Below are 60,948 nucleotides of genomic sequence, written 5' to 3'. Positions count from 1 at the left end.
GGGAGTGGAAACACCGAGGAAAAGCAACTGCCTGAATACAGAGGTTGAGGGGACATGACAGAGGAGAGACTCTAAATGAACACTCTAATGCAAATATTATCAACATGGCAATGGGTTCAAATCAAGAAAACATGTAATGCCCAGTGGATTTGCGTGTCGGCTATGGGGGGTGGGGGGGAGGAAAAGAAAATGATCTATGTCTTTAATGAATAATGCTTGGAAATGATCAAATAAAATATAACTTAAAAAAATTGTATCTACATATAATTTGGAATATATAATAGTAATAATAATTTCTAAACCAAGCCAGATGCTATAAGTGGACTAGGAAAGGAAAAACATCTATCCAGAAGCAGGCAACATGAAAATTACTTTTTACAAATATCTCATTTGAGCCTCAAAATTACCCTTTAAGGTAGTTCCAGATGATGAAATTGAGGTTGAGTGACTTGCCCAAGGTCAGACAGCTAAATAAATAAGTGTCTGCAGTCAAATTTGAACTCAGGTCTTCCTGACTAGTCCTAGTGTTCTATTAATTGAACCAATCACTTGCCTCTAAAAATTAGTTTCTTAGAAATAATCTTTCAGCTGTTTCTGCTACTATTCATTCTCTCCCTGAGTCTTCTTCCAAAGAGATTTAAAACTCCTGCCAAATCAGAAGAAGCTCTCCATAACTTGTGAGAAAGAACGCTATCCACATCCAGAGAAAGAACTGTGGGAGTAGAAATGCAGGAAAAAAAACCACATGATTGATCACATGGTTCGATGGGGATGTGATTGGGGTTTTGGCATTAAAGGATCTCTCTACTGCAAATATGAATAACATGGAAATGGGTTTTGAGCAATGATACATGCATAACCCAGTGGAATTGCTTGTCAGCTCTGGGAGTGGAGAGGGAAGAGGGGAGGGAAAAATCATGAATCATGTAACCATGGAAAAATATTCTAAATGAACAAATTTTAAAAAAGAAAGTTCTGATGCAACAACTCCAACTCCCAAGGTCTTTGATCTCTTAGTACTCTTGATGAGGCAGCCTGTCCAAATCTTGCTGGAAGTACTGTTACACAAGAGTCATTCCATAATAGATAATCATGAAAGGCTAAAATAGGCAACATTCAAAGGAAGAAGTCCAAGCTCTCGATAAGTAGATGAAAAGATGAACCAAATTCCCAATAATTTTGTTGTTATTTGTTGACAAGTTGTGCCCAACTCTTGGTGACTCCACTAGAGTTTTCTTGGCAAAGACATTAGAGTAGTTTGCTATAGTCTTCTCCAGCTCATTTTACCAGTGAGGAAACCAGAGCCAACAGGGTTAAGTGACTTGCCTAGGGTTACTCAGCTAATAAATGTCTGAAGCTAGATTTGAACTTGGGAAGTTTGTGTATATATAAGAAATAAGAAAATGGACAACTTCAGAGAAATCTTGGAAGACCTGTATAAACTTGTTCAGAGTGAAGTGAACAGCACCAGGAGAAGAATTAATACAATAATACTTTCAAGAAAAAGTTTCGAAAGATTAAGAACTCTGAATAATACAATGACCAGTAATGATTCAAGAGGACTGATCGTGACTCCAGCTACCTATCTCTTGACTGAAAGAAGATGGATTCAAGATTCAGAACAAGACAAATGTTTTCCAACACTGAAAATGTGTGAGTGTGTTTTGGTTAACTATATATGTTTGCTATAAAAAATTTTCTAAATCAATAGCAAACAGGTAGTTCAGTAGTTTGAGTGAAAGCCAAGCCTAGAGATGGGAGATCCTGGGTTCAAATTTGGTCTCAGACACTTCCTACCTCTGTGACCTTGGGCAAATCACTTAATCCCCATTACCTAGCCCTTACCACTGTCCTGCCTTGGCACCAATACACAATATGGATTTTAAGAGGGAAGGTAAGAGTTGGGTTGTTTTTTTTTAATGTGACCCACAGAGAAGTTTCTTTGACATCACCACTCTTGGAGGTCTGTCCTGAAAACTGGGGAAGGGAGGTGTCCCAAGCCCTTATGTTTAAACTTTGTTTAAAGCATTTTCCTTGCTTTAATGTTTCAGTTGGTCTGTAGGAGTCATCTAAGCTTTTTTCATCATGATTGATTCCCATATCTTTATCTATATTTTAATCTTTATTTATGTATACCTATATCTTTATTATTTAGATTTTATATACTACATTATGCATTATGCTTTATATTATCTTTATATTTATCTATATCTTACATATATCTATAATTATCTATATTTACATCTATTTATATATTATATCTTTCCATAGAAGGCCTCCAAAGAGAACTTACCCAACATACTGGAGGTCTTCAGCAGGTACTTTTGATATTTCCTGAATATCCTGGGATCATAGAGCTAAACCTAGAAGGGGCCTTAGAAGCTATCTAGTCCAACCATTTCACTTTATAGATGAGGAAACTGAGGCTCTAAAGGACTTGTCCAAAGTTTACCCAATAAGCATCAGAGACAGTATTTGAACTCATGTCTTTTGACTCTACTGCTCTTTCTACTTATATCATGCAGTTCCTCAGTATAGCAGTCAGACTGGGTATCTGTTATCCCTCTCTCTGGTCAAATGTACTCATATGCTGCATCTTACTAATCTTTATCTTTTATTTTATTTTATTTTTTAAGCCTTATCATCTTCCTTATCAATTTTAAGTATTGAGTACCAGCCTCTAGTATCAATTCTAAGACAGAAGTGACAAAGGCTAGGAAATGACTTGCCCAGGGTCACACAGCTAGATTTGAATCTATGACCTCCCAACACCAGGCCTGTTGCTCTGTCCACTGTACCACCTGGCTATCCTACTAATATTTCTCTTATATATTTCTTTCTTTTTCTATTTCTTTTTCCTTTTTTATTTAGAAAAATTTTCCATGGTTACATGATCCATGATTCCATCCCCTCTCTTTGCTCCTTCCTCCCAAAGCTGACAAGCAATTCCACTGGGTTATACATGTATCATTGCTCAAAACCTATTTCCATGTTATTCCTATTTGCAGTAGAGAGATCCTTCAACATCAAAACCCTAATCATATCTCCATCAAACTATGAGATTGATCATGTATTTTTCCCCTGTGTTTCTGCTCCCCCAGTTCTTTCTCTGGATGTGGATAGCATCTTTCTCATAAGTCCCTCAGAATTGTCCTGGATCATTGCATTGCTGCTAGTAGAGAAGTCCATTACATTCGATTGTGCCACAGTGTATCAGTCTTTGTGTACAATGTTCTCCTGGCTCTGCTCCTTTCACTCTGCATCACTTCCTGGAGGGTGTTCCAGTCTCCATGGAATTCCTCCACTTTATTATTCCTTTGAGCACAATAGTATTCCATCACCAACATAGACCACAATTTGTTCGGCCATTCCCCAATAGAGGGACACCAAAAAGTGTGGCTATAAATATTTTTGTACAAGTCTTTTCCCCTTATTATCTCTTTGGGGGACAAATCCAAGATTTGTAGCCTAAACAAGCTTAAACAATGAATTGTTTATTTTTAGAGGCTGGGCATTTGTAGCTGGTAATGTCAGGATGGCTGAAATCACTGCGTAATTTCACAAATGCTATTAAAAGGCCACTGTCAACCTCTTCGTTTCAAGGCTTGGCATCTTTCCACTCTGCAAACGGCATCTAAGAGCTTTTGGACTACTTCAATGGACTGTGTAGCTTGGGGCAAGCCATCATCTGAGCAAGGGCTATTCTTTATTCCCTTGCCTTTTTCCTGTGTGGATTCGCAGAGTTAGAAGGGATCTCAGGGGCCACGGAGGCTAAGCGTGCCTGGCAAGTGGTCATCTGGATTTTTCTGGAAGACCTCGGAGCAGGCAAATGCATGTCGGTGCTGGACAGCTCTAGCTGTTAGGAGCTTGTTTGGCTGTGCGCAGGGTTCCTTGAAATTAAGTTGACCTTTACCTCCTCAGTACTTCCACCCGGCTCTGCCTCCTGGCGTCAAACAAGCCCCTCCCCCGTCCCCGCCCCCCCTCCCCCCTCCCCACCTTGGAAAGAGTTGTATGTGCTTACACTGATCTCCCCGGATTGAATGGAAGCTCCCTGCGGACAGACAAAGCGTTGCTTCATTTGTCTTTTATCCCCAGCACCAAACCCTGTTCTCTCCATTTTCATAACGGAAGTCAGGGTTTATTTCTTTAAAAATTCTGCTTAAAATAAAGTTGCTTTACATCCAACATTACTAAAATACTTTTGCTTGGGAAACTGTAATAGAAATGACATTTTTGAGCTGAGAGTGCTCCGCATTTCCATGGAGGCTTTCCTCCAAAGAGCACTTACTGCCACTCGCACTTAGAGAAAAGTGAAATCAAAGTGAGATGAGAGAATGCTTCAACCCTCAGGAGCTCAGCCGAGATGGGTGTAAAAAGCCCATGGCGGAGTGCTTTTTGTTTGGGGGCAGGGTGGGAGAGAATGCAGTGAAAGAGGCGGGGAGTCAATGAGAGAGACAGTGACAGAGAGAAAAAGGAAGAGACAGAAAGAAAAGGAAAGACCGAGATAGAAAGGATGGATAAGGAGAGAAAGAGAAAGAAGGTGTGTGACCCTGGGCAAGTCACTTGACCCCCCTTTGCCTAGCCCTTACCATTTTTCTGCCTAAGAACCAATACACAGCATTGATTCTAAGACAGAAGGTAAGGGTTTAAAAAAGAAAAGAAAGGAATAAAGTAAGAGGGAGAGGCAGAAAGAGAGATAGAGAAAGTGTGTGACAGAAATGGAGAGAGACAGGCAGGTAGAAAGAGACAGAGACAAAGAGAGAGATAAAGAGGGAGAGGTGACAGAGAGAAACAGAGGCAGAGAGACAGAGAGATTTCTGTCTTCCTAAAAACAAATTAATAGGACTTAATGAAAGGATCACAGCTTTAACCCTGGAAAGGACCTCAGCACTCACCTGGTCTATCCCCCTTTTTACAGAGGAGGATTAGCAACTCCCATTTATACTACTCTAAGATTTACAAAGTGCTTCCCTCACAGCCACTCACTGTTTTCCCTTCTTTACAGATGTGGAAACTGAGGCTGGTTTAAGAACCTTGCCTGTGATCATATGCTACTACCAAGTATCCGAGGTGGCACCACAACCTAGATTTCTCAACTCCAGAGCCGTTCTGCCCACAAAGCCAGCCTGCCCTTCATTTTTTTAAACCCTTACCTTTTGTCTTACTAACAACTCTAAGACAGATAGAAGCAGAAGAAGCTAGGCCATGGGGTTTAAGTGACTCGCCCAGGGTTGCACAGCTAGGAAGTATCTGAACCCCCATTTGAACACAGGACCTCCCATCTCCAGACCTGGCTCTCCATCCACTGTGCTACCTAGATGCCCTTTGCTCTTCGTTTTTTTTTTTTAACAAAATGGAAGTTGAGACAGTTTTAGTGACTTGTCCAGGATCATACAAGTAATGAACTTTTGAAGTAATATTGAAACTCGGGTCTTCCTGATTTCAGGTTCAATCCAACCTCCTCTCCACTGGACCAGATCAATAAACTTTTCTTAATCAGCATCAGAAAAGTCTCAGTTAAAGGAAAATCACTTTAATGTCATACTTAAAACATTTTAACATTTCCCTGTAAATGGAAATGTAAAAAATGATGGAAAACCTACCAGAAACAACTGGGAATGCAAAAGTCCATTTTAAAGGTGAGTTTAAGAAATCATTGTTATTTTTGGCCAAGCAGTTATAAACTTAGAACAGAGAGATGGTACGGTGGATGGTGCACTGGGCTTGGAATCAGAAAGATCTGAGTTCAAATTTAACCTCAGACACTGGAGAAATTCTTTAATCCCTCTTTGCCTCAGTTCCTCAGCTATAAAATGGGGAGACACCTGTGTGACCCTGGGCAAGTCACTTGACCCCCATTGCCTAGCCCTTACCACTCATCTGCCTTGGAGCCAATACACAGTATTGACTCTAAGACGGAAGGTAAGGGCTTAAAAAAAATGGGGAGACACTAGGAAATGGAAAGCCATTCCAGTATCTTTGCCGAAATGAACTCCACGAACAAAGTCTATGGGTCATGTAGAGTCAGACACAACTGAATGACTGAATAACAACAACAATAATTATATACTGAATGGGTTTATAGAGCTGTGACTAAGACAGGTGACTGGGATTCTGTCCTAGGGTACTGATACCTGGAGGGAATGTACTTCCTCTCCATAAGAAGACCTCAGTCATCATGGGAACATTAATTTCTGCAAATTGGACTAGCCACTGTTCTGCACAGTTCTCTGCAAAGATGAAAGAACAATCCTATTGATGTTTCTCTTTGAAATCCCCAATTTGAACCCCATATTTGCTGCTGAGGGAGGGGGAGAAACTTTTGCCAAATGAGTAGAGAAAACATTGATCTTGTCCAATTCATTGAAGTATCCCCACTGTTCTGCCTTCCACCTAGAAACTTGGAGTAGCCCTTTGATAAATTCTGTGGGCATCTTCAATAGGCACAGATCATTTCTATAGCAGAAACAACTGCTGTGTATCAGACTTTCCCAGCACAAACTACTTCTAGGTGATGGTATGGAAAGGGTTCTTATTCAGGTACAGATCGGAACAGATGATCGCAGACGTCTTGTCAAATGGTGTGGCTGGGAAACAATAATAGTAAGAGAATATTTATATGGTTTGTGAATGCTTTGCACGTTATCGCCTTGTTGTTGTTGTTGTTGCTGTTATTGAGTTGTGGCCAACTCTTCCTGATCCCTTGGACCAACTATCCAAGGGGTTTTCTTGGCAAAGATACTCCAATGCTTTGCCATTTCCTTCTCCAGTTTTATGCAAATATAATACAAAAAGTGTTTTATAGACTGTAAAATGTTATGCAAATGTTATCTACATTAAACTAAAAACAAATGTATGAGATATATCTATACATATATATGTATATATATATATATATATATATATATCTTGCTGTTGTTCCATCTTTTCAATTGTGTCTGGCTTTTCATGAGCTCATTTTGGGGTTTTCTTGGCCAAGATTCTGGAGTGGTTTGCCATTTCTTTCTCCAGTTTTATACCGTCAGAGTTAAGTGACTTCCCCAGGGTCACTGGGCAGCTAGAAGGCACAGTAGATAGAGAGCTGGGACTGAAGTCAGGAAGATACATCTCTGTGAGTTCAAATCTGCCTCTGATTTTTTAAAATTTAATTTAATTTTTATTATCATGCAGAACACACTTCCATATTGATCACTGCTGTAAGAGCTCACTCATACGTAAACCAAAGCCCCAAACTAAAATCTTAAGCACACTGATGTGTCCTTAATCCATGTGATATGTACTGATCCATCCAACAGTTCTTTCTCTGGAAGTGGATAGTATTCCTTGTGTCTCAGACACTTACTTATTAGCTGTGTGACCCTGGACAAGTCACATAAGCCCAATTACCTACTCCTTACATAGCTCTTCTATCTTGGATATTTAATATCAGAAAGTTTAAAAAAAGTGTTTGGGAGAAGTGAAGGATATTTTATTTTATTTTTTTAAACACTTACCTTCCATCTTAGAATCAATACTGTGTTTTGGTTCCAAGGCAGAAGGGCTAGCAATAGGGGTCAAGTGACTTGCCCAGGGTCTCACAGCTGGGAAGTGTCTGAGACCAGATTTGAACCCAGGACCTTCCGTCCCTGGGCCTGACTCTCAACCCACTGAGCCCCCTAAGTAAAGGGTATTTTATCACTGAAGAAACTGACCCAAGGAAAATAACAATTCTGCTTCTTCCCCTGGTAATTAAACCTTGTAGACACACTTTCTGAATAACCCTTAAACATACTTCAAGCTTTCCATGATTCTCTCAGTGTGGGTAATTCCTTAACCAGATCAGCTTGTAATCCTTGACTAGTGCAGGAGATGCTTCCTGAGAACCACTTCAGACAAAAATATTGCTCCCTCTGAGGCTCATCTGTCTGGTGAGGGACTCGTCTCCACTTCCTTGAACTGGTCTCCAGATAACAGACCTTCAGTCTGCCCATCTGAAACCTCAGATCCCTGGCTCAAACTTATTGTGCTCAAGTCAACAGGAGTATATTAAGCACCTGCTATGTACCAGGTACTGTAGTGAGCACTGGGGAGGCAAAGAAAGACAAGAGAGCAGTCCCTGCCCTCAAGGAGTTCAGTCTAACAGGGAGTCACAGTGCAAGAATCTAGGGACAAACGAGATACCGACAGGACAAACTGGGGGTAGGTAGGCTCAGGGGAAGGCACTAGCATCAGGGTTATCAAGAAAAGCTCCATGGGGAAAGTAGAATTTCAGCACAGCCTCCAGGACGTGGAGAGACTTCAGGCCAGAAGGGGGACTTTTTTTTTGCCTCACAGTGGTTATGAATTCAACATGGTGAAGAAGAAACAATGAAATGACTAATACTTTGTGGTTTTCCCCTTTTTCTCTTAGAGAATGAACAGGACAGTGGCACAATGTACACTGAACCTCGAGTCAGGAAGACCACAATTGCAATCCAGCCTCAGATACCTAAACTCATTTTTTTAAACCTGGGTAAATCACTTACACACTCACTAACTCAGTTTCCTAATTTGTAAAATGGGAATAATAATAGCATCTACTTCTCAGGGTTGTCGAGGATCAAAATAAAATGATATCATACATATAAGGTAGTTGTAGTGGTAGCTATAGTAGTTGCAGCAACAGCAGCAGCAGCAGCAGCAGCAGCAGCAGCAGTAGTAGTAGTAGTAGTAGTAGGGAGAGTGATAGTAGTGGTAGTAGTGATAGTGATAGTAGTGGTAGTAGTATTGGTGGTAGCAGTAGTGGTAGTAGTGGTAGTGGTAGCAGTAGTAGTAGTACTAGTAGTATTAGTGATAGTAGTAGTAGTGGTAGTGGTAGTAGTAGTAGTAGTAGTAGTAGTAGTAGTAGTAGTAGTAGTAGTGATAGTGATAGTAGTGGTAGTAGTGATAGTGATAGTAGTGGTAGTAGTGGTAGTAGTAGCAGTAGTAGTAGTACTAGTAGTATTAGTGATAGTAGTGGTAGTGGTAGTAGTAGTAGTAGTACTAGTAGTGATAGTGATAGTAGTGATAGTGATAGTAGTAGTAGTGATAGTAGTGGCAGTAGTGATAGTGATAGTAGTGGTAGTAGTGGTAGTAGTATTGGTGGTAGCAGTAGTGGTAGTAGTGGTAGTGGTAGCAGTAGTAGTAGTACTAGTAGTATTAGTGATAGTAGTAGTAGTGGTAGTGGTAGTAGTAGTAGTAGTAGTAGTAGTAGTAGTAGTAGGATAGTGATAGTAGTGGTAGTAGTGATAGTGATAGTAGTGGTAGTAGTGGTAGTAGTAGCAGTAGTAGTAGTACTAGTAGTATTAGTGATAGTAGTGGTAGTGGTAGTAGTAGTAGTAGTACTAGTAGTGATAGTGATAGTAGTGATAGTGATAGTAGTGGTAGTGATAGTAGTGGTAGTAGTGATAGTGATAGTAGTGGTAGTAGTGGTAGTAGTATTGGTGGTAGCAGTAGTGGTAGTGATAGTAGTGGTAGTAGTGATAGTGATAGTAGTGGTAGTAGTGGTAGTAGTATTGGTGGTAGCAGTAGTGGTAGTAGTGGTAGAGGTAGCAGTAGTAGTAGTACTAGTAGTATTAGTGATAGTAGTAGTAGTGGTAGTGGTAGTAGTAGTACTAGTACTAGTAGTACTAGTAGTAGTAGTTCTAGTAGTAGTAGTAGTAGTACTAGTAGTAGTAGTAGTGGTAGTGGTAGTAGTACTAGTAGTAGTAGTAGTGGTAGTGGTAGTAGTACTAGTAGTAGTAGTAGTGATAGTAGTGGTAGTAGTAGCAGTAGTAGTAGTACTAGTAGTATTAGTGATAGTAGTGGTAGTGGTAGTAGTAGTACTAGTAGTAGTAGTACTAGTAGTGATAGTGATAGTAGTGATAGTGATAGTAGTGGTAGTAGTGATAGTGATAGTAGTGGTAGTAGTGGTAGTAGTATTGGTGGTAGCAGTAGTGGTAGTAGTGGTAGTGGTAGCAGTAGTAGTAGTACTAGTAGCATTAGTGATAGTAGTGGTAGTGGTAGTAGTAGTACTAGTAGTAGTAGTACTAGTAGTGATAGTGATAGTAGTGATAGTGATAGTAGTGGTAGTAGTGATAGTGATAGTAGTGGTAGTAGTGGTAGTAGTATTGGTGGTAGCAGTAGTGGTAGTAGTGGTAGTGGTAGCAGTAGTAGTAGTACTAGTAGCATTAGTGATAGTAGTGGTAGTGGTAGTAGTAGTACTAGTAGTAGTAGTACTAGTAGTGATAGTGATAGTAGTGATAGTGATAGTAGTGGTAGTAGTGATAGTGATAGTAGTGGTAGTAGTGGTAGTAGTATTGGTGGTAGCAGTAGTGGTAGTAGTGGTAGTGGTAGCAGTAGTAGTAGTACTAGTAGCATTAGTGATAGTAGTGGTAGTGGTAGTAGTAGTACTAGTACTAGTACTAGTACTACTAGTAGTAGTAGTAGTAGTACTAGTAGTAGTAGTTGTAGTAGTAGTGGTGGTGGTGGTGGTGGTGGTGGTGGTGGTGTCATTAAATCTGCCTAGGGAAATCACAATGCAGGTTTTAACTAGTACCCAGCCAAAGATGAGACCATTTCTTTCAACCCTTACCTTCTGTCTTAATATTGGTCTTAAGACAGAAGAGTGGCAAGGATCAGAAGAGTAGTCTAGGCAACTGGGGGGAAGTGACTTGCCCAGGATCACATAGCTAGAAAGTGTCTGAGGACAGATTTGAACCCAAGTCCTCCTGACTCCAAGCTTGGCATTTTATCTGCTGTGTAGCCTAGCTGCTTGAAGAACACAAGAGTTTAAGTGGACCGTGTAGGGTCACAATAATAAGCACTGTTCAATCAGCAAACATTCAGTAAGCATCCACTGGGTGGATCAGAGGTGGGATTTGAATTCAGGTCTTCCTGACACCAAGCCCTTGGATTTTAGAGCCTTTTCAAAATCGCTCTCTAGGAAGTAAGCTGCTGCTTGTGGTACCCTTTCTTTGGGAGGGGAAAAAGGAACAGCTGCTTTATTAATGCTGCTTGATTGGGTCTCTGAAAGCCTAACTGGCTCTCATAGGGATGGACCAAGAGGGAGAGGAAGTGGGACACTCTGGGTAGCATTTCAAGGGAGCCGTAATCTGAGACATGGGAAGTGAGTTTGTGTGTGGTGGGAGGGAGAGACATTGGAGAATTAAGGAAGTAGGATGTTTATCTAGAGAGAGCCTCCTTTTAGCAAGTGGGGGATGGTTTCATTCTAAGAGCCTTAGAAAGGAGCGAAATGTCATTTCTCACTTCCTTTCCCTCCCTCCCTCCCCCAGCCTAGATTCCAGTGTTCATTTGCTATGAGACAGACAGTCTATTACTTCTCCCTAACCTGGGTCCCTTTCATTAGGAAGCTCGAAACCATAATGGTCCCATTGAGTAGTGCTCCTCCCCCTGGCTTTGAGAATATTTTGTCTTGATTTATTTGAGGATATGCAATTAGAAGCAGCTAAATAGCTGACTGGATGGAGAAAAGATGATTTGGAGTCAGGAGGATATGCGTTCAAGTCTGGTCTCAGACACTTCCTGGATGTGCGAGCCTGGGCAAGTCTTTTACCTCAGTTTGCCTCAGTTTCTTCATCTGTAAAATACAAGGAAATGCCAAAGCACTCCTTTTTTATTATATTTTATATATCATACATATTATGTATTATATATTTTTTAATTTCTATTAACTTTGCAAAGAAAACCCTAAATGGGGTTATAAAGAGTCAAACATGACTGAAATGACTCAATAACCACAAATAAGAAGTCAAAGAGACATGAAAATACTTGTGGAAAATGGAAAAAGAGCAAATAGCTACACTAAGAAGCTTTGAACTAGGATGAAGCGGAGTGAGAATTATCTATACTGGAAAACTGAGAAGGAAGCATTCCTTCCTCAGATTAGTAAAAAGGTACAAACTAAAATGTGGAACTCAGCCCTGGGTGGAGGCATTGGGTCTGGGGTACTGCTTGTCATACTAGAATAGAAATGGGGGCCACTGGGACAGCTAGGTAGCACACTTGGATAGAGCTCTATGCTTTGAGTTGGGAGGATCTGGGTACAAATCTAACCTCAGACACTTCTTAGTTACATTCCCATGGTCAAATCACTTAACCCTGATTGCCTGGCTCTTGCCACTTTTTTGTCTTGAAATTGATACTAAAACAGAAAGGAAGGGAAAGGAAGGAAGGAAGGGAGGGAGAGAGGGAGGGAGGAAGAGAGACAGAGAAAGAGAGAGGGAGACAGAGAGAGACAGAGAAAGAGAGAAAGAGAAAGAAAGAAAGAAAGAAAGAAAGAAAGAAAGAAAGAAAGAAAGAAAGAAAGAAAGAAAGAAAGAAAGAAAGAAAGAAAGAAAGAAAGAAAGAAAGAAAGAAAGAAAGAAAGAAAGAGAGAGAGAGACAGAGAGACAGAGAGACAGACAGAGAGAGAAAGAGAAAGAAAGAAAGAGAGAAAGAGAGAAAGAGAGAAAGAAAGAAAGAAAGAGAGAGAGAAAGAGAGAGAGAAAGAGAGAAAGAAAGAAAGAAAGAAATGGAAATGGGGGCAGTACTGTGCAGTACATAAGGATCCAAGCATTGAGCCCCCAATTACATGTCAGTAGGGTTCAAGGCACTAGGGAGTTTGGCAAACTCTGTTTTTGACACCTCTGGTTTGGGAGATAGTACATTAGACTTGAAGTCAGGAAAACCTGGGATCAAATTACTCTTCAGACATTAAGAAATTCACTTAAAGCACCACCAGACTCAGTTTCCTTATTTATAAAACAGGGATAACAATAGACCAGAAATCTTCTAAATATCAAGACCTTTTCACCCCTAAATGGTCCTGGTCTGAACCCCAAGGATCACTACAGGGGCTGGATTTAGGCAGAGCCTGAACAGACTTAGACTCTTCCCTTCAATACCCTCCTCTAATCATGTTCTGGTAGGTTCTCCCCTTCCTGATAGGCACCCCAAGGACCCCTGGTCCCTGTCATAGGAGCTTGACTCAACTACATACATTGTTTGCATTCTCAATTCAAATGAGAGCCTATGATGAGAATAATTTACCCCTGACATTGTACATCTCCATAGCAGGGTTTTGAGGTTCTCTTTGGCAAAACCCAACATGGACTGGTGTCAAGGTGGACTCTCTTGGTAGTCTTGGGAGAGGGCTGAGTGCAAGAGGACCGGCCATAAGAGCATCCATCAGGTGCACCACTTGGCAATCTCTAAGACTCAGGTGGTGCCACTGTCTTCCGAATTTTCACCAAAATTGTTCATGTTGGTGAAGTAAAAGACTAGATTTCTTGGAAGTCAACACCCAAACCAGATGGATGGCAAGCCTATGCCCCGCTTGTTAATTTCTCTATAAAAATGGGGTCCCAAAGAGAACCACATTTATCCTGGCAAATTCTCCATTCTATTCTCTTCATTGTTTGCCTGTTGTATGGCTAAATCTGTCCAATAATGACAGCCAAAGCCCTTTTGATGCTAGACCTTGGCAACAGAATAAACCTCCCTTAGAAGCTAACCAAATAACAAGTTTCTACTGCATGGAGTTTTGATGTTTCAGGGACAACCTGGCCTATGAGTAGGATATCCAAATTCAATAAATTCAACTAACTCTAAGCCATTTCTTTCATTTTTTTAAACCTTTACTTTCTGAGTTAGTATCAGTTCTTAGACAGAAGAGTAGCAAAGGCTAGGCAACTGGAGTTAAGTGACTTACCCAGGGTCACACAGCTAAGAAATGATAGAACCCAGATCCTCCTTACTCTGGGAGCTCCACTAGGCTGCCTTTTCTATACTATATATCATAACATAATATATATAATATAGCATAACATAATATAATATATACTGTTTTCTATACTTTACATAAGTGTATAACATAATATAGCATAGTATATTACATATGATTATAAAATCATATTCCGTAAAATAACATAACGATAGCATTTATATGGGAATGTAAAGTTTGCAAAGTACTTTGCAGATATAATCTCATGTTTTATCCTACCAGGGAGGTAGGCACTATTATTATTCCTATTAAAAAGATGAAAAGGAGGCAGCTGGGTGACTCAGTGGTTTGAGAGTCAGGACCAGAGAGGGGAGGTCCTGGGTTCAAATCTGACCTCAGACACTTCCCAGCTGTGTGACCCTGGGTAAGTCCCTTTACCCCCATTACCTAGCTCTTATCCCTCTTCTGCCTTAGAACCAATACACAGTATTGATTCTAAGACAGATGGTAAGGGTTTAAAAAAAAAGATGAGAAAACCAAGGCTGAGAAAAAGTTAAGTGATTTGCCCAAAGTCATTTAGCTACTAAGTATCCGAAGCTGGATTTGAACTCGGGGTTTCCAGGTCCTGCAGTCTATTTAGTGAAAAAAAAAAGTGGAAAAAGTCACTGAGGAAACAAGCCATGTTATGGAGACAACTAGACAACTCATAAGTGTTTTCTCTAGAACCAGGAAGTATCAATCCATCACTCAGTAAGGATATACCCTGGGTACTAGACACTGGGCTAGGTTCTAGAGATACAGAGATCCCAAAATAATCTAGTTCCTGCCCTCCAGGCACTTACTATCCATCCTGAAAAGCAGCATGTGTCTATATAAGTAGATGCAAAATGCAGACAAGACAGAGAGTATAAGCTGGCACCACTGGGGTCAATCAGGAGAGGCTGCATGTAGGAGACGGTGTGTCAGAAACCAGGGGTTCTCAGAGAGAGGGGAGGCCTTCCTGGTGTGGGGGGCAGCCAGTACACAGGTCCTGAGACAGGGGGACAAGAAGGCCAGTTTGCTGGACCACAGAAGGCATGCAGGAGAATCATGTGCAACAACTCTGGAAAGGTAGACTAAAGCCAATTTAAATGCCTAATTTGTATTTGATCTTCCAGCAGGGGTTTTCAACCTGGAATCCTTGAATGCGTTTTAATTTTCAATATAATTGGTTTCCTTTGTAATCCCATGTAGTTTCGGCATCTAAAACCATGATTCGGAGAGGGAGGGATCCATGGGCTTTATCAGATTGGCAGAAAGGATCTAGAATATAAAAAAAGTCAAGAAGTTCTGTCCTAGCAGTAATAGGGAGCCACCAGAATTTGCTGAACAGAGGAATGACAAGGTCACACCTATGCTTTGGGGAAATCTCTTTCTTATGAAATGGTTAAGTATTTCTCAGCACATTCTGCACAGGATGGTCCATGACGAGACTAGAATCTCTAGAATATAGAACAAGTGAATATTTCCTTAATTCACAGGGTATGCTGTTGCTGGTCAGTTCTGTCTGACTCTTTCTGACCCCTTTTTGGAGTTTTCTTGGCAGAGATACTGGAATGGTTTACCATTTCCTTCTCCAGCTCATTTTACAAATGAGGAAACTGAGGCAAAGAGAATTAAATGACTTGCTCAGGGTCCCACAGCTAGTAAGTGTGTGAGGCCAGATTTGAACTCACAAAGATGAATCTTCCTGAAACTCTGTGCCTCACCACCTAGCTGCCCGCCCAAGGTAGGGAGACTCTGGGAAGTACAATTGGAGAGCAGTAACCCTTTTTCTAACAAGTCAATGTGATTTCATTAGTATCTCCATGTAAAAGTTGATCTTACAGGGCTTCCTTTCTTGATTTTCATCCAGAAGTGGGACAAGTGGAAGTCTTATGAAAGTGTCAAAAGGATGAGTTTGTGGAAGATAAACTACTTCCCTGCGATAATTTAATCAGGTTCATTGATTGTCTTGCTAGGAAAGGGATTATAGCTTGCCTTCCCCCAGCCATTCCCCCTTGTCATTTACCAAGAGTGGGAATGGTCCAAATCAGCCAGCTTAGCAGAAATGCAAATTAAAACAACTTTGAGGTTCCCCCCCCCAACCCCAGAAATTGGCAGAGATGATATGACAGAACTAGCAAGTGCTGGAGGGACTCAGGCTGTGTTGGAGGGGTTGCAGGAAGGCAGGCTCATGAATACACTGTAGTGTTATGTACATATAATCATTCTGGGAAACAATTTGGATGTATGAGAGAAAGAGCCCTAAACCATTCGGACCCTTTGACCAACTGCACCGCATATCTATTTAACCTTCGTAGGTCTTACTTTCTTCAACTATAAATTTAAGGGGTTGGTCTAGATGGTCTCTAGGGTTCCTTCTAGTTCTAAAGCTACAAGGAGTGACCATAAGAGCTCTGAGCTTGAAGATGGAGCCCAGCATAACCATTCATTGGTGGTCAGTTACACTTGACTCTTCTTGATCCTATTTGGGCTTTTCTAGGGAAAGATACCAGAGTGGTTTGCCATTTCCTTCTCCAGCTCATTTTACAGATGAGGAAACTGAGACAAACAGGGTTAAGTAACCTCCCCAGAGTCACACAACTAGTGTCAGGTCAGATGTGAACTCAAGAATATGAGTCTTTCTGACTCCAAAGCTAGCACTCTATCCACTGTGCCATCTAACTGCCCCCAAATAGCTCATAGCAGCACTTTTTGTGGCAACAAAGTGGGTGCTCCTAGATGAAGGAAAGGTTGAACAAATGGTGGCATACAGATGTAGTGTAATGCTAATGAGCCACAAAAAAGGGGCAAATAGGAGGATTTCTGAGAAAGAAGAGAAGACTTATATGAACTGATAGAGCCTGAAGCAAGAAAAACCAGTAGAACAGGATAGACTAGAATAAATAACATTAAAAGTCGGCCAACTCAGGCAGCAATTAATTCTAATGATCAATTTCCATCTTGGAGAGGAGGCATCCCTCTCTCCTCTAGGAAGAAACTGTGGATGAGGCAACGGGTGTGGAATTTTGCATATATACTCAAATGGTTTTGTTTAGTTATTATTATTATTTTTGTAAAAGACAGTTGTGACTTGCCAAAGGTCCCATGGGAAATAAATGGCAGATAGGAAACAAGGTCCTTCTTCAACTTCAAAACCAGAAGAACTCCAAATGACTTCTCCTAAACTCATCCTTATTTCTCTCTGTCCTCCCCCTTCTGGTTCCCTAAACTCCTCCATCTGCCTTTTCCATTTTGTCCTTCAGAGTCCTCTTTTCCAGTCGCATTTCCTCCATCCCCCCAATATTAGCAAGACTTTCATCTTTTAGATCTTCTTTTATACTTGTCTTATCCCTCCGGGCTCCAGATGAAACATGACTTCTTTCTTAATTTTTCTTATTAATTTGTTTGTTACATTAAAATTCCCTACATCTCCTTTCCTTTATCTCCTCCTCACACTGGAGAAGGCATCATTTGATGGAAAAAAAAAAGATATATGCATGTAGAAGACTGTCTTGCTTGTTTCTATTTATCAGTTGTTTCTCTGGAGGTGGACATACCCAAGTTATTCTTCAAACACTATTTCTGTTTTTGGATATGGTGTTCCTTTGGTTCTGCTTGTTTCACTCTATAATTTCATGTAGGTCTCCATGGTTTTAAAAAATGAACCCACTCATCATTTCTTACTGAGCACTAACTTTTCCCTTGAGGACCTTACCTGCCTTGCTACCCCCTTGGAGTCTGGAAGGCCAAAGGGCCAGAAGGAATCAGCATCACTTCCTGACCTTTGCTCTGTCCTCATCTCTCCATGATCTCTTCTCCTGTGCGATTGAGAGTCAGACAGGACTTCTGAGGCCATTCAGTGCCACCCACATTCCATCTGACTGTACCACCTTCTTGTTGATGCTATGAACCATGGAACATTCTTCCCCTATCTCCAGTGACTTTGGAACCTGGTTTTATAGTCTTCCTCCACCCATTCCCACCAAGTCCTGAGTGACTGACAACACGGAGAATGCTCTTGCCTCTTCCCTTTTCAACTTCCACAGGTTTCTTGAGCACAAAGATTAAAGCACTATATAATGGCTAGTTCTTATGATTAAATATGGAATTCCAAGAAGAATCTCCCTCTAACCATCCAGGTCTCCAGTCTCCAGTCTTAGAGAATTACCTGGGGGCACTAAGGTTGGAGAGTTTTCTCAGTGTAAACCAAGTCACTGAGGTTTATTATTTTATTATTGTTTATTATTTATTGAGGTTTTTTTTTTTTTAAACCGTTCCCTTTCACCTTAGAATCAATACTGTGTATTGGTTCTAAGGCAAAAGAGTAGTAAAGACCAAGCAATGGATCACATAGCTAGGAAGTGTCTGAGGCCAGCTTTGAACCCAGGAATCTAAGCCTGGATCTCTATCCACTGAGCCATTCAGCTGCTCCTGTAGTTATTAGTCTTAAATCAGTGGTTATTGATTGGAGAGATTTCCTCTACTCTAGCCACTGAGCCCCCTAACCTGCCACCATCCCATGATTCCACCACCCTTCTAAACCCAATTAGCCTCAACCCTTGGTAACCCCTACCATCTGCCTTGTCTGAATCTTACTTGGGAGTTGCTGGGGTGTTCTAGAGGAAGTTACCAAGCCACAGGTTTGGAGCAGAATCGGGGTAAGAGTGCGGACGGGGTGGGTATTACAAAATGAGGAAAACAGAATAGGGGAAGACCAGAGCCTTGTCTTGTGAAGCAGAATCTCAGAGAGGAAGTTGGCATTTCTCCATTGGCAGAGGAAAAGTGGAATAGATAATGTGGGGAACTTTTGCTCCTAGCATTCACTAGGTGGCACCATAATGCACAGAACTCCAGACTGGAGACAGAAAGACTCAACTTCTGAGTTCAAATTTTACCTTAGGCTAGGTCACCCTGGGTAAGTCACTTCACACTGTTTGCCTCAGTTTCCTCATCTGTAAAATAGGCTGGAGAAGGAAATAGCAAAACACTTCAGTATCTAATGCCAAGAAAACTCCACATGGGCTCACGAAGCATCGATCTAACAGAAAAATGACTGAACTCATTCATTCATATAATATTACATGTTAATAAAGAGCAGACATGTATATAGTTAGGCTTTTAATCAGCACAACCCCAGAAAGTGAGTGCCTTTATTAAGCTCAATTTACAGATAAGGAAACTAGATAAAGAGGTTAAATGACTTGTCTTAGTATCTAAGACTAGCAAATATAATAACTAAAATTTATAATATATTGTTTACATGTTAATTACATGATTAACTTATATATTATATAAATATGTTTTATGTCTTATATAATTAATATTATGTTTTATATTGTTTGTATTGATTTATAATTATATAATATTAATATTATGTAATCAATATATTTAATACGGCTCTATTTTAATATAAGCAATTATCTATGCTATAATATATAGGGCTTACAATAATAGCTAACATTTATATATGTGTCAGGCAGTGGGCTAAGCAGCTTTATGAAATTATTATCTGAGAGGTGAATGACTTGCCCTGAGCCAGAGCTAGAAAGTGTCTGAGGCTGTATTTGAACCCTGCTCTTCCTGACTCCAGGTCCAGGGCTGTGCCATCTGGCTGTCTCCTAAGTCACTTCCTGCCTTTCCAGGGAAATATTATTTCCCTCATCCTACAGGACATTCCTCCTTCTGCCTCCACACCTCCAACTGGCTAATCCATTCCCTACTAGGAATAGAATCTCATCTCCCCTTCTAAGTATCCTTCTTTCTACAGGAAGCCTTTCTTCATGTCCCCCTGCCCCCCACTTCCCAACTGCTAGTGCCCTCTCTCTCCCAATTCCCCTGTATTCATTTTGCAGGTCCATGCAGACACATAACTCCATGGTGTCTTCCCTTTCGGAATGGAAGCGCTTGGAGGACAAGGAATGTCATTTCTGTCTTTGCCTGCCTTTTTAGCAGGGGCTGGCTCATCTTCTAAAAGCTTGATTGAGAGACTGAAGGAGGCTGGGTTGGAACTCAGATCTTCCTGACCCCCCAAAATTCAGGACCCTAACCATTGAACTACCTGACCACTGAACCATCCAGCTGCCTCAGTTCCGAGGCACCAGCCACTGAGTTCAGGTTTGTTTGTATCTGGTGTACATAAACCACAGAGTTGTTGCAAATAAAGCTCTGTAAACCCTCACACTTCGAGAAATGTGGCTCGTTTGGATTACTTGACCAGAGCTAGAGCTGGGGAATGGGCGGGGAGGAAGCGGGACCTTTAAATCGCTATGGAAATTTGAGTTATTGCGATGTGACCAAAGGTGGAGGCTATCCGGAGCAATATTGTGAGATAACAGGTTTCAGGCAGAGTGTGGAGGCGGAGAGGGCTGATTGAAGCCCCGAATAACCCCCTTTTGTTGTTGTTTAACTGGTCCCGGTCTAATTCAAAGTCAATATAGACCTCCTTCCATCTCTGGACAGGTGTTGTTTGTTAATGGATGAGCAAATACCAAACCTCCTTCCTCTATCGAATTAAAGATTCCATTGTGTCGTTCGCAATCCCAGGCTGTTGGAGCAATAAGAGAATTTAAGAGGTTAAGAGACAAAGCCTTCACTTCGGACAGGTGAAGAAACTGAGTCCCATTGGGGGAAAACAGCAAGCCCAGGGTTCCCACGCTACAATCCGGTGCAGAAAGGCACGGATATTTAGAAGATGAAGTTTGTGGAATGTGCTGCCGTTTGCAGCTCTGGTTCCCAGGCTCCCCCCAAAAGGAATCAGCTGAAACGGTTACCATTACCACCTAGGTGCCCGTGTTCCCTTCAAGGGCAACCTGCCTAGAGGAAAAAGCCAAAACTGGCATGGGGGGGGAGGGGGAACCTCTGCGACTTCCTTCCTTCCTTTTTTTTTTTTTCATCGAAAATCTGCAGTATCCAAAGCAAGGAAGAAGGGCGCATTACTGAAGAGAAAGGACCCAGGTACTTTCCCCAGGCTGTTAAGCACGTGTACAGCTATTGCTACCGAAACAGCCCCCACCCCAACCCTCCCGGGCTGTTCCACCTCCCGAGAGGAGCTGCCTAGATAATCCAGGTTTTTAAAAGCATTAAATCAGCACTTCCATCCTCTCTCTCCACTTGGCAAACAAAGCCCCCTCTCCTCCCTTAGGGCATCGAAGGTACAAGGTTCGAATCCAGAAGCTATCATTTACTGCCCAAATCATTTATTAAACGCCTACTATGTACCAGGGAAACAGGGATTAAAAAAAAAAAGAATAAAACAGCAGCCCCTCTGTTCGAGGAGTTGACAAAGTAATCCCTCTGAGCCTCTGTTTCCTCATCTGTAAAATACAGCGGGCGGGGTGACCGCTAAAGTTTTAAAATCGCAGACTCTCAATCTTCTCTCTAGATTTGTCTACCCAAGGGGAGCTGCTAGGTGGGCTTAATGGGTTGAGAGCCAGACCTAAAGACGTTAGGTCCTGGGTTCAAATTGTGACCTCAGACACTTCCTGGCGGTAACCCTCATTGCCTAGTCCTTCCCGCTCATCTGCGTTGGAATCAATACACAGTATTGACTATGAGATGGAAGGTAAGGATTTTAAAGGGGCACGCGGGGTGGGGGCAGCTACTCAAATTCCACCTTCCTCAGTAAACTTTTCCTGGTCCCTCGCCCCCAATACCCCGCCTCCCCCTGCGGTCAGATCTCCTTCCATCTGGTCTGTCTGTATCTCCTACGTACGAGGTGTTCTGCGGGCTTTTCGCCCCTCTCCTCTCATTAGGAGCTCCGCTAAAGCAGGGGCCATGCTCCTACCACTCTGTGTGGCCCCAGTGACTTGGCACAGTGCATTTATTTGTATTTAGTTTAGAGCAGGTCTTCATTAAGTAGGCGCTTACTAAGTGCTGCTGGCTGGCTTCAGGATTCTTTTCCCTCTCAATGGCATTCAGCATTGGAGTGGGCTGGGGCAAGTGGCCATTATTCTTCGGAAGGAGGAGTCGAGGAGCCCGAGGCCTTCCGGACCAAGCCCCCCCCCCCAACCTCTGGGCCCCCAGCTGTGCTAGCACCAGCGCACAGGTGGTGCCCGCAGGAGGGGGGAGGACCTGGGCTACTTTGAAAGAACCACATGCTGATCCCAGGAATGCCACCCGGGGAAAAACGGAGGGGGGGAGAGGAGTGAGGAAGGGGGTGCGCTGTCCTCTCTCCTGCCTCCCAACCAGCCGCTTTCACGCTCTTCTCCGGGTCTCTATCAGGCCCGGGCTTGCAGACTCACTAGAGGGGGGGGGGGGGGGGTGGCGCGAAGGGAAAGTAAACTCAGATTAGTTACCTGTTTGGTCTGCAACCTCAGGCACACATTTCTAGAGATTTCTTTCCCTCCGCCTCCTCCAGGCCGGGCAAGAAACCGGCCCCTCTAGCCATAGGACACCCCTTCTCCTGGTAGCCCTTGCCCCTACCCCCAGCTCGGGGCGAAAATCCCGCCCTTTGCTCCCAGCACCTGTCTACTCAATTACGTAACATTCAGTCCCCGCTGCGGGGAGGAGGAAGAGAGAAAGTTCTGCGCAGGCGCAGGGGATCCTGGCGCTCGGAGAAGGGAAGAGAAAAAGGGCCGTGGGGGCGGAGGGGGGGGCAGAGGGAGCGGGCCTTGAAAGCTGGGTGGGCGGAAAAGAGGCTTTCCTACAGTCACGATTCTCTCCAGCTACAGTAGCCAATGGCTGCACCGCTGCTCTGAGCCCCGACTCCTTACACCCGGCTGATAAAAATTGTAGCAGGTTTCTCTCTCCCCTCGAAGGAGAAAACCCGCAGTCCCTGCTAGAGGATTTCCCTTCTGGTTTATTTCTCCTTAGATCTGGAGGGTGGGGAATCGAGGTTGCGGGTTGCAGCGGAGACGTTTAAGACACCACAGCCCAGATAGCCCCCGTCAGCTCGTCTACACCTTTGTTAGAGGAGCTCCCGCTCCAGTGATTTTCAGTATAGAAATGATTAACGAGAGTGACCCTGGGTAGTGGTCGGGGAGGTGGAGACTGCGGGGTTGGGGGTGGGTTAAGGAATGGGGGGGGGGAATGAATGACTTCAGTTCCCCCTAACAATGGCAATAAACCTTCGTACCCCCAGCTCGAAGTGTGGGAGGTGGGAGAAATCTAACTTTTAAAAAATACACGTTCCATCAGGGGTGACAAAAAAGGTTTTCAGTTTGCTTAGAAAAATGTCTCCTAAAGTGGAGAGGGGGGAGTCTTCCAGAGGTTTCCTGCTTACACATTCTCTTTGCATTCAGAAAATTAGCTTTAGAACGAAGCTGATTTTCTGCACCGGCTTTTGCTTGCTTCAACAACAACTTAATCCTGTTTCAACAAAATCTTCTTTTGTTTCCGGAGACCTCGGTTGCAGTAGTCTACACTCCCCCAGTCCAAGCAGCGCCAGTCCAAACAAAGCGCCAACTAAATGAACACCAGAGCTTTGCTCTCAAACATCAAATGCCGCACACACATCTCCTCCTCCTCCTCCCACTCCCCCTACCCTCTTCCCTTCCACGGGGGAAACGGCCTTAAAAAGAACCCTCGGGTGCAAATGAGTTTGAAGGAGAAAAAAGTCAGATGCATTTTTTAAGGTGTCTAGGGAGCTTTTGTTTCTCATAATCGGATCATTTGTGTGCAGAAGTTCTGATGCTATGTGCGAACTTTAGGAGAAGGAAACAAGAGACACAGAAGTGCCCCCGTTTAGGTGCCCTCCTCCTCCTCCTCCTCTTTCTCCTTCCTCCCGCAGAGCCGCTGTGGCTGCTTGTTTGCTCTCGGCTTTATCCGGAGCGGAAATTCCTTTCCGTTTTTGTGAATGACAAACTCATTAACAATTCATCAACACAACCTGTTCCAGCCGGCCCGTCCCCACGGCAACAGCTCCTTCCGCGGGCGCTCATTGGCTGGCGGAGAGAATGTATCCATTGAGACGTTCCATGTTTGTATCCATTGAGGAGCTGCCTCGCGCAGGGGGTGTGCAGCCTTAGTCAAATTGCTCAAATAAAGGACTGAATCATATTATGAGAAGACTACCGGGTAGACTGCGGTGTGTACTCAGGAGAGGTTAGAAGCCAGCAGACTGTTTTGCGGTAGCACCGGAGCTGGATCCCAGGGCCCCAAATTAATTGGATTTCATTCACCCCGGGAGAGAAGAAAGCTGTCTGGATTGGGGCGATTAAGGCACTTCATTCAGAGATCCATTGACTGGGAGAGCCGAGCCTGAGCGGCGGTCCGGGGTGCTCTCAAGCCTATGCTTCAGGGAACCCAGGGGTTTCCTTTGCCCTTCCTCCCCAGTCTCTCAAGCCCGGACTTGGAGGTTGCAGGTCTGTTATTGCATTCTCCAAATTCCCTGCTCCGGTGCTCTTAGAGGCTGCCGCTTTTGGGGGGGAGCCCCGGGTGGGGGAGCCGCCTTCTAGCATATGCCTGCAGCGGGAAGCATCTGGTAGGCACCCCTTCCCGGCTCTCCGCTTATCCTCATGATAGATACGTTCAGACCCGTGTCTTTCGTGTCGGAAATGGCGATTAGTAAGACGGTGGCGTGGCTGAACGAGCAGCTGGAGCTGGGCAGCGACCGGCTGCTGCTGCTGGACTGCCGGCCGCAGGAGTTGTACGAGTCGTCCCACATCGAGTCGGCCATCAACGTGGCCATCCCGGGCATCATGCTGAGGCGGCTGCAGAAGGGCAATCTGCCGGTGCGTTCGCTCTTCTCCCGCGGAGAGGATCGCGATCGCTTCACGCGGCGCTGCGGGACCGACACGGTGGTCCTCTACGACGAGAACAGCAGCGAGTGGAACGAGAACACGGGCGGAGAGTCGGTGCTAGGGCTTCTGCTCACGAGGCTCAAGGACGAAGGCTGCAGGGCATTTTACCTGGAAGGTAAGGACTGGTTGGACCGCTTTTCCCAGGCTTTGCTTGTGCCCCTGGGGAGAGGGGGATGGGCAGAAGGGGGGTGGTCTAGGAAGTCGTAGCTCGGAGAAAGTCGAGCCCCCGGGGGCTAGGGAAGAATGGGGGCGACCGGAAAGGCCCCCGGCTTGCAGTTGTTGCCTCGTACCATTGTCCCGGTTCTCCGGATGGGAGAGGAGTGACACGTGCGGTAAAAACTGGGGTAGTTGGCCAGACGGATCCTGGGTGGCAGGGCCTGGGACCAAGGAGGCGCCGGCGTTTCCGGCCTCCGGTTTGCACATTGATTGGGGAGGGGGGGGGTTCCTTTTCCTAGCGTCAGTGTGCTTTAGTCTCCTGCAGCCCTCCTCCCTTATCTTAAAAATAGCCAAATAGGAAGCAGGACACTGGGGGGTGAGGGTGGGAGAGAATTAAATTTGCACCCGGCTTGGATTTTCATTTTTTTTCTCTGAAAAGTGCAGAGTTGTTAGGTTGGATGCGTTTTGCGGGCGTTGGATCTTGGGAGCACAGACTGGCGTTGCTGCCCATTTTTTTAATAGTTGTGATTTTGTGCCTGTGTCTGTATGGGATTGCTGATTTGCTTCTGTCTGTATCCAAAGCGCCCCTTTAAACACACACAAACACGCCGCGAAAACTACTACTGAATCATCTCGGGTTACATTATTTCTCTGCTTTTCTTGGCAGGTGGGTTCAGTAAGTTTCAAGCCGAGTTCGCTCTGCATTGTGAGACCAATTTAGACGGCTCTGGTAGCAGCAGCAGCTCCCCTCCCCTGCCAGTCCTAGGGCTGGGAGGCCTCCGCATCAGCTCGGATTCCTCTTCGGACATTGAATCTGACATTGACCGAGACCCCAACAGTGCCACTGACTCCGATGGCAGCCCTTTGTCCAACAGCCAGCCTTCCTTCCCTGTGGAGATCCTTCCCTTTCTCTACCTGGGCTGTGCCAAGGATTCCACCAACCTGGACGTTTTAGAAGAGTTTGGCATCAAATACATCTTGAATGTAACCCCTAACCTGCCTAATCTCTTCGAGAATGCCGGAGAGTTTAAGTATAAACAGATTCCGATCTCAGATCACTGGAGCCAAAACTTGTCTCAGTTTTTCCCGGAGGCCATTTCTTTTATAGGTGAGGCTAATAGCTCTAAGTTCAGATGACATAAATGCTAAAACAACTACCAGCTTTTCGCTGGAACTAAGCTTTAATCACTGTCATTGATGCTAATTTGTTGGACTACCTGACTCGGAAGGGTTCCTGGGGCGCCTCTGGGTATCCCTCCCCCCCCTTTAAAAACTCGTTTAGGCTAGGAAGCGGGTCGGGAAGTGTGCCTTTTAGGTAGCGGCCTTAAAAGACTGACTGATTAGGAAATGTCAGTTAGCAGGCATTTATGAAGCTTCCTCTGGGCCAGGCTCCGAAAGCAGACCATGTGAACGATTGGACTCCTGATAATCAGACCGCAGAATTCCGCCGCCGCCGCCCCCCCCCCCCCCCCTTGAAGGGAAGGATAGAAAACTCCAGAGGCAGGAATTCTCACATCTTGCAATAGTTCTGTTCTGCTCTGCGCTGTTCTTGTTTTTGTTTTTTAAGACCTGGGAGTTATTTTAGGACAGCCCGTTAATTGTTGGAAAGCTGTGTGAATGCTAAATGTTGTAATCCAGTTGAATGATACAGTGATACGGGTTAGAGTGAAGAGTATAGGTAATCTGAGTGCTGCAGGAAGAAATGTGGGCTGGAAGCCACCGAGAAACTAATCCCCAGGCATTGTAATGCATTTCCTATTACAAAGGAACTCATTTTCAAGCAGTGTTGACATCCTGTTCCTCCTAATGGGCTGTCCCCTGTGACTTCCCTCTTTCTTTTAAAATGCCTGAATACCTCCATTGTTAGCTCCACAACAGTTGGAGAATAATTTAATAGACCTTTGCAGTCTGCTTGTCTGTATAAAAGGCTTTCAGGGCCATATTGCAGTGTTTCTGGTATTCACATGCTGAGGCAAAGAATGTACACATTAAGGGAGTTTTTTGTTGGCCGAAACTTCAGACAATAGCTCCCTTTTTAGCAAATATCTAAAATATGTCATTGTGCTCCAGTCTCTGTGTCTGCGGACCGACCAGTAATTGGGGGGGGGGGGGATTTAAAAATACAGGCTTCCTTTTAGCCCGGTTCCGCTTTTCTGATCACTGTGCGCTTTTTTTCCTCTTTGTGTGTTCCCAGATGAAGCCCGAGGAAAGAATTGTGGCGTCCTGGTGCATTGCCTGGCTGGAATCAGCCGCTCGGTCACGGTGACTGTGGCTTACCTCATGCAGAAGCTTAACCTGTCCATGAACGACGCCTATGACATCGTCAAGATGAAGAAATCCAATATCTCCCCCAACTTTAACTTCATGGGCCAGCTGTTGGACTTCGAGAGGACTCTGGGGCTGAGCAGCCCCTGTGACAATCGAGTGCCGGCCCAGCAGCTTTATTTCACCACTCCGGCCAATCAGAACGTGTTTCAGGTGGATTCTCTGCAGTCCACGTGAAACGGAGCCCCCTGCTCTTCCTGGCTTGGGGAGAGGTCCCTAGGAGCGCCTAGGGCGAGTTTTCTTTGTTTGTGGCCCGAGGTGTCAGAATGATACAAGCTATCGGGTATGTTAGACAAGGTTACCACGTTCGGAATTGGTTATTGCAAAAAGGGAGAAAATTGCTCTATTCTCTGTGGAGGAACCTGAGATGCTGTGTACATAGCTCCTGGCAGGCTTCCGGCAGCCCCTGTGTGTATGCCGCGCGTGGCAGGAGACTTTGGCACTCCCAGTGCGTAGGATAGGACTAAAGGGTAGGAACCCCCATTTTCTGTAAGGATTGGCTGAATGTTTGCCTTTTTTTGCATTTGGAATTCTACTACATAATTGTCTTCAGTGAAGACTGGTTCATTTTTGAATTTAGAGGAGCCAAAGAGAGGTTTCAGCTCTGAATCTGGAGTTACCTACCTGTTTGCAAAGAACTCTGATTTTTTGATTGTTGTAAATATCTCACCTTTAAATCAAGTTGATGAGGATGCTGATGATGGTTGTTCTCGTGAGGCTTTTTTTTCTTTTCCTCCCCTTTGATCAGCTTAAAAGAGATCATACAGAGGGAGGGAAGAATCCCAAGCGTATCACTCCATTACAAATTCATTTTCTTCTTTTCTTTTTCTAATCCAAAGGGTACATTTTACAGCATGCTTAAAAAATAGTTGATGGTTCAGCTCTGGCAAATCCCAGGGTTGAAATTCAAAGATGAAATGTTGCTCCTCACTGGTGCAATCAATTCTTTATCTTCTGACATATATTTTTTCCTTGTGATTTCCCCACACACACATACATACACACACACACACACATACCCCTGTTGATGTGACTATGCCTTACCTTTTGTAAATAGATTGATCTGTGTTCTCTTGGAGGGGTTTTTCATTTAAAAACACACAAGGAAAATCTGCATTCACTTTTTATTTTATTTTTTAACCTTCAGCTATGTTCAACATACCTCTGTACAAAATTCTTCAGGGAGAGTCACCTCAAAATGCAATATTTTGGGTTTTTTTTTTCTTTTTTGTAAAAAAATAAAAAATAAAAAAAACTGGAAGTGTATGTGAGCATGGGTACCCCTGTGTCTGAGAGGTGAGTGGCACACGATTGTTTGCCAAGAGGGGAAGAGTCGTTTTGCTTGATTATGTTCACGTTGTAAAATTTTAAGCTGGAATTTTGAGAATGTTACCTTAAGTTATTAATAAATAACTATTTTGGTTATTGAGAATCTGATTTTTTTTTCTGTCCCCTTCTCCCTGCAAATCTCTATGGTGCAATAGAGTGATACATTTTAGGGGTCAATGTTTCTTGAAGGTTTTCAGGCCCCATGAGGGGGGAAGTAGAGCTATGCTTTCAAAATTGCTTTATTTTCCAACAGTTGATCTGGAGATGATCAACTAACTTGTCCACTGTTTGTAAAGCAATCAAATGTGTAGCCAGTTAATGGAAATAAGGGTTTGGGCCAATAATAATTGGGTACTGTGCCTCAGTTTCTTTATCAATAAAATGGGCATGATATATCTACCCTACCCTACTTCAGAGTTATTGTAAGGCTTCATGATATAGAAAGCTAGCTACCCTAATAGTTGGCATTTATATGGTGCTTTAAAGTTACAAATTGCTTTTTTTTTATCCTTACCTTGCATCTTGGAATCAATATTATGTATTGGCTCTAAGGCAGAGAAGTGGGGGTTAAGTGACTTGCCCAGGGTCACACAGGAAGTGTCTGAGGTCAAATTTGGACCCAGGACCTCCAGCCTCTAGCCTTGATTCTCAATTCACCAAGCTACCTAGCTGTCCCTGAAAATTGTTTTGCAAATGTTATTTCATTTACAAAAATAATAGGGAGAAAGTAAAACGTAGCACCTACTGTGTGCCAGATTTTCTGCTAAGCACTTTGCAAATGTCTCATTTGGTCTTTACAACCCTCATGGATAAAGTTATCTCATTTTATAGTTGAGGAACCTGAGGTAAGTAGAGATTAAGTGAGTTGCCCAGAGCTTGTCTGGGGCTGACTGAACTGGGGGAGCCTAATTAGCATTTACGTAGGCTTTGAGGTTTTGCAGACTGGTGAAGCCCTGTTATCTCATTTGATCTTCACAAAAATTCTTTGAGGTAGCGCCTATTAGCCCCATTTTACAGTTGGGCAAACCTAGGGTAGGGGTCCTCAGAAATCATACAGCTAGTGCCTGGGACAGTATTAAGACTGGTTCAAAGCCCTACCTCACTCAGCATTACCCTTTGAGATTTGTAGTTGGATCTTCTCTGACTCTGGGAACCAACTGGAGGATTTCTTGGTGAAGATACTGAAGGGGTTTGGGTGCCTGCTCTTATACCCATTTTACAGATAAGAAAAATGAAGCAGAGGCTATTTTACTTCTGTGGAGCTATATAGCCAGTGCCTGACGCAGGATCTAGTCCTCTATCTCCTTTGCCACTTAGCTCTCCTTAGACGAGATAACAGACGACATTTACCTGGTGTTAAAGATTGGCAAAGGTCTATCTCATTGGTGATCTCAGATCTTTCTCTAGACCCTGATCTGGGAAAGACTACTGCCCATCTAGCACACCCCTAACTCCTTCCATTTTGCAGATGAGAAAGAGGCAAGGGGAAGTGGTAGGATTTGAACCCAGTTCTTCAGAAGTCCAGGGTCTGAGCTAGCCTGCTTCTGAAGAGAAGAACAAATTCTACTTCCAACCTTTTTGTTTGACTGAGTTCTAGACATGAAGGAAAGGCTCAGGGCTTCGACTCAGTCTCTCTCCTCCAGAAAGATGAATAATGGCAATAGTCGCCTTTAATGCACCTTGCCAAAATATCAAGGCTTGTATAATAGTGAATAGCATTAAGGAGAGGTGCCAAAAATGACAGCCTGGGACTTCCTCTGTTTATTCACAGAACAGGACAGCCACAGTGCCAGCTTCCCCTTCTCCTGCCAGCATCCTCCAAGTGAGGAAGAATGGAGAGCTAAACTGGCGAGGAGGTCAGGGCTGCCTAGACCCTTTTAACCCCGGGGCTGCCTCCTGCCCAGATTGCTTCTGCAGGTTCTCCTAAGGTTTGAGCTAGCCCTGACACCCCCCACAGCTAAGCTTTGAACTGATTCCTCCAAGTTCAAGGCCTCGCATCCTGTGACTTTTCCCAGGAGCCCACCCTTTCCTTTGCTTCTCAGGGAGGGTTTATTTTGCTTTTTCTCTGTGAAGAGAAGCCTCCTGACGTCACAAAGGACCCATGAATTCTGTGACCTGGCACAAACCAGCTGATCTTTGCACAAATTTCCTTGTCCTGGGAACAGGAACTGAGCTATCCAGGGAAAAGTGGGGCCAGTCTCCACACTCTTTCCCCTCTAAGGTGGCCCCCTACCCCCTCCACTCTAGGACAAAGCTCCAAAGGAGCATGTGATGTGCTCTAGAGTTGAGCTGCTCCCCACTATTTAGACATGTGGCATAGATAGGTCTCCACCTCTTCCTTTTAAAAACTTGGCCCTGTCATTCTGAATTTGAACTCAGTGGCCCTCGGTTCCAATTCTGTTCCTTGTGACCTTAGATGACTTAAGTCATCTAGAGCCAGAGCTGAAAGGGTTAAACCTACCTTAGCGTCCACTTCATCCGCCCCCCTCATTTTACAGATGAAGAATCTGAGACCCAAGGAGATAAAAAGTGGCAAAAGTGGGATTTGAACCCAGTTTCCTGACTCCAGAACTCTTCCTGTTACCTAGATGACTCCTGTAATGTAAGTTTTGACTAGATAATCCCTAAGATTCTTCTCGGCTCAGAAACCTAAGATTCCATGATCCCAGTTTCATGTGTAATGCTAGGAGGTCAGAACCTTTGGAGGAAACCAGAATTACTAAGAAATTTGGGTCCATCAAAATGCCATTTTAAGCTCCTTGAGTATATCTCAAAGGAAAACAATTCCAGGTCAGTGTCTCAGGGCCCAGCACTCCAGAGTCAGCACATGAGCTGGGAAACAAGAAGGAGGATGTAGTTAAGCTTGGCTTGTGCTAATCCACTTCTGAACAGTTTCCGCTCCTGGCATTCCCTAAACTGGGCCTGTTCAAAGTGGAAATCTCCAAACAGCTCTGGCAATATCCTGTCCAGCTGCGACTCAAGTTGTTGGGCCCTTTCTTCTTTCTCCCTCCTCCCCCCTCTCCCACCCATCTTTCTTTCCTTCTCCCTTTCTTTCCTCTCCCCTTCTCCCCCTTTTTTTCTCTTTTCCCTCCTCACTTTATATTCTTCCTGCCTCTCTCCCACCTTCCTCATCTTCTCTCCTCCTTCTCGTTCCTCTCTTTCTATTATCTCCCTCCTTCCTCATCTTCTTGCCTTCCTTCATCTTCTCTCCTTCCTTTTCTCTCCCTCCTTCCTCTCTTCATCTTTCTCTCCTCTCCACTTCCTCTCCCTTCCCCCATTTCTCCCCTTTCCCCTTCCTCTTCCCTCCCAACTCTTCCCCTCTCCTTTTTCCTCTCCTGACTTCTCTACCTCCTCTTCTCTACCTTCTTTCCCCTACTTTTTCTTTCTTCCTCTTCTCCATTTCTTCCTCCCTCCCTCTTTTAATCTGGTCTGTGGATAAATTTAGCCAGCTTCCTCTTTGTGGATTATCAATCTCCTTTCCTCCTAGAACCCACATAGATTGAGTTCCTACTGCTTCGCCAGAGCCAACAGATGGCCTCCCCAGCACTTCCTCTCCTTTGACTGTGGGTTTGTTGTTTTGTCAGTCCCCTTCTGAAATTAATAATGTTTTCTGGCCCTGTGCCATGAGCCATTACCCCAAAGGGGAAGTAACACATCTGAATAGCAGGAAGCCACGCAGGGTCACAGTGTGAGCTGGACTTGTTGAGCATAATTGAGCACCCGGCCCATTAAGCCAGCATCACCCCCCCCACACACACACTTTATAGGAGTTTTTGGGGGGTGGGGGGAGAAGGAGCCAGGCTGTCTTTAAGTAACTCAAGCTGTGAAAAAGTTTCCAATAAATTGGGAGCAAATGCTCACTGTTGGCTGGTCTTAATAAAGGGAGGAGAAAGGACAACCTGTGTTTAAAAGGCCCTCATAAAGTTGGGGCCGTTTGGGCTCTTCACCACCACCCCCAGCCAATTGTCTCAAGATTGCTGAGCAGAGGAGGTTCCTGCTTCCTTTCCTCCACCCTCCCCCAATAAAATGGACCAGTGTTAAATTGGGGGGGGAATTTATTCTTCAAATACAGTTCACATAAACCTGGAAAATACAAGGATCTCTTTTCTCCTCTCTCTCCTCTGCAAGGTGGAGGAACAGCATCCCCCTTCACAGACACACACAGACACACACACATACCCTCGGGTCTCCTTGTTCCTTTGTGCTCCCAGGTCAACAAGTGAAGGAGATAATTTGGCACCTTGGAGTCGCTCTCACTTTCTGAATGGAGGCTATGGCTGGTTACTACAGCAACCTTTGCCGGCTGGGTAGCACTGGCAATCCCACACCTGCTCTCCCCATTAACTGGGGCTTTGTCTCGGGGAAGCATTACCTAGAGTGAGCTTTCTGGAAGGAGAGCTTGGGGATCAGGAGGAAAGGGGGCTGCAGTTGGCCTAGGCAGGATCTCTGGGGGGAGGGATGGAGGCACAGATTGAAGGCATTCCTAATGTTTGGGTTTAGTGTTGTAATTGAAAGGAAAAGAGCCTTGGAGAGGGAGCAAGGGCTGGGAGACTGCAATGCAAAAAAAAAAAAAAATCAACCTGCAAAAGAATGAAAATACCTTGTCAGTAACAGCTGGTGAAAATGGTTAACTGTCCAAGTGTTTCCGTTTGGGGAGGCAAATGTTTAAAAAAGTATTGATCTTATCTTTGCATTACTTTCATCTCCCATTCCCCAACCCCTTGAGGCATCTCTTCTAACGATTAAAAAAAGCAAGAGGGGGAGAAAAAAGTCAACCCTTCAACTGAATCTGACAACATATGCACTATTCCTCACCCATGAGCTCCCACTCCTACAGAGAAGGGAGAGAGGGGTACAGAATATATTTATTTTTCTTGAATATATTTTCAAATTATATCTAAAACATTTTTAATATCATTTTTAAAATGTTTGAGTTCCAAATTTTCTTCCTTCTTCCCCTACCCCCGCTCAGAAAAGGCAAGCAATTTGATATAGAGTATACATGTGCAGTTGTGCAAAACATTTTATATTAGCCATGTTGGGAAAGAAAACAGAGATCTCCCTCCCTCCATCAAAAGCCAAGAAAAATAAAGATTAAAAACTATGCTTCAATCTGCATCTATACTCCATTAGTTCTCTCTCTGAAGGTGAAGAGCATTTTTCATTCTAAATCCTTTGGATTTGGGTCTTTGGGTTACTGAGAAGAGCCAAGTCATTCCAATTTGATCATGGTATAATATCCCCATTACTGTGTACAATATTCTCCTGGTTCTAGTTACTTTACTTTGTATCAGTTCATATAAGTCTTGCCAGGTTTTTTCTGAAACTGTCCTCCTCGTTCTTTCTTTTATTATTTAAAAAGCAAAACAACCCTTACCTTTTGTCTTAGAATGGATACTGAGTATCTGTTCCAAGGCAGAAGAGAGGTAAGGGCTAGGCAACTGGGGTGACTTGTCCAAAGTCACACAGCTAAGCAGTCTGAGGTCAAATTTGAACCCAGGATTTTCTGTCTCCTGACTTGGCTCTCTATCCACTGAGGGACCTAGCTGCCCTTTAATGATATGTTTCTTAAAGAGGTTACAGAATTTCCTTTGGGTGGAGGGGGATGGGCAGAGATTCTTCAAAGAGGTGCTGGAAAAGAAGATAGTTTCATCTCTCATTCACTTTCTCTTGAATTTTCAGGACAATGCCTGGAATCTCACCTGAGGAGCTGGGTTGACACCATCATTTACATTTGTATGGATTCCTACTCTACAAAGCCTTCTCTCCAATATTACTTTATGGGATCACCACAATGCTACCTTTACAACCTCTAACCATCCTCATCCTAATCTCCACTTTCCTCACAACTCTATTCCCAGGCCAATTGTCCCTTGAAATGACTACAGTCTCCTTTCTCCCAATCTTGACCCCCTTGCTGAACCAGTTCAAATCTATTATTCTCTAACTGTGGAATCCCTTTCATGTATCCCATTGCATATCAACCCTTGTTGTTATCATTGTTTACTAGTTTAATGGGACTGACTCAGTGACCCCATTTGGAGTTTTCTTGGAGTGGTTTGCCTTTTCCTTCTTCAGCTCATTGTACAGATAAGGAAACTGAGGCCAATAGGGCAAAGTGGCCATACAGATAATAAGTGTCTGAGGCCAGATTTGAACTAAGGAAGATGAGTCTTTCTGATTCCAAACCCAGTGCCTTTCTAGCTGCCCGAAAGAGTCCTACTCATGGATTTATTCCTACTTCCTTCTCTGCAATGGCTGTTCTAAATTTGTTCATTTACCCTCAAGTCTCTCATGGAAACTCCTCTCTCACTCTCTCAGGTGGGGAACTTACTTAATAACTCACTGAAAAACTGAGGAGGCTCACCACTTTCTCTTTATTTTACATCCCTCAGACGTCTTCTGGTACAAATATGTCCATGTATCTCCATCCTTAAAAAAACTCTCTTGATCTTATCATTACCACTAACCTCCTTCTCTCTGTCTCCCCCCCCCCCATCTCTGTCTCTCTCTCTCCCTCCCCCCCCTCACTCTCCTGTTATGGTTGGAGCCTCTACTTCCTCTCTGATCATTGGTTTCTAACAACTTTTGCCACCTGGCTTACCCATCATTCAACTAAAACCATTTTCTCCAACATTACCAAAGATTTCTTAATTGCTAAATTTGAAGACCTTTCTGAATCCTCACACTTCTTGACTTCTCTGTAGCTTTTGATTTGACCATTGACATGCTTTTTCAGATGTTCTCTTTTCTAGGTTTTTATGAATATAGGCTTTCTAGTGGATAGGGGGCCCTGGCAGCAGGAAGGTGTGATTTCAAATGTGGCTTTAGATACCTACTGGCTGTGTGACCTTGGACAAGTCACTTAACCCTGTTTGCATCAGTTTCCTCATCTTTAAAATTACCTGAAGGAAGTGACAATTACTAGCTTTATGACCTTGGGCAAGTCACTTAACATTGTTTGCCTCAGTTTCCTCAATTATAAAATAAGCTAGAGAAGTACATGACAAACCACTCCTGAATCTTTACCAAGAAAACTCCAAATGGGGTCACAAAGAGTCAGACACTGAAAAACAACTAATACAAAAACTTAGTCTCATGGTTGTCCTATTTGTCTGAATATTCCTCAGTTTGCTTAGAGCTTGGGCAGGTATGGAAGATGCCAAGGTCATCCACTGCATCTGTGGCCATCACTGTTCTTCCTGACTTTTGCCTTGCCACTGGACTTTGATGACTCTGGGAAAAGAAAGTTGATAACTTTGTTCAATTCTGCCTCACTCAATTCCAATTCAAGCACAAGTCAAGACAAGTCTAGGATATCATTGGTTCTCTTCAGAAAAATGAAGGAAGAACGACCACACATGTAAGTTGTTGTATTGGGTTCCAATCAATTCAAGAATTAATAAATGTTTGTTGGATTATATCATACTGGGTTAGCGGTTTCATAACAGGCATTCCAGAACAGAAAATCAAGTACATTTTAAAAGTTTAATTTGCAATCATTAATATTGTATCTCTCCCTTTCTTTAATCTAAACAGTTAATGCTTGGTTAAGTCCAGATTTGTAAGAGTGTGATTTCTGAGGCATAGATGATCATCTTCAAAATTTAACAATCGGTTCTCAGGGGCCACCTGTAAATGCAGTAATGAACAGAGATTTATTGAGTGGGGGAAACCCTGGATTTGGAGTCAGAAGACCTTGGTAGGATATCTAGCCTTTAACCTACAAACTTGCTTCTCTGGGTGAACAAGGTAGATGAATTTACTTAGCTTCTTTTCTCCTCCATATCTTCCTTTGTCAAATAAGCTGATAATCTATCACGCTGGATTGTTTTCCAGAAAGCCTTTGTCAAACCTCAAAGCCTATGTAAATGTAACAGATTGTTATTAAATAGATGTGATTCTCACCCCAAGGAATTTATATTATTCTCTTTCCTCCCCTTCCCACCCAATAACTTGTAATTGATTTTCTTGGTCTATGGATTCTTTGCAAATGGAGGAAAGTCCCATTTCCTCACATCTACTTATCAATTAATTATTCCACACACTTTTATTAAGTCCTGCTTGGGGTAAACATCCATGCGAAAGACTTGGGAAACAATAACAAAAGTGGGATGGACTCTATCGGAACTCACATTCTCATACAAATCCTAGGCCCATTCAGGATTAGCTCCAAGCCCCCTCCACATCCGTAGCCTGCCCTGACCCCAGGACTCACATGCCTCACAGAGACTTCTCTAGTCTCTTCATTTCAATAGTATTTAATCAGCTCAGCCCAGTTAATCACTTCCTTGTTCACCAATTGTTTCCTGTCTCAGTTTTCTTTATCCAATTAGTTGCGGAAGTTCCTTGGGCTGTTTCTTGGGATAAGAAGCACACACCCTCTTCTTCTTTTGTACCCCCTTTAGTTTTCAATAGCTCAAAAAATATTTTAAAATGAATCAGAATGAGCTTTTTTTTTTTTTAAAGTAAACAATTATCCTAGGCTTTAAACACCTTTATTCTAAACCAATCTGGTTTTGGAGAATAAAGAAATATCTGGGGATGACAGTGTCTGAGGAAAAGAGGTCAGTTGGTCAAGTAGTCAATTAACAAACTTATTTTTAAAAAATTAATTCTGAACTTAAACACTGAAAAAGCATTTCCATACACACAGCAGAGAAAACAGGATTTCAGAAGGCACCATAAATTTCCATTTCCCCCTACTTACTCCTCTTTTTAAAAACACAACAAATCCTAAAGGTTACCTTCAAAACTGTGCCTCTGTCTGGCCTTGCATCTGTTCATTTTTGTGCATGAAGACATGTTTTAATGGCCTTTTCTGAAATCATTACTGCTTTGTCCCTTCTCTTCTACCACTTAACCACGAGAAAAACAGGGGAAATCCAACCACCTTGTAATAATAATTAAACAAAACAAATCAACACTGGAGCCATGGCCAAAAATGTATGTCTTTCTGCTCCTTTTATCTCTGTCAAGAGGTAAGTACCATGCATGACCTTACTCCTCTGGAGATACCCTTGGTCCTTATTTTGGGCAGCTTCTTCCTTCCTTCCTTCCTTCCTTCCTTCCTTCCTTCCTTCCTTCCTTCCTTCCTTCCTTCCTTCCTTCCTTCCTTCCTTCCTTCCTTCCTTCCTTCCTTCCTTCCTTCCTCCCTCCCTTCCTCTCTCTCTCTCTCTCTCTCTCTCTCTCTCTCTCTCTCTCTCTCTCTCTCTCTCTCTCTCTCTCTCTCTCTCTCTTTCTCTCTCTCTCACCTTCCATATTGGTTCCAGGGTAGAAGAGTAGTAAGGGCTAGGCAACTGGGGTTAAGAGATCTATCTAGGATTACATAGCTAAAAAGTGTCTGAAGCCACATTTGAACCCAGGACCTTCTGACTCTAGCCTCACTCTCTACTCAGCTGCCCAGTACCTCCTCCTTCATCTATAAAATGAGGGGGTTGCCCAAATGATCTTCAAGTCCTCTTCCAGCTCTAAATTCATTAGAAAAGGAATATGGTCAGTGGAGTGAGCCTTACCTGGGAAGTCTGAAGACGTGGACTTAAATCTGCCTGTGTCTACTTTCTACCTTCGTGACTTCACACAAATAACAATGCCCCTGAGCCTCAGTTTCCTCATATGTAAAAAATGAGCAGGTTGGTTTAGAGACTCCTTTTTTGCTTCAATCTGTGATCTCATCTTGGCTTGGTACTTTACCATTCTTGTGACCTTGGGCAAGTTGACTTATACCCAGGTAACCTCCTACCCAGTTCATATTCTGTAAAATGAAGGAATTGTCCCAAATGATTCAGATAATCTGGGTTCAAATCTCACTTCAAATGCTTGCTACTTATAAGAGACTCTGAGGAATTCACTGACCCTTTCCCTGAGCCTTAGTCTTCTCATCTATAAAATGACTGAGTTAAATAACAATTCCCCAAATAAAAACATGCCTTCCTTTCCTACGTGATATTTTCACAGTGCCTGGCACATCTTGAGACCTTATCAGATACTTTATTTGTCTAGCTGTCCAGTTCTATACTCTCCCTTTGACACTACCCTGTCTTAAATGGAGGAAACAGCAACTATGGTTATTTATTCTCCTTCCCCAAACCCTGTGGTGTTGCTTGGGGGTGGTAATCTCAATTTACAGTAGAGGAAATGGAGGAAATCAGGAGGTTCCTGACTTGCCTGAGTCAAATGTGAGTGGCAAAGTCCTGGGAAAACTAGGAATAGGATTGTCTGGGGTTCATCTCTAAAGATTTTCTTTGAGGCAGTGGAGTATAGGGCAGAGTGTTGACTCTAGGGACAGTGGACCTGACTTTGAATCCTGTCTCTGCTCTGTCATTTAACCCCCTTGGGTCTCATTTTATACATCTTTAAGAAGAAAGAGATTGGGGGGTTAGCAGTGTGGTACAGTGGAAAGTTAGATCACCTGGGGTTCAAATCCCAGATCTTGGTATAACTTTTTTTTTAAATTTTTATTTTCTGTCTTAAAAACAACTCTAGAACAGGAGGGCAAGGGCTGGGCAATTGGGGGTTAAATGACTTGCCCAGGGTCACATAGCTAGCTAGTGTCTGAGGTCAGATTTGAACCCTGGCTCTTGGGACTCCAGGCCTGGATATCTGAGCCACCTAGGTTCCCCTATCTTATTACTGCTTACTACCTGTGATGTTAGCTCTTTACAGGACTTACTTGCCCCTGAGTGGCAAGCCCTTTCATCTGTCTTTGTACAGATGTTTCCTCATCTGTAAAATGAGAGGGGGATGGACAGGTAGCCTCTAAGGTCTCTTCCACCTCTAAATCATGATCTTTCTTGGTTGCTATCATCGCTCTCCCGACCAGCAGCTGGGCCATGCCTCCTACCCAGTTCACTAGCCCATAAATTACTACAATGCTTTTCCTAAGGAACTGTGAAGCCACAGGGCAGCTGCCTGGCCCTCTCCTGACCCCTGCCCACAGCCAGGTCCCTCACAGGAATTAGTCAATGAAGCTGCTATGAACACTTTTATGTCCTAGCTGTGATTCCTTAGGGAGGAATGAGTGCCCAAGAAAGCAAGAATTTATACATATATAAAAAACAAAACCCACACAGAGGAGAGCAGGAGAAAGAGGAAAAGGGAGGAAAGGAGGGAGAGGAAAGAAAGGAGGAGGGTAGGCCCCCTACACTGGAAAGCTAGAAGAAAGCTCCCCTTGTCATTTAATGGCTTTTGGTAAGTAAGCATCATTAAGGGATGATTCCTCCAATGATCAGTAGCATCCCTCCCTTCTCCTTCTTTGTATTTATTCTTGATATGTGCTTATCAAATAAAGGATCAGATGAGATGACATGTGAAACCTTCAAGTGTCACACAAATGCTTGGAGCTGTTGGAATGTGGGCTTCTTCAGAGTCAGCTTGGATTTAGCATTTTCTTTGTCTTTCTTCCCAATCCATAGCTCACTTGTAGATGACTGATCATTGCTTGTTGTTTGGACAAATAAAATGAAGACATGATACTGTAAGGCTCCCACTTCTCACTGTTTCAGGAAAATTTGTTTGGGGTAAATTCAAGTGTTAATGACATTCAGCCTAAGCTCCTGCCAGCTCTGCAGCTAAATCCAAGGACTGTCTTTCTGCTCTCAACACTGCTCTAATCTGACAGGATGGAGGGAGGTCGAGAAAGAAGGGCTCAGTGTTCAAACTTCTTTGAAGTACATCCTGTTCTCATAAATTGCTTTTTAAAAACCACTGGAGCACACTGGAGTCCATCGATTAGCAACTCTTTATCCAGGGTTTAGCACGGATAAGGCAATAGGTAATACGGTATATTGAGGGACCAAAGTCCCAACATAAATCTTCAGAGCCTTCAGGCAATTTCTGGCTTCTCGATTTTAGAATCCAGTCTACTTCCTCCTTTTTCTTTTCCATCCTCCAATCAAAGAAGAGTCCCCATATTTTTTTAAACTATTTTTCTTTTTTTCTACCCAAGATTCTTTTTTTTCAAGCACTAGAAGAGAACTTGTGGTTCATCTACTCCAAATCTTTCCTTCTGCAGACAAGGAAATGGATTTAAGAAAAGAGCTTCCGAGCTAGAAGGGACCTTAGGGGCCAACCTCCTTATTTTACAGATAAGGAAATTGAGGCCCATAGAGATTAAGAGGCTGAATTACAAAGATGGGATTCATGGATTCAGCTGAAAGGGACATTTTTATTGTTCAGTTTTCAGTTGATTCGACTCTTTGTGACTCCATTTGGTGTTTTCTTGGCAAAGACACTTGGAATGGTTTAAATGCCCTTTCCTTCTCCAGCTCATTTTACAGATGAGGAAACTGAGGCCAATGGGGTTAAGTGACTGGGTCACCCAGTTAGTAAATGTCTGACGCCATATTTGAGCCCAGGAAGATGTCTTCCAGATTCCAAGTCCAACATTCTATCCATTTCACCACCTAACTGCCCCTAGTAGAAATACATACAAAGCAGCAAAACATCCCTCTGCCCTCAAGGAACTTATCCCAGTGGGATATTACAATATCCAAATAACACATAAACAGTAGTTATTTGTCACTTACTCTATGAGTGATCCTGGATAAGCCACTTGATCTTGTTTGCCTCAGTTTCCTCATCTGTAAAATGAGCTAGAGAAGGAAAGAGCAAACCTCTTCAGTATCTCTGCCACAAAAACCCTGAATGAGATCTTGAAGAGACTGACATGACTGAACAACAAAAGGGGGTTTGGAGGAATAGAAAATTAATTTCTGTTAAAGGGTTTTTTTGTTTTTTACTAGAGAGGTGGAATATGCTCCTTGATGTAAAATATTCCTTGTACTTTCAGATGAGGATGCCACTATTATTTGGTTTACTTGGCTGTTTTCTTTGTTACAAGAGACCTCTCAAAAGGGGGGAGTAATCTGTAAATGTTTATAAGAACAAAAACTCATCACAGAACTGAAAGCAGAAAAATGTTAAAAATTGCACTTGAATCCCCAGTTCCTAACTCAAAGGAAGCACTGAATATGTTCTTTTCACTTATTTGTGCACATTTGGAAGTGGGTAAGGGAAGCTAGGAAGCACATTGGATGGAGAGTAAGGACCTGGGTTCAAATGTGACCCCAGATACTTCCTAGGTGTGTGACCCTGGGCAAGTCACTTAACCCCCATTGTCTAGCCCTGACCACTCTTCTGTCTTAGAATCAATCTAAGATAGAAGGTAAAGGGTTAATAAAATAAAATGACAGCTTAAATATTATTATTTCAAGTATGGGGATGGCTGGTGCAAAGCATGGAGATTGGAAGTGGAGTATGATTGATGTATAAAGACCAAAGAGAATGCTAGTTTGGTCAGATTACAAAGTGTCAAAGGAACATGGACCACAAAGCTAGAAATATAGTTTGGGGTCAGGCCAGGATGGGCTTCAAACCTAAATGAGTGAATTTGTATTCTATATTAGAGACATTAGGGAGACACTGGAGTTTATTGAATAGGGAAATAGCAGATCTGTGCTAAGGAAATTCTCTGATCACCTTGCACTTGACTATAAATTGAAGTGGGGAGACTCAAGGCAGAGAAACAATTGAGAGGTCTATATACAAATCTGGGTGAGAGGTGATGAGAACCTAAACATGTAGTTTCTGATATAAAAACCACCACTAGAGCTATTACGAGGGTTGGGTCATCAGGGCTTTGCCTTAGGGTGCCAAATTTAGAAAGAAGTAGTAGAACTTTGAATCCTTTGGCTTTGCCCTATGTCCTCTCCAGCAATGACTCGGTGTCCCATGATGTCTGATTCCCAATAGAGTGAGGTACCTACTACTACCTTAATTGGGACTGCTGCTAAGTCCAACTGAAAAGATGGTCAATTATGGCTCTGGTCATGCCCCATATCCCTATAACACCTGAGTTATCCCAGAGGGTCTATGACTTGAATCCAGGATTTTTGGTGTGGACTCTCCATAACCTTTGCTCTGGAGTGATTGTCCTTTCTGTTTTTGTTTCCTATATTCTTTTTGATGGTGCAGCATTGGATTGACCTTTGGGATTAGAGGATATATTGGACTGCCTTCTGAGTACATTATGACATCAACATCCCTTTCCTGGGTTCATGACTCAGGTTTCACAGTCCATCATCATCTGCTGAGTATCACTGCATGATTTCCCCCTCTAAGTGAGTGGCTTCTTGAGTGGCTTCCACTGACGTTCATCTGTCACTTCTCTGCCCACTCACACAGCTCCTGGGCGAGATCTCCTTATAGTTTATTTTTGTCAGCCTGGCATTTCACTACCCAGAAGGGCTGAGTGTCATCTGTAAACTTTGAGGTTTCCCTATATTCTCTGCTCCAAATCATTCAGGAAAATGTCAAGAAAGACTGCTCCCAGTCCCAATCCACATGAGGTCCATTATAAGCTCTTGGATTCCCAGTTTCTTCTGTAAAATGAGGGACTAGATCAGGGGTCCTTAACCTACACTCCACAAACTTGTTTTATAAATGTGTGTGTGTATATATATGTGTATATATATATACATATATATATATATTGAGTTTTAAAAAAAGAACAAATCAGCCAGCATTTATTAAGTACCTACTATGGGCTAGACAAGAGGGAGCTAGATTGCTCAGGGGTTAGGAAACTAGACCTATATAGCCACGAAGATCTGATTCCAAATCTGCCTTCAGACAAAATTATATAGATATAGATATATAACTTGATTTCAATAAATTGGTTTCCTTTTCAATCTCCTGCATATTTATTTTATAAATTGAAAAACATAATTTTGAGATGGAATCACAGGCTTCAATAAATATTTTCAAAGGAGTCTGTAGCCCAAAAAGTAAGGAACCTTTAGTGTAGATGATTCTCAGTTCCTTTGCAGTTAAAAACTTATGATCCAATGGTTTCTATATAGGAAAAAAAAAACTTGTTTATAATCTATCCTTTATATTTTCTCTTTCAGGTCATTTAGTCTCTTTGCCCATTCCTCTTTCCTCCCTTTCTTCTTTTTTTTCACCCTTACCTTCTGTCTTAGAGTCAGTTTGTTCCAAGGCAGAAGAATAGTAAAGGTGAGGCAACTGGGGGTAAGTGACTTGTCCAGGATCTTACAGCTAGGAAATATCTGAGGTCACATTTGAACCCTGCACCTCCCATCTCCAGGTCTGACTATCCATTGAACAACCTAGCTGCCCCTTCCCTTGCCTTCCCTTGCCTTGCCTTGCCTTCCCTTCCCTCTTTTAAGTTCTTTCTTAGAATTAATACTGTTTCTAAGGCAGAAGAGTGGTAAGGGCTAGCAATGGGGGCTAAGTGACTTGCTCAGGGTCATATACCTAGGAAGTGACCCCTTTACTTTTTACTTTTAATTTCATTAGCATTAGAAGCAATCAGTGAGGAAGTTCTTCTATCAATGTAGATGGGTATCCTCTCTGAAACTTTAATATCTTAGAAATCTCCTTGGAATATCCAGGGGTTAAGGGCTTTATCACACAGTCAGTGTGTGACTGGGTAGGGCTTGAATCTCACATCTTCCTGACTTCAAAACTCACTCTCTTAGCTACTCCACTATTCTGCCTCTTAGATCACTTATTTTTTATAAACATTAACTCTCATTACTTTTTTTTTTAAAGCAGTCTTAGCTGTGGGAATTCATCAAAGGCTCCTCTACATATTTTACATTCCCTCCTAAAGAGCCTGCTGGTTGTTCTTCACACAGGATACTCTCATTTTTTTCATTGGCTCTCTTTCATGTCTGAAATGTATTTCCTCCTCCTCTCTGCCTCTTTAGATTTTTGATGTCCTTAAAAATCTATTTAGTGTCACTTTCAGCATGAAACCCTTCCTGTTCTCCCCAGCTACTAAGCTACTGGTTCTCTCCCCACAAAATCCATATATATACACATATATACACGCACAGATAATGTGTATATTTTAGATTACACATGTATATACTTAAACATGTTAACATGTTTATATAAACATGCATAAATATGTGCATATACATTTTTCTGAAAATTTTTTTGTACCTCCGGAATCTTGAGCAACACATATGATAGAATAAGTTTGTTGATTGATTTTATTCATCAGTCAAATAGCCCATCTAAAGATTTCCCTAATCTCATTTGGGTTTTGAAGCATCCTCCATTCTTGCCCATCCTAGGTGGCTTTAAAATCCTTTTAGGAAATTATTTTCTTATTTGCTTTATCCGGCTAAAGATTATTTCTATAGTCTTACATAATCCAATTGATGGCTGGATAATTTACAGAGGGAACAGATTAGGTATACAACATTAACAGAAGTAAACAAATACAGTCACTGAATGTTTGAGAAACTCCGAAGCCCCCAGTTCCTAGGGGGAAAGATTCACTATTTGACAAAAACTGATGGAAAACTAGGTAGCAGGCTGGCAAAAATCCAGTTTAGACCTAAAGCTCACATCATATCATATTTTCAGCAGGATGAGTTCCAAATGGATAGGTAATTTAGAGGGAGAGTCACATCATAGGGAAGAAACTGCCTTTCAGATCTTTGGATAAGGGGCAGAGCTCATAGATCAATAAGCAACAGAGAGGATCACACAAGATAAAAGAAAGAATTTTATTATGGAAAATGAAAGCTTTTTTTGTACAAGGAAATTGAATGCGGTAAGAATCAGAAGAGAAACAGGTAACTGGGGAAAAACATCTTTGCAACAATTATCTCTGATGAAAGTCTCATTAAGAAGATTGTATAAGGAAACATTCAAGTTTAGATGACTAAGAGCAATTTCCCAATAGATAAATGGTCAAAGGATATAAACCGGGAAGGAATCCAAGCTATCAACAATCATAAAAATGTTCTAAATTGTTAAAAATTCAAAATATGCATATGAAAGTAGGGGACTTCCTTCTCCAAAGAGATTGCTGACCTGGATGATGGCTCTGCTGCCTGGGCTGCATGAAGGACTGTTCCCAGTGTTTTGGGACTTCCCTAGTTTGATGTTGGGAGGGATGTAGGGAGTTGTCTAGTCTGAGTTGCTCATTCTCAGTGATGGCCACAGGGACCAGGCTGGAAGCAGGGTCACTGGTATAAGGGGCACTACTATTCCCCAGGCTTTGGACTCAGGGTCACAGACCATTTCCATTGGACTCCAAAGGGAGTTGGAGGAGGTGGCGGTGATTGGACTCTTCTGGCACATACTGCTTATTGTTTCTCCCTCAGAATGTCTTTCTTTTTCTGAAATAAGGAGGCAGATTGGGGGAAAAGTGAAAGGGATAGAGCAGACAAGGCTGATTAGATACCTGAAGACAAATGAAAATTAACCTTTGAGAGTTCCTGAGATTATGAACCTGGAAGAATAAGTCTATGTACACCAAGAGGAAAGTTAGAAGGAGGAGAGGGATGGGAGGAAGGTAATGATTTGGGATTGGCATATATTGAGTTTGAGAGTCTTTATGGCATCCAGGGGGATATTTCTTGCAGGCAATTGGAAATGCCACTGGAGAATGGATGCTCTTGATGGAGCTCAGGAGAAAGTTGAGAACTAGATATGTAGATCTGGAAGTCATTTGAATACAGAGATAGATGATGGAATCCATAGGAGCTGATAAAATCAAGGAGAGAAACTGTAGAAAGAAAAGAGCAGAAAGAAAAGGTTGTATCCCTGGGGGACACAACCCGGGGAACTGTGAACAGGGAATAAGGACAGAGGTTGTGATCTTGCAAAAGTGACTGAGAATGAGCAGTCCTGCAAGTAGAAAGCCAGGCAGTGTCATGAAAATCCAGGAGAGAGTGACCAAAGTGTCAAATGCTGCAGAGAGATCCAGGAAGAGGCAGACTCAGAAGGGATATTGGATTGAGCCACAAGGAGATTATTATTATCATCATTAATAATAATAACAATATCTGAGTACTTTACAGTTCACAAAGATAATTTTTTAATAATAACCTTGCAAAGTATGCAGGATAGGTATTTTATTGACATTTTACAGATGAGGAGAATGAGTCACTGAGAGGTGAGGTGGAAAGGTGGATTGAACATTGGTGTTGAGTTAGAATGATATGAATTTGAATTCTGACTCAGATACTTAGCAAGTCATTTCTGTTAGTCTCAGTTTCCTCCCTGGTAAAAATGAGGGAAATAATAGCTCCTGTTTCACAGGGTTGTTGGGAAAATCAATGACATATGATCTGTAAAAGTGTAAATGCTATAGTTATTATTAGTCATTGAGCCCTGTCCTCAAAGCAAAGAAAACCTCACTTGCAGTCCCACTCCTACCCTCCCTCTCTCTCTCCCTCTCCTCTCTCCCTCTCTTTTCCTTCCTTTCCTTCTTTTCTCCTTTCTTTCTTTCTCCCTCCCTCCCCATCCCCCTTTCCTTATCTTCTATCTTAGAAAGTATACTAAATATGGGTCCCAAGGCAAAAGACCTGTAAGGGAGAGGACTTGCCCGGGGTCACAGAGTTAGGAAGTGTGTGAGGTAACATTTGAACGCAGGACCTCCCATCTCACCAGGCCAGGCATTCTAACCATTGAGCCACTAGCTGCCTCCCCCACCCCCTCCCAATTTATTTCATGACCCACTTCTGACATAGACGAGCTGTGTGACTCTGGACAGGTAACTTGATTTCTCTGTGCCCTGGGCAACTCTCTAAGTCTGTGTCTTAATAAAATCTCAGGTCTGGAGCCTGTTTCCATCCTTTTATTATGAAATGACTGGAAGATTGACAGAGGTGATTTCTAGTGTACAGTATGACCTTGGGTAAACCACCCAACTTCTCTGCATTGGACTTAGAAGATCTTTGATCTAGGTCTAAGATTCTCTGATTTTTTTTTTTTAAAGGACTCATTGAACACAAATCTGAGCAAGAGCCTGCTTTGTTCTGTTTCATTGCTCTAAAGAGAATTGATTGTCTTCCAAAGGAAAAGGGAGATCCAGAAGAGGAGGTATTTGGAGCTGTTTATCCCCAGGACCCAAGGGGTAGACCTAGAAATCTGCCGGTCCTGAGGGAGCATCTCAGCCTCCCAACCAGTGTCTTCCAATAAACTGTTGATTGAGAGGGAAGTCTTTCTTAAAGAGAGAAGTGACCCAGAGAATGTAAACTGGAGATGAGTGCTGGGTGGTAGACGCCAACCTGAAGCCCTTTCCAGGACCAGAAGCTTTTAAAATCTGTGTTGCAGAGTTTGTTCACTGATCTCTAGTAATTCCCCAAGTTAAGGAAGGCCCTTAAATATCCTGGGGGGCTGCTGGTGGAGCTAATTGCCTTTGGCTTGCAACTATGTATCTGGCGAGCTTTTGGCATTGGGGTGGGGGCGTAGTGGTTTGGTGGGTATTAATTAATTGGTGTATTGGAGTGGGAGGGCAGGGCAACGAACAACTACCTAACCATTCAGGAAAAGAACTGTCCTTTGAGGAGCTTGTGACCATGACTGTGACCTGCCAAAGGAGGCTTCCTACCTATTGATGGGAAGGAAACGGAAATTAGATCACCTGGGAAATAAGAGGTTTGTTTGTTTCAACTTTTATTGTTTGTAGGTGTTTGGTCTAAATGAAAACAGAGGCTCTCTGGAATAAAACAGGGAAAGGATTTTCTGATTTACTTTATCTGCTAAGGCTATTTCTATAGGTTAATGCAATCCAATTTATGGGTCTCATTTAAATTTCTCATGGAAAATAGTTGGAGAAAGAATATATATTTGTGTAAATACAAATTACCTGTTTCTGTGTGAATGAATCAACAAGCATTTATTAAAGGCATAGTAGATAAGAGTGTTGGGTTTGGAGTTAGGAGGACTTGAATTCAAATGTGACTTCAGAATTTAGCTGTTGTGACCCTGGGCAAGTCACTTAACCCTGTTTGCCTCAGTTTCCTCATCTGTAAAAAGAGCTGGAGAAGAAAATGTCACATCTAGAATACTTGCTCCCCCCACCCCCAAAACCCCAAATGGGGTTAGAAAGGATCAGAAATAAGATCTAGTCTGAGAGCACAGAGAAATCAAATAGAGGGAGTTTCCTTATCTGTGTTTGCTATGTCAATGAAGTCATAAATCCAGTCCCTATTCTTACCCCTACAGACAAGCATTATAGCAGAGGGAAGTCAAGAAAGATGTGAAAATTCTGAGCAGATAACCTAACCCTTCAGCCTACAGAATTCTCAGCGCAAAAATATAAAGGAGGAAAGAGGAAAACCATTCTTAGCAGCTGCTAGTAGGAGTGAAAAGCACACCTGTCTAAGCCTTAAGGGTGGTCACCTACAGAGCTATCAGGGAGCATAGAAAAGAGAAAGGAAGAAACTGGGAAGCCCTGCAGGATGGACAAATGGGGGCTATTGAAAGAGAAAGGAAAACCAAATCCCCACTGATATGGAGATTTGGGGCTTGGCCAGCCTCCCCCCACTCCACACCCCCTCCCTGACCAAATTGGCTGTGATTTTCAGGTCATAGAGAGGTCACCAGGGACTGGGGGAAGTATCTGACAGTTTTAAATCTGTGGCTATTGGGGACAATTAAAGGTTTGTTTAAGTATTTGAATTGGGGAGAGGAAATAAATCTGCAGGGAGGTCTGGCCTCTGGATCTGGTTCACAGAAGGATAGATTTAGAGATGGAAGTAACTTCAGAGGTCATCTAGTTCAACTCTTATTTTACAGAAAAGGAAACTGAGGCCCATAGAGACTGAGTGACTACCCACAGCCACAATTGAAGTCCCAAAGATCAGGGGATCCCTAATAAAGCCCTAGCTTATATCCTAAAAGAGGCTTCTTTTAAGAAGAAGAACTGTCTAGATTTTATTTTAGTTTGGCACTTATTTATAAGAACCAGTAAGGAACAGGAGAAGAGAGCTGGATCTGGAGTCACAGGAAGACATTAGTTCAAATCTCACTCCTCCAACTTACTACCTCTGTGATTTGGGAGAGTAACTCCAACTCCCTGTACCTCAGTTCCCTCATCTGTAAAAAGAGGATAATAACATCACCTACTTTCCTAGGCTTATTGTGAGGACTGAATGTGATGAAATACAGAATTGTGTTTCTTAAGCCTTAAACACTTGTGAGGTCTGAATGTGATGAAATACAGAATTGTGTTTCTTAAGCCTTAAACATTTAATATAAATGTTAGCTCTTATTATTAACAGGAGAGAATAAATTGTACGATTAAAACTGCAAGACCAATTCATTTATGATTTAAAAAACGAGTGGAAGTACATGAGCTCTTTAAATCCATAAATACCTCATTTTGAATGAGTTTTTTTTTTTGAAGGCAGCAGAAAGAAATTCAGTGGGATATACTTTTGTTGTTGAGTCATTTCAGTTGTGTCCGACTCTTAGTGACCGTGTTTAGTGTTTCCTTGGCAAAGATATTTCCTTCTCCAGCTCATTTTAGACATGAGGAAACTGAGGAAAATAAGATTAAGTGACTTGCCTATGGTCACAAAGCTAGTATGTGTCTGAGGTTGGATTTGAACTCAGGTCTTCTTGACTCAAGACCCAGTGCTCTATCTACTGTTCTTCTTAGCTGCCCTAATATAGTTCTATTATAGTTTTAGTCAATTTTGTGAATATCACAAGATGAGGTATAATCTATTAATGAATAGACATTTATTAAGTGACTACTATGTACCATACTCTGAGCTAAGCTCTGGATAAACATTGGGAAATTTGGGAAAAAATTGGGAAATCTCTATTTCCTACTGAGTCCTTCATCAAGGATGCTTTTAATGAATCTGTAGGTTATACTCCCAAAGATATAAAATTAATATGCACTTCTTCTTTTAAAAAAAAAAAACATTTGGGGGCAGCTGGGTAGCTCAGTGGATTGAGAACCAGGCCTAGAGACGGGAGGTCCTAGGTTCAAATCCGGCCTCAGCCACTTCCTAGCTGTGTGACCCTGGGCAAGTCACTTGACCCCCATTGCCTAGCCCTTACCACTCTTCTGCCTTGGAGTCAATACACAGTATTGACTCCAAGATGGAAGGTAAGGGTTTAAAAAAAATTTAATTAATTATTTTTTTGGTTACAAATAGAAACAATTTTTGACAATTGTTTTCTTGACATTTTAGGATTTAGTGTAGAGGGTGTTCTATGAACTCTTTCACTTTCTATTTTTCCCACTTATTTAAGAACATCAGGGCAGTTTTCTTGGATAATTTCTTGTAGTATGATGTCAAGATTTCTGTTTATTTCTGGGTTTTCAGGTAGACCAATGATTCTCAAATTGTTTTTTCATGATCAGTTTTCCTGATTTGTCATCTTATCAGTGAGATAGTTTGTTTTCTTCTATTTTGTCAGTCTTTATTCATCCTTGCTGTTTTGCAAGATCATTGTATTCCAATTGCCCAATTCTGGTCTTTAAGGACAGGTTTTCCTTTTTGGTTTGGTCTATCTTGCTTTTCGTGACTTCCAGCTGTATCTCCAATTGGGAGTTCTTGTCCTTTAGACTGTTATTTTCTTTTTTAACTATTTCCCACTTTTCATGCCAGAAGGCTTCCATAATTTTGATAAGCTCCAATTTAAATTTTTCAAGACCTTGTGGCCAATTTCCTTTTTTTTTTTTAGGAAGGCTTTGGTGCATTTATTTGTATTCCCTCTTCTGCTATTTCCTCTGTAGTCTGGATTTTTCCTTTGTAAAAATTATCCAGGGTCAACCCCTTCTTGTTTTTCTTGGTGTTGGGAAGTTGTTCCTGGGTACTGTTTGCCATCACTATGGTGGGGTTTTTTTTCCCCCCTTTCCAGTCAGAAGTCTGAGTGAAGAGGGTAGGCTCTCTGTGTATGGAGCTATAGAGCAAGGTTTTTGCCTGAGGCCACCTTTCAAATCTCTGCAGCTTCTACTATTTTCTGCCTTTCTCTGCGCTATCTCCTTGCAGATGCCCAAGGTCAGCGCTCTTCAACCTGTTGGGGTTTCAGGTCTAGCTGCCCTCAGGGGTAGGTCTTTGGTGGTCTTAGTCAGCTGCCAAGGACCTAGAGGTGACCCTCACTCACTCACTGATTCTAGCGCACTCTGGCTCTGACTCTGGCTCTATAGGTGTGGTGGGGGAGGGTAGGTCAGCTTGTGGTTTTGTGGAAGCTTTTTCACCCCCTTATAGTATGGAGATACCAAAATCCCATGTACCTTCCATGCTGTGCCCTACTGTGGAGTCCCTTTGTTTATATGAATTTGGGGTTTTTTCTTGCCTTTTGAGGTAGTCTATATTGGTAGGTGGTGAGGAGAGGAAGAGTCCTGGGTCTACACTGCTGCCATGTTTACCTGGAAGTTCCAAATTTCTCTTGACATTTTAGGATTCAGATCTTCACTCTCTTTCTCTTCCTTCCTTCTCCAAGATAGTAAATAGTCTGATATAGATCATATGAGTGCTTTTATACATTACTTATTTCCATATTGCCCATGCTATGATAGAAGACACATATCAAATATGTAATTAAAAAAACTCACAAAGGAAATAAAGTAGAAGATGGCATGCTTTGATCTGTAATCAGACCCCAATAGTTCTGTAAAATGGAGATTTGAACCCCAGACTTCAATCCCTAGAAGTCCTTGGCAGTTCCCAGAATTCCCTAAAATCTTACCTGAGTCCTCACAGGGGCCAAGAACACAATTTGTATTTAAACTGACTCTCTGCCTACTTTGGCTCTCTCTCTGCTTCCACTTCTGAGCACACGTGTCTATCTATAAGGCAGCCAAGATGTAGGTTGCACATGCTTTCTTATTTTGTATTTTCTTTATTTCTTAATTCTAATAATCTTTAATAAACCTCTAAAAATATAACTCTTTTGGTAGAGAAACTAATTTCAATTTAACAGTTCCTTCTTTGGGGGTACATGATTTTTTTTTAAACCCTTACCTTCCATCTTGGAGTCAATACTGTGTATTGGCTCTAAGGCAGAAGAGTGGTAAGGGCTAGGCCATGGGGGTTAAGTGACTTGCCCAGGGTCACACAGCTGGGAAGTGTCTGAGGCCAGATTTGAACCTAGGACCTCCCGTCTCTAGGCCTGGCACTCAATCCATAACATTTTTATAATGAGTCCCTTGTAGATATCTTGGGAACTTGTTTTGCTGATAATGGTTTACTCCTTTGTAGTTGGTCGTTATATAGTATTTCTGTTATCGTATACATGATTTGAATGCTTCTGCTCACTTCACTTTGCATCAGTTCATATAAGTCTTTCCAGGTTTTTCTGAACTTATCCTGTTCATCATTTCTTATGGCACAATAATATTCCATTACAACCATATACCATAACTTGTTCGTTCGTTCTCCAAAGAATGGAGAATCTCTCAGCTTCCAATTCTTTGTCGCTACAGAAAAAACTGTTAAAAATATTTGGGTACAGGTAGGTCTTTTCCTTCCTATCTCTGATCCCTGGGATACAGACCCAGTAGTGATGTTGCTGGGTCAAAGGTTATGAATAGCTTATGGCCCTTTGAGCATGGGGCCATATTGCTCTCCAGAATGATTGTATCCATTCGTAGTTCCATCAACACTGTTCAATATGTACTTCTTAAAGGAACTTAAAGTTTTTTGAGAGTTTTTTGTTTGAAAAGAAAAAGTCAGTTGTTTCATTTACTAATTCTGGATGTTTTAACTTCAAATGCCAAAAAAAGCTTTGCAATCTTTATGTGTTTTTGTTGATAAAACACCTCCTCAAACCAGCAACTCACATGAGATGCCATTTTGGCGAACTCTCTGCTGATGTAGACCAAATAGCAGCTTTAATCAGCATATACCTGCTGACAAAAATGAGATCTCTGCTTCATTTCAGGGAAAGGATCATATTCAACTCCAGCATTATTGCCAGGCACAGGCAAATCTGAAATAGTCTGGCTCTGCCCCATATTAGCTGTGCGACTTTGGGAAAATTGAGTTGGATTAGGTAGTCCCTTCCAGCTCGAAGTCTTTGAAGACCATAGATTTCATGTCCTTATTGCCATATTTTGGTGAACTAACTCAAGCTGCCTTGTATAATTTTCATTCATTTTATTTTAAAGTACTTTAATTAATTTGATTTCAAAGCACCTCTGTTTAAGCATACCCACCCCAAGATCAGTCTCTTCCTAGATAGCCATTTCTTCTAAAAGGAAAGAAGAAAAAAGCAGGTCAGCAAAAACAACCAACCCTTTTAACTTGGTGTCAGATAGGAAACAGTGTCATAGATTTGGAAATATTCTCAGGGGACATCTCGCCCAACCCTCTCATTTTACAGGTGACAAAATTGAGGTCAAGAGGGGAAGTGACTTCCTCTAAAATGTACAGCTAGTATTGGAAAGGAAGAAAATAAATATTTATTAAGCACCTACTATGTGCTAGGCATCTCATTTGATCTTCACCACAGTTCTTGGAAGTAAGTGCTATTATTGTCTTCATTAAAAACAAAAACAAGAACAAAAAACCCTTTACCTTTCTTTCAGTCTTAAATTCGATGCTAAGTATTGATTCTAAGGGAGAAGAGCAATAAGGGCTTGGCAATGGGGGTTAAGTGACTTGTCCTGGGTCACACAGCTAGGAAGTGTCTGAATCCAGATTTGTTCTCAGGACCTCCCATCTCCCATCTCCAGGCGTGGATTTCTATCCACTGAGTCACCCAGCCACCTTGCACACAGTAATTAATATAGATTGAATCTCTCTGTCTCTCTGTCTCTCTCAGTTCTTTCTCTTTTTCTCAGTTTTCTCCCTCAGTTCTCTCTGTCCCTCTGTCTCTGTCTGTCCCCCCCTTTGTTTCTTCTTCTCTCTGTCTCCCTTTGTCTTCCTGTCTCTCCTCCCCGCTCCAGTCATCAATCTACTTCCATTTATCAATCACCTATCTTTCTCTCTATTGACCTGTCCCAACTGTGCCTACTTTCAGAGTTGCTCCCTCTCAGTTTTTACTCACCCAGAATACTCACCAAAAATATTAGGAAAATCAAACCTGCCAATGAGGACATCCAACTTGAACAACGCTCATCTTGCTGTGAACTAGGATCTTGGGACAATGGGGCTTCCACAGTCCTCCACAAGCATGCACAGCTGAATGGAAGTCCACTGGGAGAGACAGTTAGCAGATCTTTCTCTCAGAGAGAAATGCCTTTCAGATCCATGGGAAACTTGATAGTCATAGGCTTGTGCCCCTGAAATAAGCTCTTTTGGGAATTTTCTCAAGCTAGCCCTGTCTCTTGACAAGAGGGGCCCCTAAGTTTGTTCTCAGAAGCTGCTTCACTGATTCCCATGAGCCTTGTTTCCACACAGATGGTTTGGGTTAATTTAATTTGGTAGGAGGTGGCACTGAGTCAGCCAGCCAGCCAGCTTTTTCTGGGTACATTAGTAGAGGCAGACAAGAAATGTTGGCCTGGCCAAGTGGATAGGTCCAGGGATGAAGGCTAACAGATGTTTCACTGGTCCCCAAAAGCTAAAAGACTTTACCTACAGGAAGGTCTCTAGTACATTTCATAGGATCTTCATGGAGGAAATAAGGGAGACCATGAGGAGAATCCTGTAGGATGAGAGCATAAATAGCAGAGCTCAGAGCTGGTGGAGTTCCCCCATAGAAAAGATCAGGGATCCAAGGAAGTCAATTGGAATAGACACCCTAAATTAAAGCTATAAACCTTAGTGCTTTTAGCCTTGATCTGGAGAGCTAGCAAGAGAGGGGAAATATGAATGAGTGATAGGTCTGGATCAGTTCTTTAGCTTGGACCAACTTTTGAAGCAGGGCAGCTAGATGGCACAATGGACAGAATGATGGATCTGGAGTCAGGAAGACTCATGTTCCTGAAATCGAAATTTACTAGCTGTGTGACCCTGGGCAAGTCACTGAATCCTGTTTAGCTCTGTTTTCTCTTTTATTAAATCAGTTGGAAAAGGAATTGGCAGACCACTCTAGTATCTTTGCCAAGATCATGAGTAAGTTATTCTTTTGTTGTTGTTCTTAACTAAATATTGGTTCCAAGGCAGAAGAGAGCAAGTTACTCTTGTCCTCAATTTTCTCAGCTATAAAATGGGGATAATAATACTTTCAGAATGTACTTTTGAGAGAGCAAATTTGAAAGAAATAACATATTTGAGCTGGAAGGGCCACTAGCCCACTCCCTTTATTTTATAAATGAGCAAACTGAGGCTCAGAGGTGATAATTGACTTGTCTGATGCTATAATAAAGAGAAGCAAAGATGGCATTTAAGCCCACTGATTCCAAATCTGGTAAGCTTTCCACTTACAGCTCTCTACTTGACTTGCTGAGAGAATGTACAAAAAGGGCTTTGTAGACTTTAAAGCCTCTTCAATATGTTGTTATTCAGAAAAATGAATTGAAAGGGGGCAGCCAGGTGGCTCAAGGGATGTGGATTCTGGAACACCTGAGTTCAAATTTGACCTCGGATATTTCCTAGCAGTGTGACCCTGGGCAAGTCACTTAACCCCCCCCCCCCCCCCCCATTGCCTAGCCCTTACTGTTCTTCTGCCTAGGAAGCCATACACAGCATTTGTTCTAAGACAAAAGGTAAAGATTTAGAAAAAAAAGGGAGTTGATCATACATAGCAATATACTGAGTCATGTTAGGTCAGGGTCTCCAAGGTACCACCATCTATTTGATTCTTCAGGAAATGACATTCCAGGTAGGACGCATATCCCTTGATCTATTCCAGGTCAGTAGCATACTTATTCCCCAGGCATCCCCTAGTTCTAATTCTGGGGGCCAATTATTGGTAGTGTTCTTTCTGTCCTCATCATGAGCATTCCTTCTTTATCTCATATTTTCTTTGCCTGTACTTATAATCAATGATAGGAGCTTATGGGGTGAGGATTATTCAGAAATCTCATGAAAGCACTTTTTCCTGGCTGTCACCTCCTGAAGCTCATCTTCTTATTTAAAAAATATTTATAATTACATTTATATAATATTTATAAAATTATACACAGTAGTCTGATATTTATATAAATGTAAAAATATATTTATGTAATAATTATAAAATAATATATGTGATAAGCATTTTATAATTATTATCTCATTTGATCTTCCCACAAATCTGTGAGTAAATGCTATTATTAGCCCCATTTTATAGTTGAGAAAATTAAAATTAAATAAAAATTTTTAATGTAATAAAATTTAAAATTAAATTTAAATTAACATATTAAAATATAGTTGAGAAAAAAAGCAGACAGAGGTTAAAAGATTTACCCAAGGCCATACAGCTAGTAAGTATTCAGGTCAAATTTGAACTCAGGTCTTCCTGATTTCAGGTACCATCTGGGGCATCATCCAGATGCTTCCAGAACTAGTTAGTAGCAATAACAACAATTAAAAACAATAATGCCAGCTAGCATTTATGTAAGGTTTGTTCTTAAACCTTTACTTTCCATCTGTACATTGGTTCCATGGCCAAAGAGTGGTAAGGGCTAGGCAATGGGGGTTCAGTGAATTTCCCAGGGTTACACAGCTTGAAAGTATCTGAGGCTGGATTTGAACCCAGAATTTACCATCTCTAGACCTGGTTCTCTATTCACTGAGCCACCTAACTGCTCTTTGTATAAAGTTTTAAAGTTGGCAAAGGTTTATTTACACTATCTCAGTTGAGGGAATTCAATGGCAGGGGATAGAGTGTTGGGTCTGGAGCTGGGAAGATCTGAATTCAAATCTAACGTCAATACTTACTAGCTGTGTGACCTTGGGTAAGCCATCTAACCTTTGACTGCTTTCATTTTCTCAACTGTAAAATGGGGGTAATAACAGGCCCCCCCCCCGGGGGGGCTTTTGTGAATATCTGATGAACTTATCTTAGCACAATGTATGGCACATACTAGTTGCTGTATAAATGCTTCTTCCCTTTCCATATTCGAGCCTTCAGTCAGGTCTCAGATCCTGTCCACACTGCTATTGCTCTGACCACCTTCTGTAGAATTCTACAGAATCTACTTTCCTTCTCTGGAAGCATCATTTTATTTCCGTTGTCTCTTTAGGTTTTCCAACCCCTCCCAAATAACCATGGAAATGCATCTTCATTCCCATCACCCTCTTCAGAGAGGGCTTAAAAAAGAGCAGTGCCTGGGCATCTTGGTTGAGGTTTTTCTCTGGGTTCCTGTGTCCTTGCTGGAGTGTTGTTACCAGCAAGGAAATAGCATTTGAAAAAAGAAATGCAAAGGAGGAGAGTGGCCTCACTGCCAGACGCTGTGCCCAGCGGTTGTGAAGACCGGGTTGAGATCTGGTAAACAGTTCTTTGAATGAATTTTTTACAGGGAAGAACAATAACTGCAGAGAGAGGAAAAGCCCCACCCCACCGCCCTCCCCAGTGCCAGCTCCCTCTGAGGGACCAGGAAGAGAAGTGGTTGGACCACTAGGTTGGATGAATCTTCTGCTGCAATCTGTTGTGCTTTTCTAACAGGACTGGGGCGACTTAAACAGTGTGTCCTTTGTAAGGCACATTAAAAGTCCTTCTGCCTTTTTTTTTTGGGGGGGGAGGTGAGGGGGTGTCCCTCCGTTGCCACTCCATTCCTTTCTGCTTCTCTGCCCTGTCTGTTCCTTCCTTATATGGCCATCTCGGAAGTCCAGGAATTTGGATGTGATGGGAAAGGGTAATTCAGCCTGGGCTCCATGACATTCATGTCAGGCAGGAGATGCCTGGGGGTTACCCTGCAGCAGATAAACACGAAACAGACATCTGCTGCCTTCTGTTGGCTTGTTCATTAGAGTCTCCTGAAATGCCAGTGCCTAAACGGTCACGGACCAATGGACCGAACAGTATGGGCATCTCTCCCTTCTCTTAGGTCTTTCTTTAAGCTATATACATAGGCACACTGGGCAAGCCACTCAATTCTGTTTGCCTCAGTTTCCTCATCTGTAAAATCAGCTGGAGAAGGAAATGGCAAAACGAGTCAGTATTTTTGCCGAGAACACCCCAAATGGGGTCAAGAAGAGTTGGATGCAACTAAAGAATCACAACAGATGCTAATGAAGAGCTCCAATTTTGTATTCCTCTTCACATTGCAAAGAAGGCTCCTTTTTTTAATATCATTTGATCTTCATACCAAACCTCTGAGGTAGGTAGGGCATCTCTGGTTCATTCCTTGGAAGTTTGAGGCACTGAAGGGAAAACCAGACTGCTAAGGAATAACCAAGATAGCCACACAGAACTCAATTCTCAGCTCCTGGTCTTGGGCAGTTTTTGCTTTTTCCCTTCATTTCCAAATTGGACTCCATGGTTGGTGAGGAGGAAATTTGCCATCTTTATTGCAAAGTTTCAAATCACCTTTTGCACCTCAACAGCAAATAAGCTTTGCATTTTTGAATGGAGTGAAACATGAACATAAGCTACAATGAACACTTTTCCAAAATGAAATTCTTCCACTCAAGACTACAAAAATGGAAGAAGAGGGCCAGTGCAGTGACTCAGTAGCCCTAGAGTCAGTTCTAGAGACATTGGTTCCAATCTGACCTCAGATATTTCCTAGCTATGTGGTTCTTTTTAAGTCATGTAACTCCCCATTGCCTACTGCTCAGCTCTGCCTCAGAACCAATTCACAGTGTTGAGTATAAGAAAGAAGGTCAGGGTTTTTTTTTGGGGGGGGGGGATGGAAGCAGAGTGCTAAACGTTGATTTTATTTGCTTTTCAGCATTTTATCATAATCCTGCTCTTTTGACTGAACTTGGTAGAATTTACAATGTAAGCAAAAAGTAGCCCTCTGACAATAACAGCGAAAAGGATCTATTTTACAAGGAAGAAAGGAAATGTGTGGGGAGGAGGTGTCACAATCAGACTTCCCTAGGGCTGCTTAAGAAACCCAGGATGTGGAGCTGTCCCACCACTTTCTTTTTTCTTTTCAAGTTTTATTGATGTGTTTTTGTTTTTATATTACAAACATTTACAGATGATTCCCACTTCCTGAGAGGTCTCTTAAAACAAAGTAAACAGTTAATTAATGATGTGAATGAAACGAATAGTACACTGACCTCATCTGAAAGTGCCTGTACCATTTCACAACTGTGGCATCTCCTTTGTTGTTGTTCGGTTGTTTCAGTTGTGTTTGACTCTTTGTAACCCCATTTGGGGTTTTCTTGGCAGAGATACTGGAGTGCTTTGCCATTTCCATCTCGAGCTCATTTTACAGATGCAGAAACTGAGTTAAACAGGGTTAAGTGGCAACTAGCCCAAAGTCAATCAACTAGTAAGTGTCTGAGGCTGGATTTGAACTCATGTTTTCCTGACTCCTGGCTTGGTATTTTATTTACTTCACCACTTAGCTGTTCCATAGTATTCCCATTCCTATCCATTAAAAAAAAAAAAGACAGAAGTCTATTTTCTGTCCTCTCCAGCCTCACTCCATTGAGGAAAAAAAGGAAAGTAAATTTCATGTAACAGATATAGATAATCAAGCAGAACAAAACTATAGTTTCCTCTATTGTCCTCATTTTACAGATAAGGAAACTAAGATAGTTTCATATATATGTTCACATATATAGATTTATAAATATAAACAAATATATTTATATCTTTATCAATCTCTGTCTCTATTGATCTCCATCTCTTTCTCCACCTGTTTCTGTTTATAGATCTATCATTCTATTTATCATTTTATCTATTAATTATTCTATCTATCTATCTATCTATCTATCTACCTACCTACCTACCTACCTATCTATCTTTCTATTCCTCTACCTACCTATCTATCTATCTATCTATCTATCTATCTATCTATCCACCCACCCATCTATCTATCTATCTATCTATCTATCTATCTATTCATCCATCCATCATCTATCTATCTATCTATCTATCTATTCATCCATCCATCTATCCATCTATCTATCTATCTATCTATCTATCTATTCATCCATCCATCTATCCATCTATCATCTATCTATCTATCTATCATATATTTGTCTGTCTATTCATCCATTCATCAGATTCTGCAGCCTAAATCTGTCACTTCTCTGTCCTGGATAAAATGTTGTGTCCTTGATCTTCCAAAATCATGAATGGTCATTGGGTTGATTATAGTCTTTTAGCTTTCAAAGTTCTTTGTTTCCCATAAATATCTAAGTTTGACATTATATTATAATAACTTAGAAGAAATAATTCAAACATTTTGAGACTTCACATTTTTTTCTATTTCTCCAAACATTGATCAAATATCTCCTTGATGTTGAGTACTAGTTTAGGTCCTTAGGAAGATACAAAGTTTAGAAAAGGCATATTTCCTGTTTTGGAAATTCTATGCATATCACTTCCCAGGAGATAACAGGGAGTCATTGGAATTTATTGTGTGCCTGTAGGGGAAACAGTCTAAGAAAGTCTCTGGTGGTGGAGTGGAGGATGAAGTTGGTGTGGAGAGAGCTTTGTTCCTGGGAGAGCAATCAGAAGACTGTTGCAATAGGATAGGACCAAGGGGATGAGAGTCTGTATGAGGGGGTGATTGTGAGTGGAGAGAAAGCGACATACACAAGAGATAGTACAAATGAAGAAAAGACAAGATTTTGATGTTAATTGGGTATGTGGAGTGAGTGGAGAGAAGATAACACTGAGTCTGCAAGCCAAGGTGACTTGAAGGATAGGCGGATGGGAACACCAGTAAAAGCAAAGTACAGAGGTGGGGTGAGTTTTGGGATAAAGAATAGAGTTTTGATTTGCTGAGTTTGAGATGCCAATGGATATCGAGTTCAAGATGCCTACAAGGAAGCTGTGATATCGAATTGAAGTTCCAGAGTGAGGTTAGGGCTCATGGCTCCATGTGTCATTGCTTTCAGATTATAATCGAACCCTTTGGAGCTGATGAGATCACCAAGAGAGATAGGAGAGAGC

At 42.3% G+C, this 60,948-nt stretch overlaps 1 protein-coding gene and 1 long non-coding RNA gene across 2 annotated transcripts; one reads left to right on the top strand and one right to left on the bottom strand.

The window, feature by feature from the left end:
* Nucleotides 1-19,106: 19,106 nt before the first annotated feature.
* On the bottom strand, nt 19,107-23,359 carry LOC130454501 (uncharacterized). The gene is made up of 2 exons (XR_008912102.1): nt 22,018-23,359; nt 19,107-20,267 (listed from the first exon to the last, which is right to left on the bottom strand). It is a non-coding gene; the product is annotated as an uncharacterized LOC130454501 (long non-coding RNA).
* A 197-nt stretch (nt 23,360-23,556) lies between these two features.
* On the top strand, nt 23,557-28,375 carry DUSP6 (dual specificity phosphatase 6). Its single transcript, XM_001364835.4, has 3 exons — nt 23,557-24,577; nt 25,286-25,726; nt 26,813-28,375. The coding sequence occupies exons 1-3, from the start codon at nt 24,178-24,180 to the stop codon at nt 27,118-27,120; spliced, it is 1,149 nt and encodes a 382-aa protein (XP_001364872.1). The 5' UTR covers nt 23,557-24,177; the 3' UTR covers nt 27,121-28,375.
* The last annotated feature ends 32,573 nt before the right edge of the window (nt 28,376-60,948 follow it).

Source organism: Monodelphis domestica, chromosome 5 (assembly GCF_027887165.1).
Source record: "Monodelphis domestica isolate mMonDom1 chromosome 5, mMonDom1.pri, whole genome shotgun sequence".
In the NCBI taxonomy this organism is placed as follows: Eukaryota; Metazoa; Chordata; class Mammalia; order Didelphimorphia; family Didelphidae; genus Monodelphis; species Monodelphis domestica.
Note: the sequence above shows the minus strand (reverse complement) of the source record. Positions and strands in the feature narration are given on the sequence as shown.

Coding starts and splice junctions, on each gene's coding strand:
- DUSP6 (XM_001364835.4), top strand. CDS start 24,178: ATGATAGATACGTTCAGACCCGTGTCTTTCGTGTCGGAAATGGCGATT. Junction 24,578..25,285: donor CAGGGCATTTTACCTGGAAG/GTAAGGACTGGT, acceptor TTTTCTTGGCAG/GTGGGTTCAGTAAGTTTCAA. Junction 25,727..26,812: donor GGAGGCCATTTCTTTTATAG/GTGAGGCTAATA, acceptor GTGTGTTCCCAG/ATGAAGCCCGAGGAAAGAAT.